Here is a 67,571-nt window from a genome sequence, read left to right as displayed (position 1 = left end):
GAATGTGTGAACGTGTTTGAGTGTGTCTCCCAGTGCCTGGTGTACGAGCACAATGCCCTGCTGTTTTGCCGTGCCCTCCCTCCCCCTGCTCCTCGTCAACCTCTGTCCCAGCCCTGCACCCCCTTCCATCCATCCAACTCAGCAGCCCATTTTCTCCTCTTTTTTTGACACACTTGTTCGTTTATGAGAGCCTTCTCTTTTCTCCCAACCTCCTCTGTCCTTTTCAATCTGTTTATGGGTTTCATTGAAGTTTTTCAAGTGTAGGGAGTCGGTCCTTATGCCACCTCTTGTTCACTGTTCTGACAGGGAAAATGATGTTCACAGTAGATGTTCATATAAATTATTAAATATATTTATCACACAGGAAAGATCATGACAAGAATAGCAGCTGATTTGGAAGTGGATATATGTGAGATTGATCCTCAGATGCTACAAAAACTGGAACCGATGATTAGAGGAGCAGCATTTTTGCCACCGTGCAGGCGGCCTGGACCGAAGAAGGGATGAAGCCTGTCAGTGAAGGTGTCTGTGAAGGTGTGGATGTGGACCCCAGATTCTGCGCAGTAGAAGGACACGCGGCCCACTGGGTAGTCCACAAACACACCCACCTTCCTGGGCTTCGGCTCCAGAGCCAATGGGGTGATGGGAGAGGTGTTGGCAACAAACTGGCCTCCAGCCCTGAGGCTTAAAGTCCAGAAACCATTCGCAGGGCAGACGGTGAACTTGCCCTTCCTGTTTATGGACTTTTTAACGACGCCCAGGCTCCACTCAAGCTTCTCCCCGACCTCCACCTCCCAGTAGCACCTCCCACTGCCGAAGCTTTCCTTGGCCAGCACGTTTGCCACACGGTCGAAGCGCTTGGGGTGATCTGGCACCTCCTGGAGCTTGTCCGTGTGCCTCACCTGTTTCCTGTCGTCTGAGACCGAGAGGAAGGGGTGGGCTGTCTTGGCGCTCAGATTGACATCCACTGGGAAAGAGGGAGGAGAAAAGGTCGAGAATGGGTCAAACAACATAGGACAGTACAAAAACGACTGGGGTAGGGAGGGGCCTTAAGTCTTTTATTCAAGTTTTCAAAACCCTCAGTATAATAGTCGAATCATTCTACCATGAATAACAAAAAAGTCAAAGGATCCTTAATGACATATCGAGCACACAAGATCCCCAATTTGTAGATATTTGATTTCTATTTTAAACTAAATATGCAGAAAATATTTGAAATATAAATGTGGGGTCAGGGATGGTAAGACATTTTTTTTAAATACTCGATGATTTCTCTCTAATATTCTGTGTAGACAAGGTCTTACCGGTGTATTTCTCTGTTCTTTTTAGTTCTGTAGAGGAAGAGCGACAAGAGAAAGAAAAGTCACCGATATTGAAATTTGATTGATCTGATTAATGTTGATTCAATACATAATGTGAGATATGTTTAAGAAATGTATGACTGACCAGATTTGGAGAGCTTGTTGACTTCTGCTCTCATCTTGTCCATAATGTCCGACAGTGCTCGTCTGGTAACCCCGAAACAAGGGTCCGTCTCTAAAGTAACCTTGGACCAGTCCTTCATGTCCAAGGGGGAAATAGTTTTCTGCGAGACAAAAAAAACAAGATGTAAACATTACACTGATAGTAGCCAGGGTGAGTGTAGCTGTGTCACAGATGAAGATGCTCACCAAGTTAATTTGCTTTGTGTCGTCACTCTGATCGTCGCTCACAGAAATCTGGTGGTCAGATTCGGTGGTCTCCTTCTTCAGCTCCTGGATCTCCTGCTCCAGCTCCTCCACCAGCGTCTCCACTCGCTTCTCCTCGTCTCTCTGTCTGTCCTCGATTGCAGCAACAACTGCTTTGTGGCCCTTCTCCATGGCGTACACCAGGGCAGAGAAGACCTTCTGACTCTCTCGCACCTCCCTCAGGTAAGAGCCCTGATTGGACACCATCATGATATAATTGTAGGCATTTTTAAGAATAGACAAAGTGTTCCAGTTGTTTCTATGGAGGTTTTCAACGCACCTTTTGCACCTCGAGAGAATATTTCAACCTTTCTATCTTCTGCAGCCTTTCCAGGATCATCTGCTCGACATCTATAACCTGCACATGTACAACGGTGACACAAATATATCAGATTTATTCATCATTACATCATATCACCTCTGATTATCTGACCAAAAAAGCAAACGAAAGTAGGAATACCATTTCCTCATCAGGTGGTTGCTGTGGCCGATTCTTCCTGTAGTTGTCGGAGATGTCTGCTAGGATATGGTTGACGCTGAGGTCGGGCCTGTCAGTGAACACTCTCTTACAGTGGGGGCAATATTTGGACTGGTGTCGGGCCCAGTAGTGGCTCAGGCAGGACAAGCAGAAGCTGTGTCCACACGCTATGGTCACCGGGCTGGTGAAGATGTCTCTGCACAGGGAGCACAAGAAGTGCTTCTCAGAGAGGAGGCTGATGGTAGAGGCCATTCTCTGAAAGTGACAATGACACGATGGTAATGTCAACAATGTCAACCAAGTATGTATTTCTGTTTTCTTGCGAGTCACAACTAGAAATCAACTGTCAAACTAAAATAAAGAGGGTATTTTTGTACCTTAAAAGTCTTTCGAGAATATCTAGTACTTTATATACATTTCATTTTAGGTTGTTTAATCCAGCGGTTCCAGGAGTTTGGACCTTTCCAACAAACCAAAAAAATAATAGTTATATGTATAGCATAGAGGTTAAATATCTCTTTGGGGGAAAGGTTCATAGACAACTTGAACTGGAGAAGGGACTCAGATAAATACTGCTTTAAAGGTCAAAATCCAAAAATATATGCTGTCTTTTATAAGCTTATCTGTGTTTCTGAATGTAAAATCTTACTGAAGATCTGTCAAATAATGCAGAGTAAAAAGTTAAACATGTTTCTCTGAAATGTAGTGGATATAAAGTACCAGAAATACTCAAGTATAACAATTATGATCTCAAAGTAAACTGCTTGAGTAAATGTACTTTTCACCACTGTATTTGAGTACATGATTTACCAAAAAGATGTCATTTTAAATATTGGTTGTTTACGGGAAATTAAAAAGTACTTTATGCAGCACTCAGACGTTTCGGAGGAAGGGACGTCATGTTCCCTGAACAAAGCAGCATTCCTCTCATATTATATAATGATAAACAAAGAACAGGACACATGATTCATATCATTCTTTAAAACTATTCAGTGAAGTCTAACACGTCGGTTCATTTCTACCACAATGCCTCACACCTTTGAAAGAATTTATTTTCGATCATAGACCAAGTGAATGGAAGCAGCAAAGTAAAAGATGTGATGGGAAGTATGTAGTCAAACAGGTAGCAGGCAAATCGTCTCTTAACACAGCAACGTGATTACTGACTGCTTTAGCTTGTTTCTCACGAGAAGTGTGATCCCTGAGTTTTGACCCCACTGTGCTCTGGTGTCGACGTTCAATAAGGAAACAATCTCCGCTTATGCAACGTGTTCTTCACCGGATCAGAGGTCTGATAAATATGTTTCACCAACAGTGAAACAATATAGAAAAGCTCAAAGAGACAAATGTGGTCTTACCTCTACGAATGGATCGCTGCGGACAACCTGCTCTGCTTCTGTTCTGAGTTTCAAGGTAACTTCAAGACTACAATGGTTGACAGGTGTACTAAGGTATGTGTGGGTGTTGTGTAGGAAAGGGGGCAGAGCTTCAGACAATGGCACTCCCAGTCAAAACTCCACCCTGGATGTTATCTGAGCTACTCTTTAACTAACCCACACAGCAAGACTCCAGGAAATGTTGGCTGGAAAATCAAAAAGCAAACACTCTGTCAGTAAACACAACTGCATTTATTTCAAATTTACTAATTTACAGTCTAATAACTGTGAGATTTATTGTATTTGACCAGAAGTAATCTACGGTGGCCCTGAAGTTCAAATCACAACAGCAAATGAGAAAAGACAACAACTACACAGCGGCAAATAAGACACAAGGACACATCACGTGACATGTTTTGCCAGAATCTCCATCCTGTTGAAAAGAAAGACATTGCATCCGTCCAATCAGTGACGAGCTTTGACTAACATAGTAACCTACCTTTTCCGTTCGAGGCATAGACCTTATATAAATGTTGTCTCATTTACCCTCATCATTTTTTCATTCGACGTTGTGTTTTGCACCTCAGGGCCACCGTAGTAATCCCCTTAAACTAGTGTGCAACAGAACAGTAGCATAGTATAGAACAGTATGTAAATGATGTGACTTGTACAAAAAATGATAAAATAGAAAGAAGTATGGGACAAACGTTTGGGAGTTGTACATTTCCTTCTCTTATTTTCTACTTAGTCAACTCGGTAGCTACATAACCAACAGTCCAAAGCCAAGAGCAAATGATTTAAAGTTTTTCTTTTCACTGTCTTCATGAAGATTAAGAAGTCAGTGCCATGTTGTCATGGTCGAGCGGCGGTGAAGAAGCGATTGATAAAGATTGAGTTAAAGTTGAGTCTGGCAGGTGGAGACACTCTGTCCTCCATATGCTTTATAGCTACCTGGGCTGTTCCTCCTGCTGATCCTCCAACTGCACCACCTATGATCCCATACAGAACCATCCCTCCTGGGCCCTCTATAGACCCGACCAATGCTCCCATAACAGCCCCAACAACAAAACCCGTCCCCAGCCCTCTGACCAGGGATGTCCTGAGCCACCCGTTGTCCATCTCTGCCTTGGCTCTGATCTCAGCGCCAACACTGGCGGTGTAGGCGTCCTTCTGGTGATACAACTCGTCCGCTATGTACTGCTTCTCCATCTCGGTCCATGCCTTCTCTATCTCTGCTGACCTCTGCTTCCGGAGCTTCTTCTCCTCCTTCTTCACGCAGTCCTCCGCCTTCTGGAAAGTTCTGCTGGAGAAGTAGCTCCCCCCTAAGGATGCCACCATCCTCTCTATCTTCTGCAGCAGCTCTCTGTCCCTGCTGCGGTCTCGCCAGTTCTTGCTGTAAACGTGAAAGCGTCCGCCATACTTCTCGATGAGTTCTCTCAGGTGCCAGTCAGTCTTCTGCAACTTCTCAAAGAGGGCGTCTGGATTTCTTTCAGAAGCCAGGAGGACCATGCAGTGCCTCAGACAGTGATTCCCAAAGCGTTCCTTCATCAGTCTCTGGGTTTTTACGTCATTCGGGGAGATTTTGTCCATGTCAAAGGCAACAAGGAAAGCGTGGGGACCAGGGATACACAAGCACTTAGACCTCCTCAACTCCATCTTCCTCTTGGGTGGAGACATATCCTTGTCATAGATGTTTGGCCCATTGATCACAGCCACTCGTCTTCCAGCCAGCTCTCCAGTGTTCTTCCTGCTGCCAGAAATGCAGGTGATGTCCTTAGGAAACTCCTCCCTCCCTAGTATGGCGTTGGTCAGTAGGAACTGAGAGTGTCCACTGCTACCGACCACCATCAGCCTTAATTCTGTAGGAGATCCTGTGAAAAGATAAGTGCAGTAAATTTACGCCAAATAAATGCCAAATTAAACATAACTACTATCTGCAAATATTGCAAATACTGCAGAGTCCACAGTTGCTAGGGTAAATATGGATTTTTAATGTACAAAACTCAGAGGATCATCAGAGGAACATCAACCTCATGGTGGTGTTTCAGAAAAAAAATACGTTGGGATTAGCTGTCTGGAAATCATGACGTCTAAAGATATTGTATCGTTATTGAGATTTTGCAGTGACAATCTATTTGCACACCCTTGGTCATGTCCATATGTTCGACATCATCACTGACACGGTCTGTGCCATGTTAGGCATTTATACCTTATGCAGAAATGTATACTTCCCCAGCAGTCTGTGTAGGCTACATGTGAGATAAGAAACAAGCTATGGTGCCTCATGAGTTATGGCTCATGTGTTGTTTGTGGTCTAGAGAGCTACTGTGGATTTCTTTGTCTTCATTAAAGTGTTTTAACTGAGAACCATTGTCTCTGGAGTTTGAATTCAACCTTCCCCATGTAGAAGAACGTTCTCCATCATCTCCACAAAATAACTCTGATCCTCATCCTGTTGTTGAGCTGTTGTCTTGTTTTCAAACTGAACAAATAAAACATCCAGAATTATTCTTTCATCTCCTTAAGCTGATAAACGCTGATAAATTACATGTAACCTGATGACCTGTGATACAACCACCTATTTATTATGTCACCCGAGTTAAAGGCAAGCAGAGCAGAAGAGGATTTCCATTCACCCTCTGTATATATAATAAATAAGTGAGCTTACCTTTCTTCCTCTTGTCCATTTGCCAGATTTACAGCACAGATTTTTAATTTTGGATCGTCTCAAAGTTTTCTAGCGTCTCACTGAACTGATCCCATCACCATCACTGCTGCATGTGTTCAGTGAAAACATGTGTTCTCCCAGTCTGTTCCCCCTCTCTCTCTCTCTCTCTCTCTCTCTCTCCCGCTCTCTGTTGATGAGGTAGTTGGGCACCAGAGTTAATATTAAGTGGAAATTGTCCTCAGGGTCAGAAGCTGGCAGTGAGCGCATTCACATTTATTGACACGTTTAATGAAATGCACACACACACACACACACACACACACACACTGATTTCTCACAATAAATTCTGCGAATTGAATCAGTGTTGATCAGAGGCAGTCATTCGCAGATGATCTCAGGATTGTGTTTATTCTTACATGAAAAGGATTAAAATCATTTAAATTAACTGTAACCCTGAGGAGTCAATGCTGTTAGTGATAGCGATGATATTTTCCAACATCAGTATTAATAATCTAATTCTTAAAGGTGACCTGATACAAGGTTATTTCACTGTCAGCCCACCAGACAATGTTTTTCCTGGGTTCAGGGAGATCAATAGCTCATTACATTAGTTTGATCCTGTGCGAGTGGAGCACAAATAATATTCCAAATATAGACTAGTGTCTTTATGTGTTGTCACTGCAACAACAAACACCAGTGTTCACAGAGACCTGCTTGTACTTAATTTAACCGCCTGCATGAAGACAATCATGAGGCCGCAGTCTGTATTCAGACATCTATGTTTAACACTGGGAGCACAAACTACAGAGAAAAATAAAAGAATCTTTGCTTGACTTTAAAATTGAAAATAGTTTGTCTCTGCTTATTGTTGTTGAGCACCCGAAAGTCCCAGGATTTCAGGAAGCAATTTATAGGAAACCGTAATTTTTTTCTTTAGAGAAATATTGTACCTTTACTATCTTGTATTTCTCAGACTAACCACACAATGTATTAATACAAGTCAATGCTCAAGCACCTGGGCATAGGCCATGAGACATCTATTTGCAAAACAAGCCAACAACACTTTTTAACACTTTTAAAGGTTTGAATACATTTGGCACAAGGGAAAGATGTCGATGGACACAGAAAAACCATAATACTACCCATCAACATACATGTATGGAAACTGTCAGAACCATTGAAATGCAAATTCTGGGCTATCTAGTCATATTTTAGTAGGTTCGGTGTAAAATAAGCCTTTTTTCATCTTTTTTGTTTATACACTGTTCTATATTTTAATGAAGCTTTTGAAAAAATTGAATAGCACAAGTCAATTTCATTTATTAACCATGATTCTCTGTCGTTTACATGATAAGTCATTCAACAAACAAAATGAAGTTTTGTGAAATCAGGACATGAGAAAAGTTCTACTCACTCAGATACTGCTATTGTTATATTCTATGTGTATCAGGCTCGATGGCTCTGACACTGATCTGACATCATCACAGTGTCAAACATGTGATCTGTCCTCAGCCCCTTGTCCTTGTTGTTGGGCAAAGTGATGCACTACAGATGCACTGGTAAAACAGCGCCCCTGTGTGGCCAAACATCGCAACGCATAAAGCGGAAACCACGTTGACGTACTTCCTGTTTACAATGTCCAGTCTGGAGCCACGCGACAGTGACAGCTACTATAACAACGTAACCGGTTACTTTTGTGGTTACTTTGGCCACGTGGTTGTCATAGAAACGTGTGATGATCGGAGATAATCGGAGTCGGGCACGTGCAGTGAGGGGCCACGTGTTCCAGCGATGAAGGACAAACTGGATGAGAAGTGACGACTGGAGAAAGAAAGAGATGAATCCGGTCACCAGAAGCATCGGACTGACCTTCCCCGCGGTCAGACGCGCCCTCTCCCCCGCTCCGCGCCTCGTGTCCGGCGGACAAGTCATTGAGGACGTGCCTGAAGGATCCGGATCTCCACCTCTCACAGGGCAGGCGTCTCTCTACGTGCACGTGAGCTGGCATTCTGGTCAATTGAACTGATGAGATAGTTCTATGCACACATGCACGCACGAATGTCAAATGAATTGATTTAGATACATTTCAAGTCTCGTTTTGTTTTCAATGCAAAAATCTATTATCATGTCATGAGAAGGTTTTGCCCCAAATGATGTCACAGCCTCCTCCGTCCTTTCCAGTGGCCTTACTGCCTCAGGAGATGCCCCTACTGCAACTTTAACAAGTACATACCCCGAGAGGACAACCACCGCATCATGACTGAGTGCCTGCAGCGGGAGGCCGAGACGCTGCTGCAGCTCAGTCAGGCCTCCAGGTATAGGTGACGTTTTCCAGACGCCTCACATGAAATCATCCAGTATCCTGCACAGCCTTTAACCACACCCTCCTCCTATTTTAATCTGCAGCATCACCTCTGTGTTTTTTGGCGGCGGGACCCCCAGCCTGGCGCACCCATCCACCATCGCCGCCATCCTCGAAACCGTCTCCAGGCAGGTGAATCTGCCGGATGAGGCCGAGGTCACGCTGGAGGTCAACCCCACTCCTGCAGCAATGTCGAAGCTGGAGGATTACTGCCGCGCCGGGGTGAACCGCTTCTCCATCGGGGTCCAGGTGAGTAAAACCAAAAGACCCCTGATCAGAATAGATTATTGTGTGGTTACACTTTCTATATCACGTTTTCCAATACTTCAGTCTTTGCAGGATGATGATTTGAAAATTCTGGGAAGAGACCACAGTTCCCTTCAGGCTTTGCGAACCATTGAGGAGGCCCAGAGGCTGTGCCCGGGGAGGGTGTCGGTAGATGTCATGTTCGGACGCCCCAAACAGAGCGTTGAATCCTGGGAGGAAGAGTTGTCTGAGCTGCTGAGGGTGTGCGACGACCACGTGTCTCTGTACCAGCTGACTCTAGAGCGAGGCACCCAGATGTTCAAAATGGTGCAACGAGGGGAAGTGACGGTGCCAGCTGACGACGTGACGGCGGAGATGTACCAGTGCGCCAGGAGGACTCTCCACCAGAAGGGATTTCTGCAGTACGAAGTGTCAAACTTTGCAAGAAATGTAAGTCCTCTAGGAGAAACACATTTCTGTATCGACTCCAAAAATGTTTTCCTTCTCCCTTGATTCTCTCCTTTTTTTATGTTTTTGAGCCGTATACCTCCGCCAAGGACAAATAGTCCCTTTGAATTCAATCAAGCTGCACCAAATTTCACACTCTCGGATATCAGTTGACTAAATATGCCCCAAATTTTTTTTTTCATCAAGGTCGATGAAATATTCCCTGGGAGAGCTGTGAAAATGTCTATCTCACAATGTCAAAGAATATGAAAATAATGACTGGAACCTTACCCTGATCCCTACCACACCCACCAAGTTTTGTTGTAATCCATCCAGTAATTTTTGTGTAATCCTACTTACAGGCAAACAAACAGGTGAAAACATAACCCTCTTGTCGGAGGTAATAAAAGACAAGTGTGGTGCTGTTTATAGTTCGCTCCAGGGTCTTACGCATATTTTCCATTTAGTTTCTGTTGAAGAGAGTTCACCAAAAACTAAACAAACGCTCCGTGAAAGCAGGCAGATGCTCCGTTTCACAGCAAGCTGACCCACAAACACGTCTGAGAGGTGCGATCACGACGACGCGGTAACACTTATTATCTGTGTCATGCAGAATGCAGCGAGTCATCACAACGTGAGCTACTGGAAAGGACGACAGTACATCGGCATCGGCCCAGGTGATCTGTTAACCAGATTAAAATTGTTTTATATAATCGTTGTAAGTTGGTTTTAACATTTATTTTTTTTCCGCAAACAGGAGCACACGGCCGCTTTGTTCCCCTGGGGGAGGGAGGTGTGTCTCGGGAGGCGCGGACCCAGACTCTCGAGCCTGACACGTGGATTCGTGAAGTCCGACAGAATGGACACGGGACGCGTAGGAGGGTTCAGCTCAGCCATCTTGAACTGTGAGCTATTACGCTTACAGGCGGTAGTGTTATCTATGCTAATGAGCGCTTAACACGAAAGGGCAGCTGCAATTTTCCAGTACAAATTGTGAAATGTAACAATCATGTATCGGCCAGTCCACGGACACAACGTGAGGAACATAATGTCAGAGGTTACTATTGATGTACTTGTTCTCTCAGACATTCTGACGCAGTGAATCATTATTATTATTCAGTCCATTTGCTCGCTCGGCTTTGTCCCTGTTATCGTCAAGCTCTTGTCACTGAGAGGTGGTGTTTTGAAACATATCTGTTTGGCAGATTGGAGGAGGTGCTGGTGATGGGGATGAGAATGACGGAGGGCATCGATCACAAGGTGAAAAAAACATTTTAAGCTTCGTGACACAAACTAATCAGCACAGTTTCTCTAAAATCGTATGTGACCTTTGCGAAATGCCATAATGTTGTTTTGTGATACACTTCTCGTATTTAACAGCACTGGGAGGTGTTCAGCCCTCAGATGGGACTCCATGAAGTCTTTGGCGCATCCACCGATGTTCAAGAGTTGCTACAGAGTGGACAGCTGATTCTCGATGAAAGGTCACTTTAGTTTTGGTTTATACTTGAACTCAAAGTTTTACATTGTTCCTGGTGAAAAAGAGAATCCCCATGTGTGTATGGGTGTAAATAAAGCCTATTTTCAATATTATAGATAAGATAAAATAAGATAGCCGTTATTAACCCCATGCTAGGGAAGTTCACTTGTTTCAAGAGAACATGTAAAAGTATAAAGTAGGCACTAAATTTAATTAACAATGCAGAGAATATGTGCATTATATACACCTGTCACTACAGATGGAAGCATAAATGGAAGAATTATGTTTATAAAATGCAAGAAAGTAGTCAATAATTCTGTTGTACTTTCCAGCTGTACAGCCCACTGTGATTAAAATAGCATTTTTTTCTTCTAAACCCCAAAATATTCAATTAGAGAGGAATTAGATCCCATTTAAAGGTGGAACCGAGATTTTTTGCTTAAGAAATAACTTAAACGATTAATCAGTTATTAAAATAGCTGTTGATTACACTTTCTTTCCATTTCTCATCAGGGGTCTGCGCTGCTCCTGGGACGGACTGGCCTTACTGGACAGCATACTGCCATCTCTAATGGTTGAGCTACAAACCCAAATCCTCCAGGGGCCACAAAGGGACCACAGTGCTGATGGACACACACTGAAGACCTCCATCCCACAATGACAGTAATGTTAACAGAGCAGATGATTTTGGAGAAAGCTTGTTTGTGGGTCAGACTGACAGGAAGCGCACAAAACAGGCTGATCTTAGGCCGATCAGTCAAACAGTCAAACATGTCAAATTTAAGTTTATTGCCAAAATATTTTAAATTCCTTATTTAATGCTCAACATGTCCACTTTGTATTCTTTGAGTAGTTCTTTCTTTTTGTTACTTTGCTGTTTTGCTGTCATGACAACTCAAGACCATCACAACCTGACCAGTGTAGCTGACACTGAAACCTTTCTCATTAAAACTTTTCCCTGTCATCTAAACTCTCGTGGTTTGGGCTTATTATTACAATATTAGTTTCATCAATAGATAACAATGGTAGAATATAAATCAATACAACGCTCAAGCATTGTTCAAGGTCAGTGAGGAGGATTACATACTGCACAATTGATCTACCTCAGATGCGTAAAATGTTTCTCATTAAATAAAGATGTGGTGCATCAGACATTGTTATGATTGCCTGTTCATTCTTCATTGTATGTCTGTACTGACAATGCATTTTGTAAATACACTTGTTGAATATACAAATCTATATATAGCCATATTTATTTCCATATTTCATGTGGATAGAGCATTTATTATAAACTCAGCCTTGATTAACATGAACATATGTAATAGAATGAATGTGATCATCACTTATAATATTGTAACCAGCACACATCTCAGGTTATTCAGTTGTTCTGACTGTTCTTTACATCTGTACATTAACAGAAAATGGAAAAAGACTCCACATCGGTATATTCAGTCATTGTTCAAAATGCCTGTGCTTTATTTAAAAGGTTCATAATTATCTCCCCCGAGGTGTTAATCATTGCTATTTGTTTGTTTGTCAGCAGGATTCCGCAAAAGCGGATTTTCATAAACGCCCGTGGAGGGGTGCAGCGTGACTTGTAACTTGTAATTTTCCATCTGTGTGTTGTAACATAATTATAAAAATGAATGGTGGTAGGGGTTTCGTTGCCAAGACAGAAATGATCATCAGCATTTCAGCGCTATGTTATGTTGCTTTTATTTAAAGTGATTATTTTATTAAATCTGCTCATGAGTTCAGCTGTTTGTGTCAGCCTTCCTTTATATAACTATCAAGGTCTTTAGATTGTGCAATATATATTTCCATTATAGGACATGTTTTTCGCACTTGTTGAAATGAGATTGCACTCTCCATGGCAATCAGCCTGTCCTTTGTCTGCGACTACCCATTCAATTCTTCAGGTTTCCAAGAAGGAGCTTGTGTGTGGGCTGTCCCTTCAGAGCGTCCTTGGTTAGTGAAAAGGATGCTTTGATGGAGAAAATGGGGTTAAGTATGTTCGAGTTACTGCAACAAATTGATGCTGTGCAGCTCATTTCTTTTAAGTCCGCCGAGGTATCGTGTGTCCTTCATCCTGTTCCCCATAATCATACACTTCTGAAGTTAAGTATATAAGTATGTTAAGTATCTGTTCAATCAAATGCAACCATTCGTGTTCCCGTCAACAAAAATATATTGTCTGCAATCAACAGACATGTTTATTTTCATGATACCTGATAACATGAGGAAATGATGCCTCCTGCCTTGATTGAAGTGACTCATTTAATGATGGGTTAATGAAGCCTATACTGTCACTCCATGGGTGTTTTTCCTGTGTTATTAATAGGACGTGCTGAATTTGTGCTCACTGGCAGATCAGTGTGGTGGGAGTTCAATAACCAGTGGGCTCTCTCCATGGTGCTGATTTGTCTCTCTCCCCCCTCTCGCCCACCTCCCCCCTTCTGTAATAAACGATGCTCCTGATTCTTCATTTCCTCCAAATACCATGGTGAGGCATGAGTGTGTGAGGCCACTAATTAGTAGGCATTGTCACACCTCGGTCCTTGATGCCATCAACAACCTCGTGGGCGCCCAGAAATGTGAACAATCTCTCTGCTGCATCTGATATAATGAGATGTTTCAGGGTTTTTGTGTTTGAGTCATCTCTCTCCCACACACGTAGGAAAATGGTCAGCTGAGCAGTTTTACGTCATCACTTATAAAACAATTGATTTCCTGCACGTTCGTGACCATAATCTGATACCCGCCTCCATCAGCTGTTTCAGAAATGGACAGAATGAAATAGATGTGGTTGAACAGGGGACGACAATACACACATGTCAATTAGAAATAGTGCATTTTATTAAAGGATATAATAATACAGTTATCAATTGTATATAGGTTACAAATACAAAATATGAACGCACCGGTCCAGCCAAGTGCTTTAAGAGTATAACTCCTTACATGATATGACATTGCAGCATACTACTACAATTGGTGTTTCGAGAAGGCTCACAATTCATTGAATCTGACACTTCTCTGGTTTGTTGTGTTTGGTGCTTGATCCAAGCACCAGCCTCAGGTCGCTGGTGAAGCTCGGCCGGCGCGCCAGAGGGTCCACGGCGGCGCAGGGCGCACCCAGTCCCCGCGTCCGGATCCCTCTCCGGCCCCGCTGGTGGCCGAGGCACACCGACTGGTAGGTGAGGATGGATACGGTCTGATGCCGCGACGGACCGGTCTCGTCGGGGAGCCCCCCCAAGGTGGCGAGGGCTCGGAACATGAGCTCCAGTCCTGAGCCGTCTTTGGCCGATGTCTCGAAGAGCGGCACCTCCTCTTCGCCGAGGATTCGTGCCACCTCCGAGCGGCTCACGGCTGTCTGTGCCTCCAGGTCCGCTTTATTCCCGCACACAACTGCCGGCACTCTTCCGGGATTTTTTAATTTCAGCAATTTTGCCCTTGCAGCTTTGATTTCGTTCAGCAGCTCGCAGGCTTCGCCAAAAGAGTCTTTGTCATCCAAACTGAAGACGACCAGGAAGATATCACCTGGAGAGGAAGAGCACACAAATTATTTAATTACATAATCACCACCTCCATGATATATTATAACCTACTAAAAGCAATGCAATACAAATTCAATGATTGTTACTGGCTCACCTGTCAGTATGGATAACCTCCGTTTCGCAGGAAAGTCCCTCTCACTTGACGCATCCAGCAGATCCACCTGGTAGGCCTCTCCTCCAATGTGGAACAGCTTCCTGTGGAAGTCCTCGGTCGTGGGTTCATATTGCTCCACAAATTCTTTCCCCAGGAACCGCTGGAGGATGTTGGTTTTACCCACTCTGGGTGAGCCAAGCACAACTATTCTGCGACAGTTCCTGGGCTTGGTCAGACCCAGCTCCAACAGATCCATGGACCTTTTTGGGAGTCGATCCGCTGACACTTGCCGGTTGCCAGAGCTTGAGGATCTACTCACTGCCACTCTCCTCTCCTGTAGTCTCCAGTGCCCTTTCATCGTCTTGATGATGCGCATACCGGTCTTGGATAAGTTTGAGACTTTGGGGTGCTGGAGTACCGGAGTGAGGGCTGCACTGTGACTGGTGATGCTCGGTGAGAGAGCTGAACATTTCGAGGATGCCATCAATGGGAAGGTAAAACTTCTCAATTGTGTTCATCTCTTTATGTTCAAGCAACGGGAGGATGTCAAAGTCTCACCAACCCAGTTGCTTCTCCATCTGTGTGCTGAGACAGAGCGCAGTGCCCTCTCTTATACACCCACACCGAGCACCAGATCCTGCGTCATAGAGCCTCATCCAGGGCGCACTCCTTTTATAGAAGCATAAAGAGGCTCTCTAAAAAACAAATCAGAAAACATCTCCACTTTAAACTCTTGTACGTTTCCTTTAAAGAAACCAGATAAGTGTACATTTTCACTTGATATGCTGCAGCTCTCACAAAATTATAATCTGAGCTAAAATATTATTTTCTGACACAAACCCTTTCACACCTAATTAAGTTTATTTTTAGCACCTAGTGCAGGGGTTTCTTGTCTCATTCATGGGTTAATGGATGAATGCGCTGGTGGACAGTGTTCAGATAATTGCCCAAATCACTGTAGCCATAGACACCAGCACAAATTAATTTTATTCATAGTCTTCACTGAGGATTCTGTCATGGTGACAGTAGCTATTTGGTATTTTCTATATTTCAGTTTTACTGTTTCTTCTATGTTTTTTCTATATTCATGTAACCATCACACTGTGTTTTCAAATCAGAAATCACACGTACTTGCAATGACATGGCACGAGCTGTGCTTTCGGGATGTTGTTGTTCATGAGAGTGGAATAAGCACTACTTGAATACGATCCCTAAAGGTTTCTGCAGTGATCACGACTTGTTCAGATTGAACACATTCTCGCTCTCTGCTCTGTGATTCACAAAGATGAGTCCTCAGCAACACCATCAGCAAATGTACCCACTGGATGAAGACATTCAAAATGAGCATCATCCTCAGAAGTCATGAGTTTATTTTTGTTTGTTGACGGGAACATGAATGGTTGCATTTGAATTAACAGATATACACTTAACTTCAGAAGTGTATAAACATGGGGAACAGGGTGAAGGACACACGACACCTCGCCTGAAAAGTGATGAGCTGCACACTAACAATTCGATGCAGTAACCCGAACATACTCAACACAATTTTCTCCATCAAAGCATCCTTTTCACTAACCAAGGACGCTCAGAAGGGTCAGCCCACACACAATCTCCTTCTTGGAAACCTGAAGAATGGGTTGGATATGCAGTCGCAGAGAAAGGACAGGCTGATTGCCATGGAGAGTGCAATCTCATTTCAACAATTGCGAAAACCATGTCTTATAATGGAAAATGTAACAGTGGCATTACATGTATGATGATGTATTTATAGAAGAGGAATCTGTCTTTGAAGTGTTAAAGCAATGAGTCATAAATGATTTGTGGCCTCTTTGAGCCCCAAGTATAGCTGCATTCAATATTATTCCCTCAGCAGTGATTTTAAGATGAGTATGGGTGATTGAGTTAATATATGATTGTCTCTGAAAGGATATATTTGTGCTACATGAATCGTCAGCACCATTTATACTTAACCCTCACGCCGTGCTTGGGGTCCTAAAGACCTTGAGCTTTCTCAAACAGCACAACAAAACGTGTTGTCCATATGATGAGAAATGCTCAAAAGCGTGATTTTGAACTGATGATGTGCTCCAGAAGAAAATAATGATTGCCTCTGCTTGGGGAGACAGAGTCCTCAGCTGAAAATGTGGTTCAATATAATTGATTTTCATACACTTGACGGTATGCCAGTGCTGTTCATGCAGTAAAACCCCTCCCAAAATCCTATATGTGTCCATCTGGATCTTTGTTATTGATGTTTTGTATAAGTCAAAGACAAAAAAAATCCCAAATACAAGCAACAACAGGATCCTTTTTTTTAAGGAACTAATGGAATAAAAGAGGGAATATACTGTATATTTAGTATAAATATGTTCTATTTATACTATATATATATATACTTATATATATATGTATATTCATATGTGGCTCATATAACCTATAAAAGGAAAAACAATGTCAACAAAACACAAGAGTATATTTACAGTAGGTACCTCAATTCACTTTGGTGCGAGACACAATTGTGTCTCACTATTGCCTTCCACCTAGTCACACTACAATGTCATACTGGACTAGTGGCTCTCAGTTACTACTTCATCTTTAATGACACATGATTTAATGAAACCATCAAAATGCAGTATGAGACAAGCACATGAGTCACATGTTTTCAAGAGGCCAATTCACAACACATTTGCCAGGAGATTAAGTCATTACTAGCAGATAAAACATTACAGAGACTGTAGAGAAGCAGAGGAGAGTTTGATTTTCAAATTAAATTGTTGTTGACATTTAAAGCGTTTAAAGCAGAGGTCTTCAACAGGGGGTCCGCGGAGGTACTGCAAGGGGGTCGCGGAATTTTTGGTTGATTAGACAATTTTTAATATTTTTTAAATTAGTAATTTTTTTTCCACACATTTAAATGTCTTTAAATACACATTGACATGTTCAAGACTGCAGTCTGAGGCTGATATGACCCTCTGCCTGACAACCTCCATCCGTCCAAGGTCTGATACGTTGCGTGCTGCTCATCAGGGTCAGACATCTCACTAATGTGGGAGTATGTGTGCCCTCCACAGATGGCTTGAGGATTCACTGTCCCTTCTACATGTATGTTTGAAATAAAAACATGAATCTGTAAATTATTTTAATAGCTCAGTGTTGAATGCAAGATGTATGTTTATAAATGGCAGTGGCACGGCCACCCTGTACCTTGCACATGTTTGAAATAAAAACATGAATATATGAACCTGTGTATTTGAATAGCTTAGTATTGAATGCACAATAAGAGGGTAGCTATGTTTATACATGGCACTAGGCCCAGTTTAATATAAAACACAATTTTATAAAATATATATAGTAGGTGCTCCCTGCTCCATCTCTCCATCAGTTTGGGGGTCCTTGGCCTGAAGAACGTTGAAGATCCCTGGTTTAAAGCTTTAATGTAGAGGTTCACGTCACAGAAACAGACAGAGGAGAGGTCGACCTACCGAAACATCACTAGATGGCAGCAAAGAGGAGAAGAAATTCCAAACAGGAAATATGAAGTTTCAGAGACAAGATCCTGGAGTGCACAGGAACTGAGGAGTAATACGGTTTCAAGTATTCATGTTGTTCTTTGTAACAACAACAACCTTTCACTTTAAAAATGCAAGACAAATTCTCTCTCTCTCTTACACACACACACACACACGCACACACACGCACGCACACACGCGCACACACACACGCGCACACACACACACATGCACACACACTCACACATGAAGTCAGACTTCCTCTGCTGCAAGATGTCGCTGCTGTGCAGCAGTATAGGCTGGTGTTATTTATCAGTCCTCTCACCTCCCCCTCTGTTTTCCCAGACCATGCCTGCATGACTCCCCCTGCACTGACCTCGCCAGGCCTTTGTTGGGAAACAAAGAGTGCTCAGGCATCTGTTTTCAGGAGAAATAAAGACACAGGGTGGCAGGACAGAGAGGAGGAGGGCCACAGGAGCTATATGAAGTGGAGCTCCAACACTCTGATCAGTGGGAGACACATTTAAAACTGACACAGGAAGCAAATGGACGTGCAGGAAAGCACTTTGGCTACTTATTCCAACTTTTTAACCTTTTATCAGACATATAGAAATCCCCTGAGACCTAGTTTCACTTCTGCTTGGGGAACTTTTGATTTCCGTACACTTTACCCTTCTGTCGTCTCCAAGAGTCTCTGCCTTTGTTCTCTCAAGGTGGAGCTGGTATTTCCTGTATATCCTGCTCAGTAGACCGAGCCACTCGTCTCTCCTGCTGCTTCTCCCTCAGCTGGCTAATCATTATTCCCCTCCACATTTCAGATATGATATGACCCCTCCGTCTACTTTGCAAACACGAGACTGGAGGTTACCTTGGACACGAGCACCGGCTCATCGACATGTATATAAAGAAGCAGCACTGAATGGGAGCCAGTGTGATTGAGGGGCGACGCAGGCCGCGTGTAAATGCATAAGGATATGACTTCAGACAACAAGCCATTAGTGCTGATGAATAAGTAAAGAGCAGAGATGCAATGAGGATGCTGCAGAGGAGGAAATGTGGCTCTTTGTGGAACCCCTCTGGGATCACTCTAGAACAGAATAGCCTTTATAGGAAATAGTGTCGTGTGAACATATTTTTTATTATTAGCTATTTATTTTTACTTCCCAGCACAAAACTTGCACTTGTGTGTAGTTTCTGTAATATTTAGATATTATAACACCTGCAGGGATTTTTCTCAGTGTGATTTCCTGAAAAGTGTAATAAAGGATCACAGTTGCTCTTTGGTGCATTAGCACGTTTACGTTCAGGACAACGTGTGTCTCTGCGTTCACCACATGGTGCGTCATGATACTGTGTTGACTGTCGAGTTCCTGTAATCCTTTGATCACCTGCTCCCACTGGGCACACACGCTTTTCTCACCAGGAAGTGAAAGAGTTAAGTCTGACTCCGCATGCACCGAGCAGGCCGCCCTCCCTCCCTCCCTCTCCATCCATTTTCACTGTGTGTATTTGTGTGTGTGTGTGTGTGAGAGAGTTTTCGGGGGCGGGGGGCTGTGCCATCTGCAAGCCCCAGCGCCTGGATTCGTGATATGCACACACAACTTTAGTTTGATAACAAACCAGGGCAGCGCCGCGATTCTTTTGAGTTTTTAGGACTCACTCTGAGAACATACGGTTCTCCACGGATATCCCCCCCCCCCCTCTCTCTCTCTTTCCCCTGGACTCTAAACGTCTAGTTCTTCTCCGCTCTGCCCGAAGAGCTCCGGGACATGTCGAGAGGCGGCTCTTCCTCCACCCGAAGCCTCCCCGAGTCGGGATCCCGCTGACGCGCAATGACATGAAGGTAAGAGACGGGGAAGTGGCGGCAGGGAAACGGGCCGTCGTTTTTTTTGTTGTTGTTGTCGAGGTTTCAACTTTAAAACTCAGAAAAGGTAGCTGAGTCACGGCCACACGCACACGCTTCCCCCCACCCGATCATCCCATTTGACGCAGCGTGCGCGATAATGGGCCGAGCCGTGCCATCATGGCACAACGAGGACGTGCCAGAGAAATGTAGGTTGGATCGGGACTTTTGGTTTCTCGGGAAACATCTGTACGGCACATGTGAACGTACCTGGCCCGGCATGTAGGCCTGATCTGGGAGCAGCTTTCACTTCGCTTCCTGTCGACCGAGAGAAAGTGTTGAGGGGGAAAATTAACCTTCCTATGTTGGTGATTTTTTACGCACAAGTAATAACATATTTTACAAATTAAAGGAAGAATTGTAAAGTGTATTTTATGAAATGTATCTCCATGTCAAGGTCACAACTGTATGATAAGTGCTCACACTCAGGACAGATCCAGTGAGTATCTATTCCTCAACCATCTGTCAGATTATTATTTTCCAACCAATTTTAACTATCTTTATCAGGAGTGTCGCTGCCACAGTGATGAAATCCACATCGATCAGAAATCTGTCCAGAGGCAGAATTTCATTTCCACCCAAACTCTCTGAACCTCCGGTTCCAGCTCTCCTGCTCACCCTGTCAATGAAACCCCCTCCTCTACCAACTCTTATTCACAGACAGGCATTTCTGTCTTCCTTCCTTCCTCCCACCACCTCCAGCTGAGTAACATCCATCCCAGTCAGGAGTCAGGAAAACGTGGCAGGAGATAATGGGACTAAATGGTGATCTGGGTCCGTGGTCAGCTGAGCCACGGACATTTAGACCCTGGCCAGCACTTGATAATCTATTTATGGCCCCTGTCACAGTACAGGAAGCTCTCTCAATCATAGTGGGTTTGATATTTCAGGGCTAACATACAGCAGTCACCTTTTTATTTATTTATAGTACAACCACAGCCTGGAGGAATCTTTTTCTCATTATAAAGACATTTTACCGAACTCCACATTTCACTGACTCGAGGGATCAATATGCACATTTCTCTCCTTAATAATTTAACTATTACAAGTCTTTCAAGTTCAACAATCTCACAGAGGTGAGAGTGAAAAGTTGTTGATTGAACTGAGTGTGTGTGTGTGTGTGTGTGTGTGTGTGTGTGTGTGTGTGTGTGTGTGTGTGTGTGTGTGTGTGTGTGTGTGTGTGTAGAAGTTTGGCGGTTTTCTTAGAGTTTTGTGATTCTTCAAATGCTTTTCGAGCTCCAATGCTGTTCGTAGTGATGTAATCAGGTCAGAAATGCCCCTCCCCTCTCTGATAACACTGTGAGGTAAAACACACAGAAAATTCTTTACTTGCAGGTTGGGCTGTAGTGTCTGGATCTGAAACGTAAAATTTGTCATTCAGGTAAGAAGTATTGTATTGTGAAATTGATTGTACAAATAGCTGAGAGGCGGGGCATTGCTTACTTAGGGAACAATATGTGTGCTCGCACAGATCTCTTCAAGTTGTCTCACGGAAAAAAAAAAAACTCAGGTGTTGTGTTTCACTTCGCTTGGAGGTGCTGAGTTGTTTCCTCTTTTCTTCCCAAACACAAAGTTCCCTCCGCTAATGTTTTACATAAGACTAATATAACCTGTGCAGCCTCAAATCTTTCTGGACGTCTAATTTGTGCGCTCCTGTCCAGCAGGAACACTCTGGTGGACGTCTCTGAAGTTGCCTAGAGGGAGGACGACCTCACTGCATTTTTCCGCTGACCTAGTCTCTAACCTTGCCTGAGGTGACACAGCAGGTTGGCCTGCTGTCGGAATTTCCTGACTTTTTCTACCTGTGAAAAAAAACAAACAACACACCACCGCCACCATGCAGACCTCGTCGCTTCGCCGGCAGATGAAAAACATGGTCAACAACTACACGGAGGCTGAGATCAAGGTCCGAGAGGCCACCTCCAACGACCACTGGGGTCCTCCCAGCTCGCTCATGTCTGAAATCGCAAGCCTGACCTTCAACGTGGTGGCCTTCACTGAGGTCATGGGCATGATCTGGAGGCGGCTAAACGACCACGGTAAAAACTGGCGCCATGTTTATAAGGCACTGACCCTGCTGGACTACCTGATTAAAACCGGCTCGGAGCGAGTGGCCGTGGAGTGCCGCGAGAACATATACACCATCCACACTCTGAGAGACTTCCAGTACATTGATCGGGACGGACGCGACCAGGGCATCAACGTCCGGGAGAAGGCCAAGCAACTGGTGGCCCTGCTGAGGGACGAGGAGAAGCTGAATAAGGAAAGAAGCCAGGCGCTGAAGACCAAGACACGCATAGCAGGTGGCACCAGTAGTTTAAGTTCTGGATCCTTGCCGCCTCCATACCCAGGACACCGCAGCAGCCAGGGTGGCTCGTCGGGGGTCCAAGGGGATGAGTTCCAGAGGTGCAGGGGCTCACCATCATCCTTTAACTGTGAGTAGTAGGGAGGTCTCACTGCAACATAACACGAGCACATTACTCTAAGCTCACAGCTACCTGGAATTCTTCCCGTGGCATGTGACCGGTGATTATTCAGGAATTCACGCATTACAGGTCACGAGGTTATTTGGTCACGTGATTATCAGATAAACTATAAGATTAACTTTTAGGAATGTTGAAGGCAAGAATTTATCAGTTTATTGGTCGCCTCAACTTTATTATTAAATGCATATTTCTTATCTGTCCAGTTTTTGTACATCGGTCATGTGATTTCTCACTGATGTAGATGCCAGTTTTAATACAGACAGTACAAGCCTTTAACTAATTATCTCAAATCCCTTGTGTTTTAATAGGAAGTTGAATGAGTTTAGCTTTTTACTGTCGTTGGGACATCTGCATTCCTCTCATTCTCCCGTTTAGAGTCACGTCAGCTAAACTGGATTTACAAAAGAGAGGAGGCCCCTGTTTTGTGCTAGTTTCAGTCTTGCGGCGAATGTGATGCTATTTGCTGTGCCACTCTAATGATCATGGTTAGGTGACGGTAATATAAGTGATCTCTTTGTGAGTGTGTCTGGGTTAGGGCGCCGGATTAACTTTATAACTACAGTATACGTGTTCCAACTTAAAAACACACTGATGATAAACATCAAGCAGTATACAGGTGTTTGTAAATGTGGTGCGTGTGTGGTGCGTAACATATATTTTGACAGTTGTGCGTTCCATGTGGTGAAGGCTGTTCATTAGTAGATGCTAGTGAGGAGCGGGGCTGCGGTTTCCTGAAGGCAACAGTTATTCTTTTATACTTTGATTTCTGTGGCTTGTCTCATGGTGTAAACAAAGTTATTCCCACAGATGCTATCTGGCTGTTTTACTACCACCAATCCCTCAAAAGTCCCCTCTTAACGGTTCATTTCCATTTCATGCATTTTCCCTTTTTTTGCGGGCACATGTCGACCTTTACAGACTCCAAGCTCTTTTTCAGCGATGCTAAAATATAAACGTGGAAAAATGTATACATCTGATAACACAACAAAAAGCTAGGTTCAAAGCCACAGTCTGTCAGAGGGAGTCTGGCTTTCATGCTGGTTAATCTTAACAATTTCACACACCAGCGATAGTAGCTAATATCTTGGTCTTTATCCAAATAAAAATGGTTTGGGCCCAGATAACAAAGCATAAATATGTATGAGTTATACTGCAGGTGTTTCAATACTTGAAGGGTGAGTTAGTTTCCACACGTGTGTGTTTGTGTGTCTTAAGTGTATGCGTGTTTGTCTTCGGCCTGAGTAAATGCAGTTTGTCGAACACTGCACAGTAACACAGCTCCTCATTCGGCTCCAGGGGATTCTAAAGGCACAAATAGAGAACAGTGGTTGTCTGTTGGAGGTCCCTGGACACCGGCGCATGGTTGAAGTGTTGGTGCTGATGGATGGCATGGGTGTGGGTCAGGAGGTTGGCAGCAGCTAATTGATAGCGAGCTTTCCGGCTCAGATGGGGGATATTGAAGGGCAGCAAAGTGGAAATGATGGGTTTCTGAGACCGGTCTTTGCAAATGTGTTGCCTGCTGCACTGTTTTAGCCCCATGACCCACAGACCCACAGCCTGGCAGACGGGCCAAGCCAAAACCCACCCCCTGCCCAAATCTGGACCCGAATCCTGGATCCTACCCAGAGGATACGGGGTAATAAGGTGGGCCCCACTCCAGCCCATCCATTCCTCTCCCCCTTTACCACCCTAACGCTCCACACAGGCACACCATTGTTCTCAGTGCAGGCAGAGTTAGGCAGACCGTGGCAAGCAATGCCAGCAAAGGCCCTTAACAACGGGCAATGGGAAAAAAAACAACATTCAACAACAGTGCCAGACATTTTTTGACATTAAAAATCAGCCTAAAGTGTTTCTTTCTTTGCTTTCCCCTCGGCTCTTCCTCTGTCTCTGTAGCTTCCTCTTCCTCTCCTCAACTTGCTCCAGACATGGAGCAAGCTCGGCCCGTGACCAGTGGAGAAGAGGAGCTGCAGCTGAAGCTGGCCCTGGCTATGAGCCGAGAAGAATGTGAAAAGGTAGCTCTAAATGGGACACACACACACACACACACACACACACACACACACACACACACACACACACACACACACACACACACACACACACACACACACACACACACACACACACACACACACACACACACACACCTCTTGTCCTTTCAGCACATGAGCCCAACAGAAAGGGGCTTCTTAACTGCCCTGCTGCCGACATATAATGTTGTATTTCTGCTGTAAGACAGTCAAGAGCTCCCACACACTCCCACACATCCACACACACTACGCACACATGCTTGGACACGGTGGTGAAGCACTCCCTCGGCCTCAACTCGGCCGCCATTTCCCAGAGCCTTTTACAGAGAGTGATATCATCAACTCTGTCTCTGATGTGGTCATTAATGGCACTTTGACCCATCAGCAGGAGCACAGCTGAAGCCTGAGGACACTGTGAGTGAAATAGTGAGAAGCCAGGCAGGATGTGTGCATTGATCCACTCCAAGGCAACCACACTGCGCCTCGGTCACCGTGGCAAAGGCGGCCTACGCCCTCTGACTTTTCTTGGCTACTGTGGAAATATAGTATATTATAATGGGTAAAGCTGTCCACTTCAAGAAATTAGCTGTGATTTTGAGTATGTAATGGATCATATATTAGATCTCTGTTGTATTCCTCTCTTTTGAATCACCTCCAATCATTGTGTTCACTTAAAAATTTCTCAATGAATCACTCAATCGAGCATGATTTTACCTTTCCCTCTGATTCGTCTTCCCCCTAATCCTTCCTGCTTGACCCTAGCCCACTCCCCCTGTGGACATTGATGAACAGACCCAGCTCCAGATCGCTATGAGTCTCAGCAAGGAGGAGTCAAAGCAGGTATAAGTACACTTGGAAAAGGGAAGATCCTTCCTCTGCATCGTGTCCTGTTGCCTTGTACACTAAAACCATTGAGTTTTTGTCCTTCTGGGAAACAACTGCATGTGCTACTCACTTTGTCTCCTTTCTAGATTTGACTCATGGCCTTCCTCACTCCCTTTTAAACAGCAAAAGGACAGAGACTAATCAACTCTGGCTTCATCCTTCTGTTCCACTAACCCCAAGATCTCTCCTCTCAGTCCAGTAGTAGGAGATACCCATCTCAGCCACTCTGACCTATTCTGGTGTGGTGTCAAGGATGGGAAAACAGGGTTCGACCCCTTAACTCAACTTGGGACACCCGTAGAACTGCATGCAATTCGTTATGAGGGTTTCCAAGAATGGATTCCATTATTGTTGACCCTATTCTCTCTCCCACCCGCACAGCCTGTCCAATGTGCACCTGTCAACCAGGATATGGATGAGGACACCCAGATGCAGTTGGCCCTGAGCCTAAGCAAGGAGGAGCACCAGCAGGTAAGGGTCATATGGGGAGCAACTGCCTTGTAATGCTACAGAAACTCTAGAGCTGCTTTCACAACTCTGCATATTTTCCAGAAATTTTGTGGAGATGCTATATGTAAAAACACAAATGTCTGAGTCAGTTGCTCCGGACATTTTTCAGAACTTTTCCTGCCAGTCCCCAATTAAAGTGTCCAGAAAATGTCAGAGTGAGCTCATACAAGTTTACAGTAGTAAAATGTCTCGAAGAATTCCCAGTGAGCGAGTGGACGTGTTGATGACGTTTCTAACACATGACGGACATAAAACTGGAAGAATACAAATATCTCAAGATGAAAAAGAGCTGCTCCAACGAAGATGTCAACTAGGAAATTGTCGATGTGCCGTAAAACTAATTTGCAAACTTAACCTATTATATAATTTACTAGTGACTTTGTCAAATTACAACAGTTTTAGGGTGAGTCCCAAGTGATTTCTAGATTAAGCACATTCAGATACCATTTTAAAATTTGGTTTGAATCACTTGAATTGCCTCATCTCAAATGTTAGTCACCATGACATCATTGCTATAAGTAGGGTGTTCCCACCTCACCCACACTGATCTTTTAGTGCTTCTTATACAGTATGTTCTACATGTTTTCTCATGTTTGCTTTTTCTGATCTTTTCCATATAAATCTTTAACTTATTTCCACACCTGGGTCCTTTGCTGTGCCTTTTATTTCAGTTGCATACCTATCAGTCTGTTCTATTATACTGGACAACCATTGTACCCCACCTCTCTCTCTCTCTCTCTCTCTTCCCGTCTCACTCCCTTGTCTGGCCGCTCCGCTGTTTTCTCTCCCTGTCTGTGTCAGTACACCGCAGCACAATAGAGCCGCACTGTTAGAGAGCACAGCGATGCTCTCCTCTCTTTGACCAGAGAATTTTCTGGTTTGTGCCCATTGCACACATCTACCCCTGGGTCATATGTTGCCTAGGGAAAAAAAAAAAACAAGCTGGCTTTGGTGCTTTGGTGCTTGTGTGCTGCCACTGACTCATGAATATGATGGGACAATATGTGAATTTTGCTTGAAGACGTCCCCAATGGCAACCATGTGACTGTATCTGTTGACAGGAACAACTCAGTCGCCAAGGAGACGAGTCGATGCTCCGGAAAGCTTTGGAGGAGAGCAAACGGCAGATGGAGTCTAAAGGCGGGGTATGAAATATTGGGGTATGGAATATCTCAATGGGGGTGATGAAATACAACCATACATTTGAGAACAAGGGATTTCCCACTCGAGGGTCACAACAAAATCCACTGTGGTGCTCTATGATGATGATGATTATGGGCAGAGTTATTGGCTCTGATTTGGTTTTGTTAGCTCAACCCTCAAAGTAACTTGCTGTACAAATATCAAATCTGTTTGTTTGTTAAAGATGTAAATAAGTCATTAAGGGCTCCAGAATTACAAGTGAGTGCTGAAGCAATGTAATGAACAGGTTATTTTTCTTGTTGATGAGGACAGACCGCCTTCATGGACCTAGTAGATGTTTTCGCGGTGCCCTCAGATCCGCCTTCTACTGACCATCGCTGGACCAGTGCCGCACAGCAGGCAGCAACAGCCCGACCGGCGGGCATGGATCCCTGGGACTCGCAGCAGCCTAACACCTCGAGAGGAGCTTCTCCGTGGATGGTACCACTACCCTCCAGCAGCCCTCCCCCACCATGGGAGCCCCCGGCTGACCCCTGGGATGGCCCGCCAAACGTCTCCGACCTAACCGCCACAGGCCCTGCATGGGCCTCACCTGCAAACACAGGTGCGTCTGTAATGTGCATGCAACACATATAGGAGATATGTGAAATTAAATATTACACAATGATTAAAATAAAATGCATTTCGTTACGTTTACAGCCTCCTTGAGAGTTGATCCATTTTCAGCCCGATTAGAGGGAACGGCACTTGAAGGAGCCGTCAGAGACGCTTTTCCCCGAACTGGAAGCCCCTCAGGTAAACAAAGCTTCCTCTTACTCATTCTCTCACTGTGGTTCCGGGTGTCCCACTTCTCTCAGAGCTCTTTCTTTTTTCTGCGGTTAGATGGGGATCTGTTTGATGAGGCCATGGATGGGGGTCTGATGAATGTCAACGGCCGAGGGGAGAGCAGTCCTGAGCTCTTTGACCTGTCACATCTCGGGGAAAGCCTGGGTGCCCCCAGCCCTCGCACATGCCGGACACCTGAGTCCTTCCTGGACCCCACAGCAGCATCCTTGGTGAACCTGGACACCTTGATTCCAGTAAATCCCCAAGCCAAGAACCCCTTTTTATCAGGTAATTATTTGTAGTAGAGATGCTTCTTTTGTTTCACCGGTGAAAGGCAAGGAACGTTTTTTGGGGCATAATCTGGCTAATTAAATGCTAATTATATGTATAATACTGCCAATCATGTGTAGGGGGATGTCATACTTGTAGAGATTAATTCATAGCTTCCATCTAGGCACTGTATTTGTGTATGGAAATAAGAAATCTATTTTCTGAGATTTTAATGGTAATTCAGTTGCAAATACCAACTTTTTAAAACTTAAACCTTGGGAGTATTTGGCTGAAAAGGAACATTTTAATGGAGACTTTCAAATTCACGTGATCCTCTCTGCTTGCAATTGTAGGATCATGCAAGATTCACTCATTAAAACATCAAGTGGGCTAAAAGCAAAGTTTCAGATATGATAAATCTATTTTGAATAACAATGTGATAAATGAACACTCTTCTGTTTTATTTGTCTCTGTCCAGGCCTGAGTGCGGCTTCAGCAAACAATCCATTCCAAACCGAGCAGCCCAAAGTAACTCTGAATCAAATGGGCTCCGCCTCTTCGGCTCCTCACAGTTCTCTTCCATACAGTGCCTCCTTGCCTCTGCCCATGAGCCACCAGCCTGCCAGCCTCCCTTCGTCACTCACTCACCCCACGCAGCCCGGCCTGGTCCTGCCAGGGAACCTCCCTGAGCCCTTGCTGCCCTTCTCTTCCGCCAGCGCTCAGGGATCGCAGGCTTCACAGAGCAGTCAGAACCCTTTCTTATGAGGACCAATTAAACCGGAGAGAAATTTTAGGAAAAAGGGGATTGCCGATTAGGTTTACGCTCTCGAAATATCGCTCTAACCGCAGACCAAACTGTAGCCCGGAGGACTTCTATGAAAACCCTATTCAAAGTTGTTTTTGTATTGTGGTATAATACAGTCACCCTTCAATTTATGCAAATGGTTCCAAAGAGAGGAATACAACAGAGATCTAATATATGATCAATTACATCATCAATGGCAAATGGCCCTTCACTAAAACAGCCCATCCTGTTTGATCACAAATGCTGTAACAGGGTATAACAGAGATAACAACTTTGCAACAGGAAATATTAGTGTGGTGTCAAACCTCTTTTAGGCCATAACCTATTTCAAAATGAATACTGATTCAAACCTACACAAAAGCACAGTTTGATATAATCTTTTTGTCTCTGTACATCCATTCAGTCATATCTTTTACAGCTTATATGATTGGCTAAGCCTGCCACTGCTGCTGTCATGTTCTCTGGCCCCTTAGAAAAATCGATTTCTAATAACATGAAGAGAACATGTCCAGCCCTTGAAATGTTACTGCATTATTAACAACAGCATCATTATCAACAGTAACCGCATCATTAACTGTGGCACTTCTGTCAGACCAGAGTTGATGGAAAAAGATCAGAGCATATCAAATTCTACTATGGTGAAATGAATTGTTGGGGTTAAGTGAATGAAATTAATAATTTAGGAGGACTGTAAATATTTCAGAGTAAACTATAAGCGAGGCAACATTAGAAGATATTTGAATCATGACTTTTATTCATTGCTTGTGAAGTCTCAGCAAATAATAAGGGTATTATTACAACACTGCTTAATTGTTTAGTTGGTTTTATTGCTTTGCATTTTCTTATTTCCCTTGATATCAATACATTTTGTATGAAATCCTCACTACACAAGCACACACCCATATCCCGTTTCAATATTAGCTTTGCTCCTTGTGCCCCCTGCTGGTAATAACTCATTACTACTCTGCTGCGTCCCTTGACAGTAATTACTCTTTTAACATTTGCTTTTCACACTTTAACGTTTTTTAAAAATCTGAAATACAAGAGGTTACTTTATTTCAGACAGAGATCAATTCTTACTTAGCACTGCATGAACGTTCCTCTGTTATAATGTGACGCAAATCCTATGACCACAGTCATGAATCCCTGCAATTCAATGTTTATCTGCCATTCAATTAGGAACAGTGACCTGTGTAAATAGCAGCAGGTTCGATCTACACTCATTCATTTAAGAAAACGTTAACATGACCCTGATGAAGGCGACAAGCTGAAACACGTCGGTCTAACAATAAAGTTGTTCTGTATAATGAAAGTATTGCTCAAGTTTTGGCCTCTTATGATTTTTGCCCTTCTCCATGCATCATGGAAATATGTTGTGCCTGAAATCTCTGCTCTGCTTCTACAAATGTTAAAATGGCCAACCTTACAGCCATCCCATTATTCCATGGTATCACCAATGAATCACCTTCTCAGTTCATCTTGATACCAGAAACGTTTTCCAGTTGGTCTTGTCATATGTCTTGCCACATTTCCAGTGAGTCCACCAGTAAACACATCATTACATCCTCTTGAAAATGTTGCATCAACAGTCTTGGCCCACTGACGTCACTGGCATATCTTGCCAAAAGGCTTGGAACCATTACTCAGAGTCCCGAGAGAGCAGCTTCACTTTTAAAGGAACAAGCGTATGATAGATCACTTGACTGTGATGGACTCCAGCCAACTGAGCACCTCCTTAAGTCCCTGTCCAGAGCAGGCACTGAGCTCCAGTGTTGTGATTGGCTGAGGAGCAGATGCAATGATGTCATCCATTCTAAACAGTGACTTTATCTCTGTAAGACTCATGGTGCAGGGCATGTCCCTAGAAAACAAAGTGGCATAGAAAAAACACAAATAAGAAAATACACAACACCATAATTATCAGATTCTACACATGTTGTCTTGAAGCTGCTGACTCTTGTGCACGTGTGCAAGTGAATGTAGGGATTGGTGCATATAGAGAGCTACCTCTTGTTGAAGAGAATCAGCACAGAGGCACTGTGCAGAGGCTCAGCAGAGAGTACCGACAGCAGCTGGATACAGGAGGAGGATACCTGAGCAATGTTGGCAGAGTCCACCATGAACTGTGAAAAAACACAGATACATTCAGTGAAATAATTCCAACAGTGTTATTAATTTCCATCAAATGCTGCGAACAGATGCAGGAACGTTAACATACAATGACAGAGGAGCAGTCTTTGAAGTAACTGGGCCATATGGGGCCCATGCAGCCTCCCAGCTCTCTCACAGTCACCTTCCTCCTCTTCAGTGTCAGGTCTGTCAGGTTGGTTCCCACCTGCGAACAGTTAAAGAGATCAGAGACGTGGGTGGGCCATCCAGTCAAAATGGAGCCTGCTAATACTCTGTATTAACACATTATAATGACCACTTACTGTAGGCAGGGTAGAAGGAGTTGTCTGCAGTTCACCCGATCCATGCGAACCAAACTGTAAACAAATGGGTTCAGAAAAAGAATCCACGGGAGCCAGTGTTGTGAGTTCAACCTAATATTAGCTTCGATTAAAAAAAATGTCAACATTTAACATGTATAGGCTACACTGGGGTGTTGTTTTGCAACTACATTGTATTCAAACTAATACAAAATCACACGAGGGCCTCAACTAATATCAGTGGAGAGGATGTTCTCAGTTGTAAGTTTATGAGGTAAAACTGCACTGCGTTGAGCTGACAGGTGTTCCTGTTATTTTGTCCCCTCCACTCAGAACAATGATAGGCTAAACAACAGACAGACCTCTTAGTATAATGCAGTACAGTAGTAATATACAGCATTATTACGTGTTCCTAATAAACTGAGTGTGAGTGAACACCTCAATATACATGCAATACTTAGCGAGCTCGTATTTTAATGCTAGTGCGTGTATTAATAATTCCATTAGAGCAGCAACAGCAGCTAATCAGGCTAAAGTAGCTGCACTGAAGAAACACAACACGTGCAGTTTACAGCACTTATTTCATAGTTCCGGTTCAAAACACTCAACTGGGCACAAAGGATATTTTGGAGACGTTTCATCAACAACGTTTTCCCGACGCCGGTGGCTCCGAGAAGCAAGCACGCGTCATTCCTGGTCATTTCTCTCCTCCAGCAGCAGGAGCACAGCAGCGACGACGATAGCATGTAGCCGATTTAGTCCAAAGCGGAAGTGGCACCATGGCGACGCTCAACTTATCGCGGTACGTCGCTGCGATTGGGCGAAGAAGACATCAATCATCTCAGCCTGGTTTCTGATTGGCTGCTGTCACGTTGGCGTAAAGACAAGCGGAAGCAAAACAAGAAAAACATCGAAAACGCCCCCCCCCCGTCCACCTGAAACTTGTGACACTACAGTTTATCTGAGTTGTTGTTGTTAACATCGCTGCATTTCCGCTATAGTCGTTTGTGGGGGAGATAAACATGGAAGCTAAACTAAAGAAGGAGTTGGGGACAGCCATGCTGAAGTCTACCGGTCACTCAGGAGGTGGATGTATCAGCGAGGGACAGAGTTATGATACAGACACTGGGAGAGTGTTTGTGAAGATCAATCACAAGAGCGAGGTATTGTACATTATTCTCTAATATCTATTTACTATGGTGCATATGCTTCTTAATGTCAGTGTCGACCTCTGTACTATTAGTCTGGATGGGAAAGCACATCAGTGAATGAGCTTTGTTCTTCCAGGTAATATAGCTATACCCCAATATATAATTACATGCTACATGCTCGACAGCCCAAATCTCGTTTTGGTGTGTTTTATTCAGGCTAAACAGATGTTTGATGGAGAGATGGCCAGTTTGGAAGCCATTTTAAAGACGGACACTATCAAAGTCCCCAAATCTGTGAAGGTGATCGAGCTCGACACAGGGGGATGTGTGTTTGTGATGGAGCATCTGGACATGAGAGGTCTGAACAAGTAAGAGCCTACAACCTGTTAAGTGCTGTATTGGTGCCCTTACCACTGTGTACAGACTGTAATCTAACCCTGTTTCTGTTTTTAATGTGATTCTTTGTCATCTACAACTTCGATGTTTAGGTACTCAAAGCACCTGGGAGAGCAGCTGGCCGATCTGCATCTTCACAACAAGAGACTGATGGAAACATTTGAGAAAGAGCAGCAGACAGTGGGTAATTCACCATAATGTCACCTTTGCACATGCAAATGTAAATGAATGCACATAAATCTTTTATCGTCTTGTTCCTAGTGAATATTACTGATATATAAACTCACATAAATAGTGCTATTTAACTTATGCTATTATACGCAGGGAAAGGAGCTGGGCAGTCAGATGTGGCTGTTGTTGGGAAATTTGGCTTTAGTGTACCTACATGCTGTGGATATCTACCACAGGTAAAAAAAATATATTGTATCTGTATACTAGGTGAAACTGGACTGTATTACGGGTGCCTGGTCTTTAAGTCACTTTTGTTTTTGATTTTCTCCTCCCTCCAGAGAAACGAGTGGCAGGATGACTGGGTGACATTTTTCTCCCAGCAGCGGCTGCAGCACCAGCTAAACATGGTGGAGAATTCTCATGGAGACAGGGAGGCCAGAGAGCTGTGGGCCAAGCTACAGGTGCTCCCTCATCAGAAACAAACTTTGCACATCTCTTATGATTGTATCGATAATCTGCCTGTGCAACATACATATTTTGTCTGTTTTTGACAGCTGAAGATCCCTCAGTTTTTCACGGATGTGGAGATTGTCCCTGCTCTCCTCCATGGAGATCTATGGGGAGGCAATGTGTCAGAGTGTACAGATGGCCCAGTCATCTTTGACCCTGCTTCCTTCTATGGACATTCAGAGTTTGAGCTGGGTATCGCTGGAATGTTCGGTGGCTTCAACAGATCTTTTTACTCTGCTTACCATGAAAAGATTCCTAAAGCGCCCGGCTTTGCAGAGAGAAACCAGCTTTACCAACTCTACCACTATCTGAATCACTGGAACCACTTCGGTGGTGGCTACAGAGGCTCCTCAATAGGAATTATGAAGAACTTAATGAAGTAATTGCACACACTTTGCAGAAAGCTTAACATGTCTTAAAGACAAGCCAAGTATTATGTATATATTGACAGAGGCTAATTTGACCAAAACTAGTGTGGATAATTGTTAGAGAGGCTAAAACATAACATTTCCGCATTGTAATATATTTTTGAGTGTGTATAAAACTGCCCTGAATGCTCCACCCATGATTGTATTGTATGATTTAACAATGATACAAACTTAATTATCTCCAAATTATTTACCTTCTTGACTGACTGTTGATGTCACACAGACTGATACACTACCTGCACCTACAGAGTGTTGCTACATAGTAATAAATCATTGCAATGTATTCACTGTTTAACCAACAATAAATCCTCAGATGATCCAAATGGTTTGTTGTGGTCTACTTGACTTTACTTTGTATCTATCTGGTTTGCAAACTGTGGTGAATCAAACCGAAGGACCTCCATCATCATAAAGACCTCACCACAGCTCCTTTAACCCCTGACTTACATTATTGAGTCTGTATTTATTTGATTTATTTCTTCAATTTAAAGGCTTCTTGAATTTACAGCGAATGGCACCGTCATGTGATTCAGCCAGCGATTTACAAAGGAAGATAATATTATTCACGTAGAGCACCTTTCAAATACAGGCAATGTCTGTTTTAAGGATGATATAAATGCTTGGTAATTATACATATCTAATATAAACACTATTTACAATTCATACCAAGGATTTTTGCTTATTCACAGTGAAGGAACCGCATAAGGCGAAGGTCCTGGCACTTCTCGCTTGCCGTACAGTGGGAGGGCGGGACGTTAAAGAGTGTTGCGCACATAGAACCAGGGTGGCCATAGAGACAGAAGCAAAACAGGGTGGCATCACAGGCAGCAGCCTCCAAAACAGTGTGGCGACAAAACAACTGCAGCAGCCTCCAAAACAGTGTGGCATCCCAGGCAGCAGCCTTCACATATCAGTGGCAGTTTCTGTTGACACCGGAATTGCCTCTACGAAGCTCGCGTCTGCTGCACGTCTGAGCGAGCATCATCACAACACAAGAGGTAAATGGCCAAATGAAGTTCAGTACGATAACCCATAGCCTTTTTTCTCGTCTGTACTCTCTAGACTGCACTTTCTAGTTTATGTTTAATCAATCCCATGGTGCCACAGGATCATTTCATCCACACTCTTCCTGTTTTGCTGGTCATAGCTAGCTAACCGCTCCATAACTTGTACGCTAGCATCCACGCAGGGGACTCGGAATGGCTGTAACGGACGCAGAGAGCGGCTGCCCCGCTGGTGATGGGCCAGAGGCCGACCCCGTGGCCAGAGCTTGTGTCCTGGACGGCTTCAGCGAGAGAGACGAGACCCGGGCCCTCATGTCCAGTCTGCCGGAAGTCCACGGGGACATGAAGTCCACAGAGTTCACCACAGAAAGGTTCCTGGGTGAGACAAGTCCCCTCGGACCCCTCAGAGTTCACGAATCCTTACATACACACGTTTTAATGGTGGCACAGTTCATCACATCCTGCCTGTTTTCTCCCACAGTGATCATGGACAGATATCAAGAGCAGCCTCATCTGCTGGACCCACATCTAGGTACATTAAATAAAAATGTGTGACTCTGGTTTTGAATTTAGATTACTATTGGAGATTCGTATGGGAAATCAATAATAATTTTTCTTTTTATAGAATGGATGTTGAATTTGATACTGGATTTTGTGAGGAGTGAAAAGTCTCCATCTTCACTGGTTCACCTGAGCTTCAAGTTTCTCTACATCATCTCTAAGGTCGGTATAACCAGTGCTCTTGCTGACAGACGTTAGCTAAATCGGTATAAATCTACTGGATGTAGTAAAACTCATTACTCAGAACAGAACGCTGATTATACTGACGTGGTAAACTCAGTAGTGCTCCTCTGTGATATAGGCCCCCTGAGTACCTGTACTTTGTTCTGTTTAGGTAAGAGGCTATAAAGTCTTCATGCAGCTTCTTCCACATGAGGTTGCTGATCTCCAGCCAGTCCTGGACTTGCTGTCCAAACAGGATCCCGCAGACATTGAGGTGAGACTGACATTACATGTCATCGGCAAATGTGTGTTTTCCTCTTACAAATCTTGCTTGTATTATCTTTATTGTAGCCTTAGCAGCAGTATGTTTGACCATGTTTTAATTCCAGACTTGGGAAACTCGCTACATGCTGTTGCTGTGGCTTTCCATGACCTGCCTCATTCCATTTGATCTTTCTCGTCTGGATGGCAATCTGGAGTCAGACGGTGGAAAGGCCAGAGAGTCCACTATGGAGCGTATTCTAGCTATTGCAAAGGCAAGTTAAGTATATGAAATAATCTTGATTTTGTTGGAGAGATTGAGCTGAATGTCCAGTTTTCTGCTCTCCATAAGGGATCGTCTTTGGTCATGATACACCTGTGTATCGATTTTTGTGACTAATTTTCTGCAAACTTTGGTAACAATTTGAGCATGTTAAAGCCCTCAAAAAGCCAATTCATTTGCCTGAAAAATAAAAAAAATAATCCTTACAATTTCAATAGGGCCTCCCACTGTCTCCTACTGTTCGGTGCTCGGGCCCTAATAACAGTCTAAAAGCTCAGCAGAAAATGTCTCTGACAGTTAAAGTAGCTTATAACAAAGCTCCCTCTTTTTTTAGAATCAGATATTAAAGCACAAAGAAATAAAACAAGCAGAAGAAACTAACAATCAGTGTGTCTCCCTGTCAAAACTGAAATAACCACAGAGAAATGTTCAAAAAGAGAATTTTATAGTGTAACATCTGATAAATATATTTAGCCCTGGTTATGTTTGTGTCTATGTTGTATTATTATATAACTTTTTAAGTATGTGATGATATTTGACAGTCATGATGTCATACAGTATTAATTACAGTTTGTTTTGCTTGTTTGCAGTCTTATCTATCCGCCAATGATAGTTCCAGGGATGCTGCATGTGTACTGATATCAAAGTAAGTGTATAAACAGACTATTACCTTGTACTTTGTTTTTTTTCGGTTGTCACCAAAAGATAAACAGTAAGTTTCACAGTTTGAAACAGTGAAACGGTAATATCTCTTTCAAGATCATTTACTTTTTCAATATTTACACACATCAAAGATGAGTTGCCTAAAAAAGCTTGGTTGGAACATAATTATTGTTTTGATCAAATCAGGATCATTAAGAACTCACCAACATGACATGTCTTACATGTTTAGGGTCCGACAGTGCGAAGGCCCTATCGCTTTTTATTTCTGAAAAGGACGTTTTTTTTAACTCCACTGTGCATAGTCCAGTCAGCACCAGAATTCTCACCTATGATGTATGCTGTTGTTGACAGCTACCCTAATTATTTCTTCAAGTTTTGTCTTGTTTAAGGATTTTGTTTCATGTATTGTATAATCATGTAACATTTTGGTATCATTTATGATTTTACCAACCATGTTGAACTATAAAATGTAATTATCTCTCTAACCAATAGAGGGCAGGGTTGTTCTTAGAATGTCTTTACTGTTGGCTTCCTTTGTTTATGCTGATGAAACCCTGAAAGTCTTTAACGTCTTCTTGCACATACAGGTTCATGACACGCCCCGATGTGCAACAGAAGTGTCTCGGAGAATTTTTGGACTGGAGCCTCACCACTATATTCCAGACCAATGACGAATTACTGAATGACATTAGGTTGCTGAATGGTGTTCTGCAGTCTCTGGTAAACACATACTCCCTGATCATATTTAGTTGGTTGTATGTTCACGCCTGGCTGTGTCTATGTTTTGAACCAGTGCCATCTGTGGGCACCGCTTCATCGAAACCTGCAGGGGGTTGTTTGCAAGAGCTGACATGACTGGTATGTTTCACCTAGTGCGATTTTAGCAGGTGTGCAATGCACCTGTTGCATGTGTGAGAGCTTCTGCTTCAAGTGACTTATGTCCGTTTAATCCACAGATTTAAGAGAAATTCTGTAGTTTTTCAGCAAATGCAAACAGGGTTGTGGGCATATTATCAATTTCCAAATCCCCCCCTGTCAGTTAAGGTAACGTATCTCAGGCCTCAAGCAAGAATATTAGAGTCAAATTATCGCCACTTAAGCTTGCGTAACATTTAAGAAAGAGTTCCTTTGTACTTAATGTCAAAAATCCATCTGGCGGGCCCCGGCCTCTGTAGTGTGTAGGATGTTCAAAACTGGCTCTGTCTGTTCAGTCAACAAGTCTCATACTTGTATGCATACCTGCTGATCTGTGTGAAGATTGAGGCTAAAGCAATGCAGAAAAACGTGCAACATAAAATGACTTGGTATGTGGTATGTGGAATGCGTGCTGGTTTCTGAGAGAACTCTGTAACTTTGTTCATTTGTTGATGTTTTAAAAAAATGCTCTCATGTGTCCTCTGCAGTATGATAGATTGATCTGGTGTGATCTTATTTGTGTCTCTTAGGCAAAGCTTTTCAAACATGGGAAACGAGATGACCTGCTCCAGTATGGTAGGTTCCCTTGTTTCTCTTTTATAGCTACTGTATCTGCAATAGTAAAATGAATGAAGATCAATTTATTTTGCCGTCAGTCCCAATCTGTTGCTTTTACAGGCATCTCAGGAGTTCAGATGTCCTCAACTTGATGGAAATATTACTATAATTAGAAAAAGAACAGATATTTGTCTCACTCTATGATCTCGTTATATCAGTTAAATATTGATCCTATCCTATCCTATCCTAACCTCCAACCAAAAGGCATTTCAAATATACAAGATGAAAATAATTGTTTTTCTTAGCCTCTAGCCAGAGATCTCCACAGTTGTATATCTGTGTGCTATGTATATTCCTGTATATATTTATTTACTTCATAATTTTATTACATCATATAATTAATATGTTTTCATGTGTTTCCCAGCTCCTACAATCCTGCGGTGTCTGGAGCAGAGACATCTATCGGAGAGCAGCCAGGCCATACTGAGGAAGCCTGGTGTCAAACTGATCCAGAGACTCGGCCTCACCTTCCTGAAGCCACGTTTGGCTGCTTGGCGGTCAGACATGAAACCAATAAATAAATTCATGATTTTTGTGGTTATGTAAAAGTGAACTTTGTCACATCGAAAAACATGAGCTTCTTCAATGCAAATATTTTGTCAAGTGAAAGTCTATCAGTATCTACTTTATAATATAGTGTGTAATGACCAGAGCCACAAAATATGTTATTGTTATTAGTGGCAGTAGCACAAAGTTTAGAAATGTATATTCATGTTTTTCAGTTACCAGAGGGGCAACCGCTCCCTCGGCGCAAACCTTTCCACGTCCGAATCTGCTTCAGCTACTGATGCTCTGACTCCTCATATGGACACGCAGGAACAGAAAGAAGACTATGATATACCTGGAGAGGTAGAAACTGTTATTGGTAAGTTCCTGCCTCCACTAAGTGTGAAAAGGTTGTTATTGCAATATGTCTCATCTGAAAATTGAATTTGCATGTTATTTTCACAGAGCATCTGCTGGTGGGACTTAAAGATAAGGAAACCATTGTGCGGTGGTCTGCAGCAAAGGGGTAACAATCTGCCCCCACTAAACAAATTTGCAACGGCTTATAACAAGTTCTGCTTGTAGCTTCTTGTTTTTTGTAAAAGACAGCATTTCTAGATGTCTTTGTTTCATTTATATGTATTTACCCCTTCAGCAATGGGAGGGTGACTGGGAGGCTTCCCAGAGAGCTGGCAGACGAGGTTGTTGGATCATTGCTGGATTGCTTCAGGTAGGTTCATGTTTGGGGCCTATTTGCCCTCACCATCAGTGACTCTCAGCTACTCTTTTTTTATTTATTTAAATACCTGTCATGTTAAATGTTTAGCCGCCCTACTATTCAATAAATGTGTCCTATATTTTTAACTGCAAAGTGTGTGTTGTGTTTCAAGCTTCCAGGAAACCGACATGGCTTGGCACGGAGGCTGCCTGGCCTTGGCAGAGCTCAGCAGAAGAGGCCTGCTGCTGCCCTCCAGATTGACGGAGGGTATGTTTCCACAAATTTGCACTGAAATCTTTATTACAGTATAAGATAAATTGACTTCTGTAAGCAAGTCAGCGTTTGTTACTCCTTTATTCAAAATGTGTACATTTACAGTGCATTACCATATCTTATATCTCCAACTTTACACATTGACAAAAATGTCCAGATTTAAATATTAAGAACCCTTATAAAAATGCTTTTCATCTTTTCCCATCTAGTCTGATGTCAAGACGTTATACACACGCTCATACCTGTGGTCTTTTCATTTAACACGTTTTTTTTTTTTAATGACTGACCCTGTGCCACTACATTTCACATATTTTCTAGAATAATAAAATCTTTCAGTGCTTAATTAATATGTTAACATTAATTTGAACGTCGAGGCTTCCTGTAAAAGGTGGGAGATGCTTTGTCCTTATTAACAAATATTATAAAAGTCAGAGTTTAATTGTTAGTGTCAGCGATGCCTCCTCCTCAGAACCCGTCCTGTAACTTTTGCTCGCTTGTTCGGTCTATGGCAGTTATTTTCAGCCCTGCCACTCTTCGCTCTCTTCTTGCCAGTTGTCTTGTGCTTAGTCGTCTCTGGAGAGCCAAGACTTCTAGCATCCATGTTATATTCTGAGGGCCTGTCTGCAGTGCTTAAGTCACATGAGGAGACAGCAGAGCTTGCAATGGAGAGCTGACAGAGAGCCAGCGCTGCCGTCTGCCTCTGGTCACACGGCTCTTCATCCAGCTCATCGTCTGGCCTCCGCTGAAGATCTTCAGGGCTGCTGTGACAAGCTCGAATGCTGAGGTTCAGAGGCAAATCATCCTGCTTTAATTTCTCTGTGTCTGAACACCTCAGTCTGTGGTCAGATGGGCTGTTTTCTGTGTCCTGTTTTCTTGTTGAGAGGTTGAGGGGAGCCAGATCCTCTCTGCTGTCATCATCATCTTGTTCTGACGTAGTTTGTGGACATGGCTCAGAGACAGATATGGAGGAATAACTGCTGCTCTCTGCTGACCTGAACAGACCAAAACAAACATTTGAAGGACTTAGTACAATAATTGTAAATGCAATATACTGCAGCTAAGGAATCATTTTTTTCTCTGTACATAAAAAAAATAGGGATTTCGCTTACCCTCTGTCCACATGCTGAAGTCTTAAATGCAGCAAGCTTTCAGCAGACTCTTGTCTTAAGTCAGACGTGATGTCTTGCGTGGCGGCAGCTGTGTGGACTAGTTGGGCGGTTGTCTGAGAGTCACCCATGCTGGTGTACTGCAGGGGCTCTGTGTCTCTCTGGATGGTGTGTGGATGGCTGGGTCTGTCCGGGGACCCCAAAGCAGAACAACCCTCTTTGGGGCTGAGCCGGGTTGCCTTGTCTCCACTTTGGCCATGGCTGCTCTGCTCTTGTGCAGATGTGTTGAGGCCATTGTGTCTGAGATGTGAGTGCATGTATAAGTCATAATCCTTGGGCCTCAGGGTTTGGTCGTACAAAGGAATATATCTGGGTCCTGTAAATGGCATGGGGAGCTCATGTGGCCTGTACAGGGTATAGTGCAGAGGAGGGGGTGGGTGGAGAGGGTGGCAGTATCTGTATGTGTATGCAGAAAAAAGGGAAGCGTGAGGTGGGGCAATGGGTTGTGGCATCAACGGCCTCTGTGGATCCATCAACTCTGGCTGGAAAGAAGAAGAGTTTGTCTCATTTGCATGGTGATTCCCTGGGAGGTAGTATGACGGATACAGGGGACGGTCTGGCAGGAGATAAGTCGGGTATTCAGGAACCATGGGAGGGGCTAATGGCTTTAAGGGGATGGATGAGGAAATCGTGCCCCATGAGAAGCCTGGGTGGCTGAAAGCGGGAGCAGGGGTTTGCGAATCCTCTGACTGCTGCACAGGCGACTTGAAGGTGTCAGATCCGTCACGGTTGGGTGTGACTGGGTAGAAGGCAGATGGGCGTGGCAGGGATTGTGCTTCATTGCTCTCCCTGTTCTCTCTCTCTGTAACTGTATTTGGTGTTACATTCTGGCCGTCCTTATTCACTGGACTGTCACACCCTACGTCTACTTCTTCTGTGTCTTCTCTGCACTCAGCTTTGTTCTCCTCGGCCCCCTGTTTCTGAGGACTGTCGTCCTGAACCGCTTGCACAGGCTCTGGGCTCGGACAATCCTTGGATGTGTCGGGGGCTCCCTTTGCTACAGCTTTGACCTGTCGAGCTGTTTGCCCAATTTTCTGGGACATCAGGGAGATGGAGTTTTTACACAAGTTGTATTTCATGTGGTTGAAGAGATGGGACTTTTCATTGCAGGTGAAAGGACACTGGAAGCACTGGTACTTGAAGGGCTTGCCTGGCGGTCGGGGAATGTAGTGGGGTCTCTTTGGCTTGCGTTCCTGAGCAGTCTCCATCTTGGTTCTAATGCACGTTTTTCTGCAAGGGAAAAAAAGAGAATAATGAAGTTTAAGAAAAAGTAGTCACACTAAAGCTAAAAGAGTAACTTGTGAATCATTGCCTCTTTTGTTCCAGATTGTCACTGAGTAATGAGGCTTATAAAGTTGTTCGACTGGTTCAGGTGGAGAGAGTTTGTCACTGGAAGGTTTTTCTCTGTGTTTCTTTATCTGCTCGGTCAGAAAAATCTCTAGCTGCACAAAACACTGCACCCTCGGGCTAATATATTTCTTCAACTGTTTCTTTACTCTGTATTGGACACCAAGTTAAGCGTTAGTTAAATATGAAAACTTGTCTCCTGTATGCAAAATAAATACCTGCGTGTTTGCATAGGTGCACTTGTGTGTTAGTGTGGCTTTAGTCTATTGACAGCAGCCTGCAAACGATTCTACTTGGCATGTGTTCAGCTGTCTATCATTTAGATTTCCCTCCACTCGTGTGTCCTGTAAAGTTGGGGAGGTTGCTCAGGCACGAGGTCGGCAGTTGTTGGGTAGACTAGACACTTACTAACACAGACCTGGAGGGCATGCAGAGACTTGCTTTCTCTCCCAACCTTACTAAACTCTGTGCTGTCGGCGTGGGAACTACCAGCCACCTGCTTCCCATGACTACACCTGCGGGATGCACTCTCTCCTTCATCATTTGATGAGCTCACCAGCTTTGGAGAAATGCAAAATGTGAGAAGTTATTCTTCATTAATGTCTCTGGCATCTGAAACACCCCTGGTTTGCCTTTTGAAATGAAACATCACCTAAAGCAGTGAGTTAAGTGTTGCTGGGTGTCGCTCGGAGGAACCTGCTTGTCGTGCGCTGTCGCAAGAAGCTGTCACTCAAGTTTCTGTCAAGCTGTAGTAGCACGCAAAGCCACTCCCTTCTTCAGAATTGAAATTCATTTTAAGCCCCTTTTTAACATTTTTGCAGTTCACTACCAGTATGACACAATAAAAAACCTTTCTGGTTAGTTTTTGTCTTTCTAAAATTATAAAGTTGGTTCCTTGGATCTCTGGTGTCAATATATGTTGTTGAGGAAAAAAAGAGCTGTATTATTTACCTAAAAATCTTAGATTCTTTAGAGGGTTCTCTACAGAGTTCAGGCACTTTACCTGTGATTCAGCCACAGCAGTGCAAGCAGGTGCCTAATAATATAGTTCATAGGTAACAGGTGCATGCAACGCTTACACTACCTTGAATACAACTTTACAGTTTAGAGAACAGCACCTTTACAAAACATTAGAGTCTTACGAAAACTCAGAAAGGCTTCGACCGAGTGCCATAAGTTTTTAAAATATGATTCAACGCTACTCAGTTTTTATTTAAGAGATGATAAAGAAAAAACGTACCTTCTCTGAGTGTCTGAAGAGAGCCGCTCCACAGTCCACGGCAAACGTTAGTGTCTCGTCAGGACATTCACTCCAGTATGTGCTAAGAGTTGAGAGTGTGTCTGTGTGTGACTGTGCATGTGTGTGCTGTATTTGGTGATGATAGTTGTGTGGTGAGTTCCTTTCTCTGAGGTGTTGTCTCACCAGTGGGTGGAGCTTCAACCCAAACAGCAGGGCCCTTGGGCAACATTGATGTACTTGATATTAGTCAGGCCTCAAGGGATGATTTACATGGCGGGGTGAGGTGGGGGCTATCGTCTTTCCTGCTCCTTCAGTCTCTTCTGTAGAAATGACCACGCGGGCCCTGTTCTGCGGTTCCACAGAATAACATGCTCATTTGCATAAACGCATCAAGTTTCAAGTCAAGCACAGTAGCACACTGGCAAAATCGGCATGAGATTTGCATACTAGCAGGTGTATTTGTTGCTGTTCTTGTTCAGCGTTACCTCCCTTCTAATGTGAACAGTGTGCAAAGAAAATAATGCAGACTTGTTATAGCTAATAGTTATTCTTTGTTTCCCAAACACTACATATAAATACCAGCATTTTGTGCACAACCTTCTTTTTTTTTTCTATTGCTTTTAATCAATTCTATTTTGCCACAAAGCAGTTCTCTGTTTTTCTCTTAAGGTGCTGCAAAAAGATTAAAAATTATCTTTACAATTTTCATTATTGTGAAATAAATCAAGCATGCAGCATATATCACATAATAACTCAGTGAATGTCAAATTGAAATATTTCAACACTCCTGACTTTTCAAGATTGTATACAGAATACGTTAAATGCTTAATGTCAATGCTTAGTTTTTTGGTTTTTAAGATTAAAGTACTCATCCAGCTCTGTTGTCTGCTTGCAGTCGTGCCACTCATCATCAAGTCGCTGACCTATGACGAGAAGAGGGGAGCGTGCAGCGTTGGTTCCAACGTGCGGGACGCTGCCTGCTACGTGTGCTGGTCTTTCGCCAGGGCTTATGAGCCCAAAGACCTCGAGCCGTTTGTCACTCAGATTGCCAGGTAACCCTCTTCTTTTCTTTCCCATACAACCACACCACATGCATAGATTGCTACAAAACCACAGAGCGCTTTGCTATCTATCTATGTCAAGTAGACTGTCGTAAGAGGGAGTCTTGTGTGGCCCCAAATGATTCCTTTTATTAATAATAATAAGTTTGTTTGAATACATAATGAAAAAGCCAGGATCATCTACACGATAACAATTATACTTCCATTTCAAAATTTAGTTGTTGCTCTTTATCCTCCTTGTGTATGCGCTGTCATGAACATTTTACATCTTTATTTCAATCAGAATAACATCACACAATATGTCCCAATTGCCACCCTCAACAACACAATCCCTACTCTTTCCTGACAGAAACAGAAAATAAAGGTCAACTAGGACAGAAAATAGGAAAAAACACATGTGTGCTGTAATTCCAAGACTATGTTATCAAAAGGTGATCATCACATGTTGTGTGATTCAAATAATGGTGTATATTAATGTACAGTAAATCATTTGAATTGTTAGACACATGTATGCGTTTCCTTGTTAAGTTTTGTCTCTGAAAATGTCACTGCTGCCAAACGGTATATGCTGTTGATATTTTTGTGGCTCGGAGCCATTGGTTCTTTTGTATAAATAAATACTTGCTGTCCTCCTCAGACGCAGTAATGATACACTTCATAAACTCATAGAGCCACATGTATCGAAAATCATCCCTTTGCGGAAATCCCCTGTGAACTCAGATGAGTTGAAAAAGTTCAGTCAGGTGCTAGAAAGACACTTTTAGGGCATTGTTGTGCCATTAAAACCAATAGAAGTGTATTCATAAGGCTTGTGTTGCATTAGAAGAAAATAGCTAATAGTGGAATGATTATTTATACCTAAATAAATTTCATATAAAAATTGTTATGTATGTATTGTTGTAACCAATTTTTTTTATAAGCAGAGCAGCAGTTACCTCTGCCAAAGAGGGTTATGCTTATGTCTGAGTTGCTCTATTTGTTATTTAGCAGGATTGTGCAAAAAAACCCACAAGACAGATTTTTACAAACTTTAAAAGTTTTGGTGGAATTTTTCTTCACTCTCTTTAACATTGCAAGGGCATTTTTCAACATCTGCAATTTGGTGCAGATCCAAATAAAAATCCAGATCTAGTGAATTTAAATGGATGGAGGAGACTGTTGGGCTTTGGCCTTAAAATAGATGTATATAAATAGGCACTGAAATGTAGTCCTTCTTCAGAGATGCAATATGTAACATTGGTAGCTTTATCTACCTCTTAAAGTGATTTATTTGGACATAAGAGACTCTTACATTAATGTTATTTGTGGCTTTACTCAGTGTGACCAGGATGCTTACTCCAACATGTGACTGACAGGCTAAACTCATTCAGGATCAGAAGCAGGGGGCAACCTTCAAAGTAACGAGAGACATCTTGATACTTAATGTTATCAGCCAGTGCAGAGAAACTAGGGTGCAATATCATCCAGTGACGTTCGTTCAGCCTTTGTCAATACTAACGGTTTGCCTCCTCCGAGCATGTATGGGCCTGTGGCCTCTGACTGTGCAGACCAGCTCTGCAGAGTCAGTTTGAACCCCTACTCCCATTATGAGCATTATCATGATCAGTCGCAACAACACCCTCCCTTCTCCTAGCCTACAGGATTGCCAGGTTTCGCCTGTTGCTGTAGGTTTCGGTCGCCGTTTGCCAGCAAAGCTCCGACAAGCTGGTTCCTGCTCTATTCATCACAGCTTGATGACATTTGCTGAAAACTCACTTTTGAGAATGTGGGACTTAGGTGACTTGGGGGCACATACATACACACACACACACACACACACACGGTTGTCTACTTCCACAGTTACAGTTACAGTTACAGGGCAGGATCCATTGTGCAATCATTTTGTTTTCAAGCCCTCGGGGTAGGGGCAGTTAGTAAAGCTGCAGGCCTGAATCTTGGTGTCGGGAAGCAGGGAACAGAGAAGGAGAGCAAACAAAATAAACAACAGTTAGTGTCAGGCTGTCCTTTGAATGTATAAGTAGGTTGCACCCCCTTTGACAACTGACATTCACACATCCACCTCTCCTGGAACTTGTAGTGGCAACGTAGCGGGCGAGGATGCTGAGATAAAAACGTAGACACTATCAATTTCCCATTCCCATATTGCAGCAGTCATGGTTAATCACACTGTGGCTGTGTTCATGATGCAATTCTGGGAACTGTTGCACTGCAACAAAAAAAAATCGTTTCGGTTGATGCAACCATGACATAGACATCATTTTAAAATCTGAGTCAGAGATTTCTTTCTTACTAAGCTGTTGAAACTCTTGTTGTTGCAATGTAACACGACTTATTGAGAAGGTTAATTACTCAGATATACAATCTCATAACTTTCCTTACTGTCAGTTTTTCCAAACTGCAAATAAATCTAGCAAAAAGGGATGAATTTTATTAGGACTTGACAATATCAACAACTAATACGATTTAATTCCCAACAATAGCAATAAAATTAAAGTCTAATTGCTATGCATTGCTCATGCATTGTGTGAGCACAGTGAGGAATTATAACATATAATTGATCTCAGATTTAAATATATTTTGCTGTTTATTAAGTGTTTGTCATTCTCTGCTCATAAAGAAGAACCACAACATTTACGCAGACGCAAAAATATGTCTTTAAACTTAAAGAAATAATAATGTGACGTTCGATATCGACTAACATGAAAACTTTAATCTCAATTTATTTTATTAATATTTGTGGCTGTAAAAACACTGTTAACAAATGACCTTCCTCTGTGCATACAGTTTACAGCTCTTGTCTTGTTTCAGATATTTACATTATCTTATATTCTTTGTGTTTCTCTCTGCAGTGCTTTGCTGATCACCACCGTGTTTGATCGAAATGTCAACTGCCGCAGAGCCGCCTCTGTAAGTTCTCTGTTCTATATCCAATGATCTCTGAACATCTACAGTTACATGACACAAGTTCACTTTAATGTCTCGTTTTCTCCCAGGCTGCCTTCCAGGAGAATGTCGGCAGACAGGTTTGTGACTGAAGCATTAACTACTCATACACTGTGACTAACAGAATCACTGTGATTTGAATTTTATTTGCTGCCAAATAACCAGGTCTTGCTCAAACTTGCCTTGTCGGCAGTAGCTTGTGAAGCAAAGTAATGGCCTCCCAGTCAGGCTCCCAGCAAACGCTTGTTTTTCCAACAGTCCTTCGGCCACAAAGCACTCTTACAACCTGAGCTCATCACATCTCACATTTGCTAACAACATAGACCTTTCTAACACAATGCACTGAAAACATATCAGCTGTTTATTGCTTGTTTGTCTCAACAGGGAACTTTCCCTCATGGTATTGACATTTTAACTGCAGCAGACTACTATGCTGTGGGGAATCTCAACACTTGTTTTCTCAACATCAGGTAAGAAGCACTGTTTCCACATAACTGGTTCTTGGCTTTAACTGTCACATCTTCTAAAATCATGAAAAGTGAAGGTGCACTTGAGCAAAGGCTGAGGAGGCACACTTGTTCTTGCAGACTAAATAATTAAATGCATCAGCAACAGGTGTTGTCTCATTCTGCCTCACTGACATATTTTAGTTTAGGGTTTGTTTCACTTCCGGAAGGAAATTGTGTCTTTCAGGAATTAGAAAACTTGTGGCCATGAGATCTTTTTCTGATCTTATCACACTGGCGAATAAGAAAAATACATTCAAACAATCACCAAGAAAAGTGCAGCTTTTAATAATATGTACACTACCGTTCAAAAGTTTGGGGTCACTTAGAAATGTCCTTATTTTTCAAAGAAAAGCACTGTTTTTTTCAATGAAGATAACATTAAATTAATCAGAAATACACTCTATACATTGTTAATGTGGTAAATGACTATTCTAGGTGGAAACGTCTGGTTTTTAATGAAATATCTACATAGGTGTATAGAGGCCCATTTCCAGCAACTATCACTCCAGTGTTCTAATGGTACATTGTGTTTGCTAATCGCCTTAGAAGACTAATGGATGATTAGAAAACCCTTGAAAACCCTTGTGCAATTATGTTAGCACAGCTGAAAACTGTTTTGCTGGTGAGAGAAGCTATAAAACTGGCCTTCCTTTGAGCTAGTTGAGTATCTGGAGCATCACATTTGTGGGTTCGATTATACTCTCAAAATGGCCAGAAAAAGAGAACTTTCATGTGAAACTCGCCAGTCTATTCTTGTTCTTAAAAATGAAGGCTATTCCATGCGAGAAATTGCGAAGAAACTGAAAATTTCCTACAACAGTGTGTACTACTCCCTTCAGAGAACAGCACAAACGGGCTCTAACCAGAGTAGAAAGAGAAGTGGGAGCCCGGTGCACAACTCAGCAAGAAGACAAGTATATTAGAGTCTCTAGTTTGAGAAATAGACGCCTCACAGGTCCTCAACTGGCAGCTTCTTTAAATGGTACCCGCAAGTGTCCGCGTCTACAGTGAAGAGGCGACTCCGGGATGCTGGCCTTCTAGGCAGAGTGGCAAAGAAAAGCCATATCTGAGACTGGCCAATAAAAGAAAAGATTGATATGGGCAAAATAACACAGACATTGGACAGAGGAAGATTGAAAAAGTGTTATGGGCAGACGAATCAAAGTTTGAGGTGTTTGGATCACACAGAAGAACATTTGTGAGACGCAGAACAGGTGAAAAGATGCTGGAAGAGTGCCTGACGCCATCTGTCAAGCATGGTGGAGGTAATGTGATGGTCTGGGGCTGCTTTGGTGCTGGTAAAGTGGGAGATTTGTACAAGGTAAAAGGGATTTTAAGTAAGGAAGGCTATCACTCCATTTTGCAACGCCATGCCATACCCTGTGGACAGCGCTTGATTGGAGCCAATTTCCTCCTACAACAGGACAATGACCCAAAGCACACCTCCAAATTATGCAAGAACTGTTTAGGGAAGAAGCAGGCAGCTGGTATGCTGTCTGTAATGGAGTGGCCAGCGCAGTCACCAGATCTCAACCCCATTGAGCTGTTGTGGGAGCAGCTTGACCGTATGGTACGCAAGAAGTGCCCATCAAGCCAATCCAACTTGTGGGAGGTGCTTCAGGAAGCGTGGGGTGAAATTTCTACAGATTACCTCAACAAATTAACAGCTAGAATGCCAAAGGTCTGCAATGCTGTAATTGCTGCAAATGGAGCATTCTTTGACGAAAGCAAAGTTTGAAGAACAAAATTAATATTTCAAATAAAAATCATTATTTCTAACCTTGTCAATGTCTTGACTATATTTTCTATTCATTTTGCAACTCATTTGATAAATAAAAGTGTGAGTTTTCATGGAAAACACGAAATTGTCTGGGTGACCCCAAACTTTTGAACGGTAGTGTATATCTATACACATAGAAGTATGTAAAATGTAAACACATCAGTGATGCACATAATGTTTAAAAGTTAGTTAAGAGTTAATAGGATATTTAATGTAGTAGATTAAGGCTATTTTTATGAGCTGGAAGTGCCTTTAGGTACTTGATAAATAAAAGTGATACTGCCCCTATTTGAAGTCGAACTCCTCCACCTTATCCAGCAGCCTCTATGTGAGGCTGTACATTTTTCCACAATGGTGTGTTGTAAACCAAAACTCAAGGTTTTTGTGTAGACATCTCCAGCACTCAAATTTTGAAGAATGTATGTATGAACAGCAGCAACTTTCTCTGGGTGAGTGTCTGACACGTGAGGAGTGAACTGTGTGTCCGTCAAACATGGAAAAGCTTCAACCCTTTCAGGAATTTTCACCCGTGGCAGAAATGCAGCAGAGCAAATATTCAAGCAGTACAGTGGATGGAAAGATGTTAGCCTCAGGGCGCATCTGACCAAGGAACTGCACATTAGATATGAAATGAAGTAAAGATGTATAAAATAGTTGATCTTTCTCCGCTGGCATTCATCCTGCATTGTTGTTGTTGTTCTCGCAGTGTTTACGTTGCTAGTTTCCCAGAGTACACCAATGCCATGATCGACCATTTAGTAGCCATGAAGATCAACCACTGGGATGGGTAAGTGCTTGTGTTGTCCTGCACTCATAGTTTCAGCAAATATGATGAAACGGACATCACAGTTAGTTTTTTATCTTTAAAACAAATCTCTTTTTCTGTGTCTGTTTTGCAGTGTGATCCGAGAGCTTGCGAGCAAAGCGCTCCACAACCTGACGCCTCAAGCACCCGATTATATGGCAACAACAGGTAAACAATGTCACCGTACCTGTTTCCCAGGCAATGTAGTGTTTCAACAAGATGCTCATGCGACATGACTGGTTGGAACTGACTGAAACGTATAATTATTGGTTATGAGTAGATAAATGCCATGCACTTTCCCTCCTCGTTTGGTTTCAGTTCTGCCGCAGCTGTTGTCCATGGCAGTGGGCATTGACCTCCACAGTCGCCATGGAGCCATCCTGGCATGTGCAGAGGTCACACACGCTCTGTACAAACTGGGTCTTCAGACCGACAGGTACACTCCTCAGCACTATGACAAAGGAACATTGAGCTCAGGCTGGATGTCCAAGGCTTGTGCTTCTCGTGTATTAGCTTTAGCTTTACCTTGAGTCACAATGAAAAGCACCATTGTCTCTGAAAGATAAACACCCGGGAGTGTTTTAGTCCCAGAAACTTGCTAGACAACATCTCCCCCATCCAGACGTTTTTCCAGAATCTGCAAATTCTCCTCTAGCCATCTGGATAAAAATGTGTAAACTACACAATGAAAATGTTTTTTAGCCTGTCTCAAGAGTTCATTTAGGTGGTTAGACGAGTCTGAAGAATCTTAAATATCTTCATAAGAGAAATGGATGGATGCTAGCAGCTAACAGTAAAGCTAATACATGAGAGGCACAAACTGGGGGAATCCTAGTCCCACCTGAATAGTAAAATATACTGTGAAGATGAGCTCTCCATAGTCCTTTGGCTTGAAGTTGACATTTTATGGAAACAAGACTTGGAAAGTGTATGTTTGTTTGTGTTTGTGCTCAAAACCTGCTCATTATGCAGCTTATATAGATTTATTTTTATTTTATTTATAATAACAAATACACTGGTAAAGAAGTGAAGCTTCTCTTCTGTTCCTTGAACTGCTTGCCTTTGTCCTGTAGAACTGTGTTGGACATGATTTCTTCAGAATGTGTGGAAGCACTGAAAAACATTCACCAAAAGGTAAGGTTACCTAAAAACAAAAATACATTTCAAAATGAATAAACTGTCAAAATGTCCCCTGTTGCTGATTTTAAATTTTTTGATGCACTTTCAGCTTCAGGACAGAAAACAGTACAGGTAGGACGAATAATTCAATCTACTCTCTAGAGTTTGGTTAAAAACATAATTATAATTTCGGCTTTATAATAAAATTATGCTCTTTTATTTAGGGGTCTTGGTGGAGAACTAATGAGGCCGGCAAGTAAGTCTAAAAGCAGAACAATGGTTTTACTGGTTTTTAATTAGTTAAAGTTGGAAGAGTTTCTGCTAATACAGCTGATTTGATTGGTTTCATCTTCTCTGCAGTGTGCACCATAATAGAAAAGCTGTCCCTGTCCAAAATGCCTTTCAAGAACGACCCTGTAATCGGTACGTTATTAAACACTTGTGATTATACTTTTAATTTATTCAGTATCACACCCAATAGTGTCTGACGTTGTATCACTGTGTTTTAGCTGACTGGCAGGGGCTCATTGATGACACCATAAAAAACCTCCATCTCGTTTCCAGTGGAGCGAAGGATGGGATTATGGTAAACTTAATAAGCTTTTGTATTTCTGTATTAAACAGAGGTAACATCAGAGAGTCAAGAAAGTGTTCCTTTTGAATTGTCAGTAAAATTCTAGTTAAATGCTACATACCCGCAAAGAAACTGTTCTTTGGAAGTAGTTAAACAAAGTGTCTGCTCCTAGAGAATAGTCTTTCTTTCTTCATCCCCTCACTGCTCTTCCCGCTGTCTCTGCAGGCTGCACTGTTGGCAGCTTTCTCGGCCTTGTGTGAGGAATATTACGAGGTCGAGGCAGGGCAGGCTGACTCACAAATCCAAGGTAGGTTCAGTACTGTTTCCTACTGCAGTGGATTTTCCTCTCTGTCTTAGTTTGAAAATAATCTCTGCATGCTGTTTGTTTGTCTACGTGCGCATGTGTAGATGTCCTGGTATCTCAGTACATCGAGGGGCTGAAGAGTCCTCAGATGCTCACTCGCTGTGGATCTGCCCTCACTCTCGGCTGTCTGCCAAGATTCATGATCCGTGGCAAACTGAAGCAGGTGCGCTTGAAGTTATATGTGCATTTTCAAGCCATTTGACATCTCACTGTCTTTAGTATTTAGGCCTAAAATGTGTGGGTACATGTGTGTATTAGATCTTTGAAGGCCTCCAGCAGATGTGCGCTCTCAGCCAGAAGGAAGGGAGATTTACAGAGGCGAGGAGAGATGCAGTCAGAGCAATTGCTCAGTGAGTTTTCATGTACCTGTCTATTGACATCTCATCTTTGCATCTTCTGTCTCAGTGTTTTCCTATATTTGTATTTTAGCTATCTGATAATGGTTCAGACTTGTGTCTCAAAGGCCCCTCTGTCTCTACTCTCTCCTTTGTCCCGCTCGTCTTGCTAGCTTAACTGCGTAGCTGTGCAGGTTGTAAGATAAACAGTTGACTGACTCTACCTGCAGGACCTGAATGACATGTTAGCCATGGGTTTTCCATCTTTTCCCACAAAAATAACTATCTCATTTTCTTGTTTATGTGATATCTCTCTTGTATCTTTTTTTTTTTTTACTCTCCATCAGAGTGTGTGTGACGGTGGGTGTTTCAGCCCGCGGCTCCCCAGACTCTACTCTATGTTCGGAAAACTTAGCCCAGGTGTACGACACGCTGCTGGAGAGCATCAATGACTACACAACAGACGGCAGAGGGAATATCGGGGCGTGGTAAGTGAACTGTCTCATCAACGGATATCTAGATGTATACATGTGGACACACTCGTGCTCTTTTAATTGCCTCAGGCATTAGCAATGTTCTCCTGCACGAGGCCTCTGGTGTTTCTCAGTCCCTCCACCTCGGGTCATGAAGACATGACATGCATGCCTTTCTCAGTACCTCCAGGCCATGCTTACCGACTCGCCAGGAATGCCACCAGGCTTGTCACTTGTCCACACAGCATGGGATGGGCTGTTTCTTTCAGGCAATCTTTTTCTGTCCACTATTTCTTCAGTTCTTTTTTGAACTTCCTTATCTACTATCAGTGTTTTCTTTGTTGCGCCTTACAGTGTTTTCTTTCTTGCGTGGGCTTTTTGTTTTGTTTTTTAAAGCTCACGCCCCCACACAGGGACACATTTCCTTCTCTTTCTTTTCACCTTCACAGCCATAAATGTTCTGTCTTTTCTGTTTTTGCGTCACATTTTCTCTGAGGCCAATTAATCAGGGGTTCCACCGGTCGCCTGTGCACCTGTTTCAGGGTGTGACTTTTGAGTGAATGCCCTGATTAACGTTTCACATAAGCAAATTGTGCCCTGCAGACATAAAGGTACTTTGACTATAAAGCTGCCAAATTCAGTGACACAGGAATGCACTCTTCAAATGGTGGTGTTTGTGCTTATTCCAGCCTGCGATGTGTTTTAAATGATAATTTTAAGGACTTTCTACTTCAATAAATTCTGGATGACTCTGGCCAATGAGTTTAAAGTAGATTCAAAGCCGTGTCAGTTCAAGCATTAAGTCTCCCCCTGTCTTTTTCCCCAGGGTGAGAGAGGCAGCAATGACCAGTCTGATGGATGTGACCCTGGTGGTGGCCAGCGGTTCTCCAGAGATCCTTTCACCAGACATGTGAGTAGAAATCTGAAAACTCTGATTGACACAAGCTCATGGCTCATTTTTATAAAACTAAACCATACAGCCAGAGGAACTCTTCACTGTCACCAGCTGCTGACCATAAAACCTGTTATATCAGTTGGTCATAAACCTGTGGTATGTTCATGGCCTTAAGTAATCCTTATCACCTCAATGTCAGAAGGTGTGGCCACAATAACTGAGCACTAAATCAGTGTAACCTTTTTGTAATTCTTAAAGAGGAACAGGATCAAAAATGATGTAAGATCCACTTTTATCGTTGATACTAGCTGAGATTAAAAAGAGTCATGTCATGGTAGAATTCAAACACAGTGTTCATGTTTGGCTTCTGCAATATATAAGATTAATCAATTATTCATTTTATTGTAAGTCACTGTCCATGTGTCACCCTTGCTCTTACAGGCACAGGACTTGGTATAAGTTTGAAAACAATGGCTGATTTGGTGATTTTATATTTCTTCGGGAAGCATTTCAAACTTTTTGTCTCCTATCATTGTATGATGCAGAGTGAGGTGCATGATGTGCGGCCTGGCCAAGCAGGCAGCGGAGAAGATCGATCGATACAGAGCCCACGCTGGCAACATCTTCCTGCGCCTCCTTCACAGCACAGAGCCTGCAGTTCCCCACATTCCCCACCAGGACGAGCTGTTGACCATTTTCCCTGTGTGAGTTACTCCTGCCTGTAACTTAATGATTTTTAACGAGCCATTCATTCCATCAGTTGGCCGGCTTTATCTTTAAAACAGCAACAATGCGCCAAGGAACAATCGCATAGAGTTTTTCAAGGTCCATTGTCCAAACCTCATGGATAGTTTTTCAAAGTTATATTATCTTTGGATTCAGGATGTGTTGGTTCTGTCTCTTCATGTGATCCCACCTTCACCCCATGATGCTGAGATCAGAGCTCTGTCAGGGCCAGACCATCTGTGGGAAGGCCTCCCTGTTCTTCTTATTCTTTATCGTCTCTATTGTTCTTTACAACTTTGGCTGTATGTTCTGGGTTTGTTTTCTTTTCCGACCGATCAGACGCCTCCCTGATGTTATTGCTTAACGCCTGAAGTGCCTAAACCTTTTGCACAGCACTGTACATAAAATATGAAACCTTTATGCAGAGTGATTTTTATGTACAATAACTTGTATGGTTTTTATTATTTTTAATCTTTGACTCCACCTCTATGTCTTTCAGTGAGACCACAACCAGTCTGAACTGGAATGCTCCATCCCAAGCTTACCAGTATATCACCCAGCTGCTTGCACTGCCTCAGTATCAGTACCACACCCTGCTCGGGCTCACCGCGTCTGTGGGCGATATCACCGAGTCTACAGTAGGTCAAGTGGGATGAGAGGATTAGATATTGTCAAATCAGAGCATTATGTTGTACAGATGGGCGACAAAATGAAAAACAAACGCAGACACTTCCATACAGGACACAATGGTTCAGTGAATTAATATGACTCATAAACTCTGGTTGTCTCAGTCACTAGATCTCAACCACAGACTGTATATAAAGACAGACAACATGTCTCCACTCCCCCCCACTATTCAGAAATAAAGCTTAAAATATCCCAGATATGAACGCTGCCATCTCTTAAACGGGATGGATTTGTGGTATCAAGGTCCTGCCGATACGAGCGCTCTACCCGATTTTATAGCATCAAACAACAAATTTCAACCAAACTTATCAGAAACACACGAAAACCTGAACATATATCAGTGTGATAACTTCCTAAAATGGCCGACAATCTTTTAGAAAAAATTATTTGATGTTTACTTCCCATCCACTAACATGGAGGTGATGATCTATACTGCAGCCTACTGCCAGCGGGTGATCAAGGCACTTTGGCTTTACTTTTTGGGATCCGTCACGCCAGCCATCCTGATATACAGTCTGTGATCTCACTCTCTACCATCATCAACAAAACCCCGAAGGAGGAATTAAGCTTTCCATCCCTCCTGTATCATTCCACACTGTCTACAATCTATACCTGTCTCACGAAGACACTCAAATCTGTTCTTTGCCCTTTTAATGTCGCCCGCCTGTATTTTATAAAATGTCACTTCCATCTACAATTTTAACTTAGTAGACACATCCACACAATGGTAAACATTTTTAAAATGATGCTGCGATGAGAACAAAGTGACTGGAGGTGAGTTAGATGTGGCATTTTATTTTACTTGAGGATGTTTTAAGGTTTTACTGCTGGTATTTCATTGTGCATGCTGGGGTTTTCCCCAGCCCTGCTCAAAATCACAGTGTTGAATAGTTGTTGAGCCAGGTGGTAAAATCCTACTGCCAGTAATAAACTAGAAAAATCTGCTTCATTATTTAGGAGGAAGTTTAACCAGCAGGGGGAGCCATGTGTCTATTATAGTCTACTCACTCCTCTGCATGTAGTACTCCTTCTTTCTCTTGAACCTTCTGACATAAAATTAATTCTTAAATTCACAGAATATTCAGTGTGTTCTTAGATTTACTGCATCCCACTACCTGGGCCAGTTTATATAATAATGTGGCAACCACTTTAGCTTTATAACTAATTAATCTAAAGTTTCCCTCATGGCACTGGTGAGATTCTCCCATCATACAAATCTACTGCTTTCCACCAATGACCTTTTCCTCACCATCACTTGGGAGGCCCAGCAGGGGCCCCCAACTAGTGTTGATCAAGTTCTCCCTCGTCCTTCATAATGACCTAACCTGTTGAAAACCAATCACTCGAAAAGGCCCTTCCCATCAAGATTTGTGATGATAAAATTATTTTTAGCTTTGAATGTTTGTGGATATAATAAAGAAAAATAAGTTTAAAGCCTGTAATAGCAGCCGCGAGGCCAGTAACGCTAAACTCATCTGCCAATGGAGGCTGTAAACATATTCCCTTGGAGACGCTCTGGCTCTCGTCATGCTTTTACCTCCGGCTCTTCTAGCGTTTCTTTGCCACAGATAGATCCTCCGAGACGGGAAGGACTGATATGTTTGTACAGGGTTGCATGCAGGAAACTGAGCCAAGACATGGGCCAAGATTACCATTCTCACACCACAGGCACATACAGAGGACAGAGAGAGATGGAGGGTCCACCAACTTTCCAGGAATCGCCCTTGAAGGGCAGCCTGAATGTAGAGAGAGCATTGAGTGCAGTCCTGTAAGAGCCAAACAACAGAAACTGTGCCAAGTTCTGACACTGAAAAAAAAGAAGATCAGATTAGACCTTGTGTATGATTATAGGGATAGTTCACCGCAAAATGAAAATTCACAAATTATTTACTCACCACTGTGCTGATGGAGACGTGGGTGAAGTGTTTGAGTCCACAAAACACTTCTGGAGTCTCGGGGGTAAACAGCGTTGCAGCCGACGTAATAAAACAACAATGTGTAACATTTAGCTCAAAGGAGTCTACTGAATATAAAAAAAATCCTTGTGATGTTTTCACTAGTGCGTTTCATCTAAATTGTACGAATCGTTGTTTTCTTTACCCTGTACTTTACTTTATATTTACATCAGGTACAGGTCCTCTCTACGGAGGCCGGATGTGTTTTACAGTAGGCCAGACAGGGTTTGAGACACAAACCGGAGCTAAAGTAGAGTGTTGATAGTTCCTATAGGTCTTCTGGATGTGTACAGTGCAGGTTTAGTTCATCTTTTTACACAAAAATGTAAAGGAAAATACATTTTTTGAAATCAGTGCTCTATCTACAGCACATAGTGTCGAGGTTTGACACTTTGTTTCTCACAGTCTGATGATTTTATCTGTTTTACTGTTTATCTTTCTCCCCCGCCAATAAGCACACAGTTCGTTTTACGCACACAGTTATACAACGTGTGAGTGATATTGTCATAAAATGTCCGGCTTTCATTTCTTAAAGTCAGTCAATATTAAACAGTCATTGTTGCATCTAACCTCTCCACAGTGAGTGGCTCCACATTCACTGCTGCTCTCCACTGCTTCTGCTCAGGTGCAGTTTTCTTCCAAGTCGTTGTTCGATCATATGAAAGGGATCCAGGAGAATGAAGCTGCTCTGACACAGTTTGGAGATACTTTGCTGAGAGTCTTAAGAAACAATCTCCACAACTGCAGGTACACACACACACACACACACACACACACACACACACACACACACACACACACACACACCGATGGAAGATTGTTGTTTTATTTATTTTTCTCTGGTTCAAATGTCTTCTTCCATCTCATTTCTATAAATCCTCTCTACGATATAAGTGGCAGTTTTCTTTTCCTTTTTTCAGGGTGGCTACTTCTTCTCTTAAGATGTTGGATCAGATGCTCTCTAACAACTGCTTTGAAATCTTCACAAGGCAAGAGAAGTAAGTGCTGTGAAAGCATTGTCTTAGTTTTTCTTTTTTTAAACATGGGTGATACGAGAACTTAAGTTTGTCTGTTTTTCTTTTCTGAGTCATCCGTTCTGTGTGGAAATCTTGGCTCTCTGCAAAGAGTTCAAGAAGACCAAGGAAATTCAAAAGCTGTCCGCCTGCGTAGCTGTGTAAGTCTCCCTCTCATTGATAAATGCAAACATTAAATAGGGCTCTAAAACCAGATGAATGAATGACACATTAATGGTTTGACTGGTGTTTCCCAGCTTCTGTGGGCTGATCCAGTTCCAGGGTGAAGTGAGGAAGAAAGTTTTGGCCCAGCTGCTGATGCTGCTCTGCCATCCCTTCCCTGTGGTAAGTTCACAAGTCAAGGGCGGCTCACCTGTCGTACAGATATAGTTTTTCATTAAAATGTCTAAAAAACACTTTACCTATGTTGTACATTTTGTTGACTAAAATGTTCAAATTCAGACTATCCCTAATTTTGTTCAAGGTAACGAGTTTTCCTTGAATGTTTTCCTTACACTGTTTGTATCGGTCACTTTTCGTTCGGTCCGTAACACTATTAAACCTTTTAATACATTACCTCATTTCTGACCGTAAGTCATCGGCAATGGTGATAAAGTCAACAACTGATCACACGCTGCTTCACAGCATCATCAACCTAGGTCTTATGTTCAAGTGGCATATTGTACATTTAACATATGTATAAAAAAGTTGATAGTTTGTTTTACTATGGTTCACTGCACAAAACTCACACTCTCCAAATACCATTGTCCTTAGCCTGATAAATCTGCCCTGTAATAATATTGTGATGTGTAGCTGCTTTTGTCGTCGTGAACAACAACAGCAAAGGAAAAAAGTCAACTGGTTCTTTCTTACATCTGTAGATAAGAAAGACGACAGCGGGCCAGATGTACGAGATGGTGCTGACCTACGATGATGTCATGGATCCAGAGGTGCTGGATGATGTCATGACCCTGCTGAGTGATACTAATTGGTGAGTTGTTCAAACAGGATGCTTGTGGTAAATATTCTTTAATATATTAAATGAATTCAGTACAGTATGTTTCATGTTCTTGGTCTGCGTGTCCATTCCAGGGAAAGTGACCTCGCCACAGTGCGGACTCACAGGAATCAGCTTTGTGACTGGTTGGGGGTCCCCAGGCCACAGGTGGTTGCCAAGGTAACCATTTGACTGACATCAGTTTGATCGGCGTGCTCGATAGGATTTGTTTCGTCACCTTGTTGGACTTGGAGTTTAACCCTAACCACTCTCTTTCATCAGCAGAGCCGGATCCAGGCCCCCTGATCTCCCATGCCTGTGAAAACAGAAAACTACGTAGGTGGACAAAAAACTGTAGAAAATTTCAATCGTACTGAGAAAAATGTCTCTTCTTAGAATAACATGACATTAAATGGATGAAAACAAAGGTTGTTTCCCCTCTTTTGTTATTATTACCAGAAAGTTTTCAATCAATCACTTTATTAACACTGTTTTGGTCCTGTGGAACTTTTCCTGATCAAATTTGAGGAATGATTTATTGTGGAGATAGAATTAAGGTTTTGTGGCTTTTCCCCTGCGTTGTTATTGCAGCTTCCAAACTCAAAGCAATCCTAAGCACATCTGTATTTCATTGTAGTTTCCTGTGCATAACCCTTTTCCTTACATGCCCCCCATTTGGAAATGGTTTCGCCAGAGCTGTTTACTCGTAACTTGTAACCGGAACAGCACAGATAGGTTGAAATTGAAACTGGAGGTTGCACTGAAAGGAAATGGTTGCCTTTTAGCCATTTTGACACAAAGTGTGGAAAGTCACCGGGGCCCTGCTTTCCCTCGGGTACCGTGCAGACCTACTTTCTCTGCATCAGTGGAGGTGTCGGGAGCTGGAGGAGTCCCCGGCCTGATAGTGGAGCCTCCCTGGTGGCCTGTGGTTCAGGTTTTCTAGAATCTGATATTGACCACTTTGTTTCAACCTGCCTCCTTGTCTCAGGCTGACAAAGGTTCACCTGTTGCTTTTTTTCCCCACAGATTTTTTTATCATACATTGCTGAAACTTCATAGATGTTACATTTTTCTGTAATCTGATTATTTTAACTTTATCCTTTCCCATTGAAACCTGAGTGTATTCAGACCCTGATAAAAGTGGTTATTTTGATTAGCTTTTTGTGTGTGTGTGTGTGTGTGTGTGTGTGTGTGCTGCGACACCATTTATTAACATCCGATCGTCAGTGCCATGATTTTCTTTTACTGGTTATTCATAAAATGCTGATAATCATTAACTTGTCGCCATAAAGTGAGTCTCCACTATTTGTTTTGACCTGCTACTACCTGGAAAATGGATATATCAATGATCATATTGTCGATCGCCCTGTCGCTGTCTCGTCTAATAACTGCTGAGTTAGTGTCTCCGACAAGTGCCTCCGTTGGCCTCTCACAAGTCTCCCTAACAAGGCCACATTCACCCTCGCCCTCCATGGGTGTTGTTGAATTTGTCTGGGCAGCCCGATATTGCCGCAGACCCATAATTCGACTTTAATTAATTCCCAGCCAGATGGAAATTCCTGTAGTCGCTAATGAAAGAAACGGTGTGTTTCTCTCAAGGCGGATTGATGGTAAAGCGAGCAGCTTTGCTACAGTGCTCAGGGTAGAGAGGAATGCTAATAATTCTAAAAGGCTTACAGTCCGCCCGGCAGTAGCCATGGCAATTCTTCACATACAATGGTGGCCTTTTAGCAGAGTGGAGAAGGGAGGGAGGGGAGGGGAGGGGAGGGGGGGGCTGCTCGCTCATTCACTCAGTTTGGTGTGATATTAGGAAAGACCTCCTTACATTTTCCACTGTTCTGGTTATTATGAGATTCAGTGGTAGCCATAGCATTTCGCCCGAGGTTACGATGACTGAGTGAAGAGGGGAATAATGTTTTGAGCCGGTCTATAGAACACAGTCAGGTTTAATATTGTTTTATGCCTCCGCACCCAGTCATCCCTCTGAAATAAGAGACATTTAATTGTTAATGATAGTTTTTTTTGCAGTGTAACACACCACAGGTTAGAGAGCTTTCTGAGATCCTCACTTTGATTGTGGTTCATCCCTGTTTGTGTGTGTCACGTCACCGGGCCTGCAGGATGACAATGTGAGTGCTTGTGTGTGTTTTCTTTCCCACCATAGCTGAGCCCGGGCTCCGTAAGAATACTTATTACTGTTATTGCTTCGAGGAAGCTGCGTGTTTCCAATTTTCCCTCATGATCCGCTGATTGGTATCGACATCACAGAAGCGTGTACTGTATGTGTATTCAAAATCACTTCCCCCTCCTTGCACGGTCAATGATTCAACTGTGGTGCGCACAGAGGCAAATGTTGTACTATACATGCCCTCAGGTTAACCTTTTTCTAACCTTTTTCTATATATACGTTGTGTACATCTCTGGGTTAACAGAAGCCAGGGGCCAATCCAATTGCACGCAACATTTCTTGCCATAACATAATATATACTCATATAAGAGGAGAAGATATTTGCACTTTGTTGCAAAAGGCTGCTGTGGATAATCTTGAAATACTTACTGTGGATTTATACAACTGGAAATATCATATTTATGAGTACGTTAAGCTTCACTTTGCTCCGTAAACTGGAGCTTTTACCATATTTTTTAGTGTTTTACCCTCAGATGGAGCTATTGTCTGCGGAGAGAGTTTATTATTCCCAGGTGTTCCTCCTGCTGGGACTTCCTGTGTGAGGCCTCGACACCTGGTGCTGGAGCAGCAACCCTCCTCCAGCTTGTTAGTCTGCTTCATTAGTGGAGCTCGTGGCTTAATTGCCCTAAATTTATGGAGTGGAGGTCCTGTGGAGCAGCTGTTACAGCCGGCCCCCCCAATTTTGGCTTAAATTTATTATTGTAAAGAGTCGCAGTTTTGAGTTTTAGTGCTTCATCTTTTCTCGTTTCTTGGATTTAGTTTGGAAAGGAAAGCTACTGTGTGACAGAAAATAGGCAAGATTCATTTGCCAAGTGCGTTTGTGCACAGAAGCCGCTCCAGACCTATTTGAAGACGGTGGCAGGCGTGTCTTTCTCCGTGGTCACAGGTTTGGAAGTGTGTGGTGAATTAGTCGCACACAGATATCGCAGCACGCACTCCCTCCAAAGATATACACGCGTCGCAGATCTGCAGCCGTAAAGAAAACCAGGAAATCTCAGACACAAAGTTTACGCAGAAACTACTGAATATGATAATTACATGACTGATAGAAATAGCAGAGATAGGATAATTATATGATTGAGAGAAATCGCAGAAATGCTATAATTATGAATATGACAGCTGATGCGGTCTCCCTCCAGGAAACCACCAGTCTTTATAAGTTTCCAAAAGCCATAATCAGCAGCACACCAGGCATGCGCTCTCTGCCGAGGAAACGACCACGTTGTTTGGAATTATAGTCATTTGGAAATGGAGGCAGCCGGGTAAGTTTGGATATGTGGGTTAATTGCTAAGCCTGTGTCCCTTTTTATAGACCACAGGTTAATGGGCAGTGTGTTTTTATATCAACAGCGCACACGTGATTCGTCCAGATAATTTGGCTAATTGACTGGAATGGTCGTATTCTTGTGCTGACTTCCTCAAGCTTTCTTTTTTTGTCAATGGGCAGTTGGTGTACGCTCTGACCACCTCATCGCAGCAGACTGCTCTGCAAAGACAAATTAGATTTAGACCTATTAAGCTTGTGTTGTCTGAGGACTGACTGGCCTTGTTATAGAGCAGGCGGCCTCCAATTAGCCTTATCGCTGTCATCCTGGAGCGGTCTGACAGCCAGTATCAGCTCCAGCGCCACCCCAGATTCCTCAGCCACTATTTAGTATTGTTCATATACGCTCCCAGAATGCACTGGTGTGTGCTGCACATCTGTCTGACCTGCAAACAGCGAGGAGCAGATGCCTCCGTGCTGCGTAAGGCAAGCAGCAGCAGCAGCAGCAGCAGCAGCAGTGGAGGTTGTCGGCCGGCTGGTCTGTTTGGGTTAAAGTGATATCAGGAGAGGCTCCTCACGGTCGCCTGGGAAATGTCATCCTCTGTCCTGCATCTGATGAGAGAAGCTGAAGGGCGCATACTTAGCATCACTTGGTGTCATCAAGGTCCGTCTGTCGGATAAGATTTCTTGTTATTATCTCACAGCAGCCTGGTTATGAGTATGATAACATTAAACTATAGCCTTGAAGACGGGTTGCTTTTTTCATGCTTCTTTGCCCTCAGTGCAATTTTCTTTTCTCCTCCCAATCCATCTCTTGCACAGACGACATCCTTATCCTTCTACTTCTCTGGACTCCCTTGCAGTAAATTTCAGCCTCAGTCCAGCTAAGATGTCCCCCCTCTTCCTGTCACCACACTGGCCTCGGTTGAACTTCAGGATGTTGTTTGTGTGCAGAGAGCGTGTGCTGCTGATCTGTGCTCGGGGAGTGACTTCATGGAGAGAAGAGCTCAGACGACCATGGGGTCTGGCTCGCCTCTTGTTTGGATGTTTGCCAGAATGAGCTCATCCACGACAGCGAGTCCAGCTGCTCACCCGTAGGAGTGCTGCTCTTCCCCGACCTCTGCACCCCGGCCCCCGGCCCCGGGAGCTGGCCGGTGTGAGGACGGGGGTTAGTGCGAGTGTAACACCATTCCCAGAAGCTCCGGCAGGGACTGACCACTGGCAGCCTGCCGCCCCCTCGGCGCCTGCTAAGCAGCACGGCCTCAGGCCTCCGCCGTTCCCCACGGAGAGGCCCAGTTTGTTCTGGACGCACGCCAGCGCTGAGCAGCAGGGGGGCATGGCCAGGTCAGCTCTCACGGGTGGTCCTGGAGTCAGAGTGTGAATGTATGTGTACTTGTGATGTGTTTGGAGCCACGATAATTAGCTTGTGTTTTGTTTTTGCGCCATTCTATTATTTTTGCTTCTCAGTTAAGCCCCCGGGCTGTAAGAATCCTCCGTCTCTGTCAAGCTCTCCCTGTGTTTAGAGAGGAGGACTGCACATAAAAGATTATGGTTCCATCGTGTTCAAATACTTCTACGATGATAAATGTTTTATGGGCTTCTTGTCCCGGGGGAAGACTGTGTTAGGCAGAGAAAGTTGTCATAAAGCAACTCATGCTCCATCACCGTTGTCCAGTGAAGAGGTGCTGCGCTATCTTTAATATCTGTTAAGTTAAAGACCTGAAGCACAGGAGGTATCAACAGCTCAGAGAGATAGCCCCCGGGGAGAAGATAGCTCTGTGTACAACTCCGATATTCAGATTATTCCATCCTCCCATCATATCCTGGGCCAACACAGTCAATCTGGTCTTAATCTTTGGCAAAACACACGAGCGCGGGGGCACCCAAAGGTCAGAACCTGAGAAGGAGTCATATCTCTTAGCTCCTCCTCCTCCTGATCTTGTTCTCCCTCCGTGGCCACCTCCCTCAACCCTGCACCCACTCCAGCCCGAGCCCGCCATTTGGAATCCATTATCCAAGCCAGTTGGGAGTTTTCTGATAATTAAAAGGAGACGCTCTCCAACGTTCCCCCTCAGATTAACGGCTGTTCCCTGGAATCAGTCCGTGGGAGGGCAAAATGCGGCAGGAAGGTGGGCGCTCTGGAGACTCCAGGGCTTGGAGGATGGATATAGGCACTGCGTATAGAGGTGAGCCAACTCCATGCATTTGAGGAGTTGTTTTAAGTTAGATGTGTGGAGCTGGGATTTGGGAGTTAAGGGAGGGTCTTTAAGGGGATTTTGTGGGAGGGGAGAGGTGTTCCTCTGGGTTAGGCCATAGCTGTGGTCGGTGAAAGAAAAAGCGATCAAAAACATCTGTGATAATGTAGGTCCTATTCTGGGCCTGTGGGTCAACTCTGGACCTACATGGATCTGCTTGCAGTGCTTGGCAGAGGATGGGGGGGGGGACTTGGCCACTGTACGCCTAGGTCAGAGGCACTCCGTGATTGCAGCTCATTCTCTACAACATTATCAAACCACCCCACCAGAAGTACGCTTGGTCAATCCGAGTTCATTCCACGTCTCTGAAATTGTGTTTGACAGTGTTGACTTTTTTTTTTTACCTATTAGGTCTTGGCTCAAACAGACTTTAAACTTTCCACTTCTCTTCTCCGAGTCGTGGAAACGTTACCTGTTATTCCAGCGACCACGTAGAATGAAAACCAACAGCCAGAATTAACATAACATCTGTCCAAATACATTAATTCAGCGAAATGACTTTCAGAAATAATCTGGGGTGAAATCTAAGTGGCTGGAGAAGAGCGGCTCTGACGCAGCACAGCAGAAGATAGGAATCCATGCAGCTCCGCCACAGTTCAGCGGGAAAAACCGTTGACTCACATCAGATATCATCACTTCACAGGAACTGCATCACTTTCAAGTTTCAGATAATACGAGTCGCCTCTCACTCAAACATCTCCCTTATCTGCGTGTGCACATCGGCTGGGCACCGACATGTGGTCTCTGATCGCTATCTCCTCTGAGCGGCGTTTGCGTTCATTTTTCCAGCTAAATTTGAATGTGACCAATTAGCAGCGTGGGCTGGGTAACAGGCGGTCACTGTGTTTTGTGGTCGGAGCATGTGATGAGGCTGCAGCACCCTGTGTCTAATGATGGTGCAGCCAAATTTTGGTCTCTCCGGGGCAGCCATTAACCGCGGCTGGTCGTGAACTCGTATCGTGCAAAACAGACGGACAGACACTTCACATCTGCGGGACCCAGAGCCCGTCACAGGACCCTCAAATCAGATGATACGCTGGCTCTTAAAGTCTTGTTGTCTTGTGTTGACAAGCTTGTTCACAGTTATATTCTCCCCTCATGTGATGCAGGACTCTGCCACCGTGCTTTTGCGGAGCTTTATTTAATTCGCAGTTGCATCCTGTGATCTTTTTTGGATGGACCACAACAGCCCTGTTGCCAGATTTACCGACTTTTCAGACCCATTTAGGGACCTTTTTCCGTTTTTTTTACAAATAGGACATTGCTGTAAATCCAGCGACTGTTCGGACAAATGTTAACTACTTTCCATAGAAGAGAGTCAGCAGTAGATTGACACCAGGGCCCAACAGTTCCATATAAAGTCAATCAAGCTGCACCATATGTCACACACACATATAGATATCAGTCCCCTGAATGTCCCTGGTTGTTTTCATCAAGATCTGTGAATAATTCCTGAGAAATCAATGTAATCTCACAATGTTAAAAAAAAAAAAAAAGTGAAAAAGAAAATGTCCTTGATTCTTCCCCCTGATCCGGAGCCAAACCAAAAGAGAACGAGTTGTTCCCTGAACCTGACCACATCCTCTCACCAAGTTTCAGGGAAATGTGTCCATTTGTTTTTGCGTATTGCTAACATACAAACCAACCCCCCAATAAACAAACAAGAAAGGGAACCTGCTTGGCGGATGTAAAAGTCAGGATATTAGTTACTGTCGTCATAGTGTTCCAACTACATCCTCACTCTTCTGACATGGACCATACACGCAGCCACACACTCGGATCTGACTTATAAAGTGGGATGTTATGTTGTGATGCGTTTGTTTTGAGTTGCTGAGTTCAGCAGAGGTCGAAGCCCGAGGAGTCTTTCAAAGTCCGTGAAATATGTTTTGGCAAAGGGACACAATCACAAGGATTCATACGACGCACCCTCATGGACTTCAAGAGCAGATCCAAGCCCACTTCAAACCACCCAACTGCTCCTGTGGTTATGGTGCATCTGTTGCACCGCACCATTAGAGGTAGCATCAAAACTCAGGTTTGGCTCA

The 67,571-nt window shown here is 43.3% G+C and overlaps 8 protein-coding genes across 15 annotated transcripts in view; 4 read left to right on the top strand and 4 right to left on the bottom strand.

Moving 5' to 3' along the window:
• The window catches only part of LOC118123357 (E3 ubiquitin-protein ligase TRIM39), a 7,841-nt gene extending 1,342 nt beyond the window's left edge, over window positions 1–6,499 (bottom strand). Inside the window, exons 1-9 of the mRNA XM_035180706.2 lie at window positions 6,250–6,499; window positions 4,436–5,452; window positions 3,564–3,691; window positions 2,188–2,460; window positions 2,008–2,085; window positions 1,671–1,919; window positions 1,447–1,585; window positions 1,305–1,331; window positions 1–967 (exon numbers count right to left, since the gene is read on the bottom strand). The exon at window positions 1–967 is cut by the window's left edge and continues 318 nt beyond it. Of these exons, the coding sequence (XP_035036597.1) occupies window positions 423–967; window positions 1,305–1,331; window positions 1,447–1,585; window positions 1,671–1,919; window positions 2,008–2,085; window positions 2,188–2,460; window positions 3,564–3,691; window positions 4,436–5,452; window positions 6,250–6,268 (2,475 nt within the window). The 5' untranslated portion in view covers window positions 6,269–6,499 and the 3' untranslated portion in view covers window positions 1–422. The remainder of the gene's footprint in view (window positions 968–1,304; window positions 1,332–1,446; window positions 1,586–1,670; window positions 1,920–2,007; window positions 2,086–2,187; window positions 2,461–3,563; window positions 3,692–4,435; window positions 5,453–6,249) is intronic.
• Window positions 6,500–7,847: 1,348 nt separating this feature from the next.
• Window positions 7,848–11,936, top strand: rsad1 (radical S-adenosyl methionine domain containing 1). Of its 2 annotated transcripts, none has more exons than XM_035181612.2 (9): window positions 7,848–8,245; window positions 8,431–8,564; window positions 8,656–8,860; window positions 8,942–9,307; window positions 9,918–9,981; window positions 10,062–10,209; window positions 10,510–10,564; window positions 10,685–10,788; window positions 11,298–11,936. In XM_035181612.2, exons 1-9 carry the CDS (start codon window positions 8,057–8,059, stop codon window positions 11,443–11,445), a joined length of 1,413 nt encoding a protein of 470 aa, XP_035037503.2. In that variant the 5' UTR covers window positions 7,848–8,056; the 3' UTR covers window positions 11,446–11,936. The 2 variants fall into 2 exon arrangements, with proteins under 2 accessions (XP_035037503.2, XP_035037504.2); XM_035181613.2 differs by having other exon boundaries at window positions 8,412–8,564.
• A 1,861-nt stretch (window positions 11,937–13,797) lies between these two features.
• rasd2 (RASD family member 2) lies at window positions 13,798–14,950 on the bottom strand. The gene is given in 3 exon segments (XM_035181068.2): window positions 13,798–14,321; window positions 14,433–14,872; window positions 14,874–14,950. Coding segments are annotated over 3 exon segments (1,041 nt in total).
• Window positions 14,951–19,439: 4,489 nt separating this feature from the next.
• epn3a (epsin 3a) lies at window positions 19,440–30,116 on the top strand. Of its 2 annotated transcripts, XM_035180156.2 has the most exons (10): window positions 19,440–19,784; window positions 21,509–22,279; window positions 24,227–24,345; window positions 25,126–25,203; window positions 25,630–25,719; window positions 26,820–26,903; window positions 27,214–27,505; window positions 27,601–27,696; window positions 27,784–28,014; window positions 28,475–30,116. In XM_035180156.2, exons 2-10 carry the CDS (start codon window positions 21,682–21,684, stop codon window positions 28,759–28,761), a joined length of 1,875 nt encoding a protein of 624 aa, XP_035036047.1. In that variant the 5' UTR covers window positions 19,440–19,784; window positions 21,509–21,681; the 3' UTR covers window positions 28,762–30,116. The 2 variants fall into 2 exon arrangements, with proteins under 2 accessions (XP_035036047.1, XP_035036050.1); XM_035180159.2 differs by lacking the exon at window positions 25,126–25,203.
• arl16 (ADP-ribosylation factor-like 16) lies at window positions 29,608–32,012 on the bottom strand. Of its 2 annotated transcripts, none has more exons than XM_035180163.2 (5): window positions 31,856–32,012; window positions 31,234–31,289; window positions 31,020–31,136; window positions 30,809–30,924; window positions 29,608–30,662 (listed from the first exon to the last, which is right to left on the bottom strand). In XM_035180163.2, exons 1-5 carry the CDS (start codon window positions 31,974–31,976, stop codon window positions 30,497–30,499), a joined length of 576 nt encoding a protein of 191 aa, XP_035036054.1. In that variant the 5' UTR covers window positions 31,977–32,012; the 3' UTR covers window positions 29,608–30,496. The 2 variants fall into 2 exon arrangements, with proteins under 2 accessions (XP_035036054.1, XP_035036055.1); XM_035180164.2 differs by having other exon boundaries at window positions 31,234–31,287; window positions 31,840–31,991.
• Window positions 32,013–32,156: 144 nt separating this feature from the next.
• LOC118123064 (fructosamine 3 kinase related protein) lies at window positions 32,157–34,209 on the top strand. Of its 3 annotated transcripts, XM_035180161.2 has the most exons (6): window positions 32,157–32,393; window positions 32,598–32,749; window positions 32,870–32,961; window positions 33,102–33,184; window positions 33,287–33,409; window positions 33,503–34,209. In XM_035180161.2, exons 1-6 carry the CDS (start codon window positions 32,253–32,255, stop codon window positions 33,839–33,841), a joined length of 930 nt encoding a protein of 309 aa, XP_035036052.2. In that variant the 5' UTR covers window positions 32,157–32,252; the 3' UTR covers window positions 33,842–34,209. The 3 variants fall into 3 exon arrangements, with proteins under 3 accessions (XP_035036052.2, XP_035036053.2, XP_047199737.1); XM_035180162.2 differs by lacking the exon at window positions 33,102–33,184 and having other exon boundaries at window positions 32,870–32,957; XM_047343781.1 differs by having other exon boundaries at window positions 33,102–33,409.
• A 414-nt stretch (window positions 34,210–34,623) lies between these two features.
• Window positions 34,624–60,246, top strand: tbcd (tubulin folding cofactor D). 3 transcript variants are annotated; one of them, XM_035180153.2, is made up of 40 exons: window positions 34,624–34,884; window positions 35,065–35,269; window positions 35,372–35,422; window positions 35,516–35,613; window positions 35,786–35,887; window positions 36,003–36,149; window positions 36,748–36,803; window positions 37,408–37,540; window positions 38,266–38,311; window positions 38,718–38,850; window positions 39,076–39,218; window positions 39,305–39,365; window positions 39,495–39,569; window positions 39,730–39,824; window positions 44,479–44,635; window positions 47,494–47,551; window positions 47,638–47,667; window positions 47,972–48,057; window positions 50,583–50,663; window positions 50,776–50,849; window positions 51,000–51,117; window positions 51,755–51,815; window positions 51,910–51,932; window positions 52,025–52,056; window positions 52,161–52,223; window positions 52,310–52,386; window positions 52,600–52,681; window positions 52,783–52,901; window positions 52,997–53,088; window positions 53,421–53,561; window positions 54,373–54,456; window positions 54,987–55,145; window positions 55,667–55,805; window positions 58,435–58,556; window positions 58,730–58,807; window positions 58,897–58,983; window positions 59,080–59,167; window positions 59,704–59,813; window positions 59,915–59,999; window positions 60,102–60,246. In XM_035180153.2, exons 2-40 carry the CDS (start codon window positions 35,086–35,088, stop codon window positions 60,123–60,125), a joined length of 3,594 nt encoding a protein of 1,197 aa, XP_035036044.2. In that variant the 5' UTR covers window positions 34,624–34,884; window positions 35,065–35,085; the 3' UTR covers window positions 60,126–60,246. The 3 variants fall into 3 exon arrangements, with proteins under 3 accessions (XP_035036044.2, XP_035036045.2, XP_035036046.2); XM_035180154.2 differs by having other exon boundaries at window positions 35,034–35,269; XM_035180155.2 differs by having other exon boundaries at window positions 34,625–34,884; window positions 60,105–60,246.
• On the bottom strand, window positions 39,893–43,723 carry znf750 (zinc finger protein 750). The gene is made up of 3 exons (XM_035180160.2): window positions 43,584–43,723; window positions 40,940–42,226; window positions 39,893–40,822 (listed from the first exon to the last, which is right to left on the bottom strand). Exons 2-3 carry the CDS (start codon window positions 42,202–42,204, stop codon window positions 40,279–40,281), a joined length of 1,809 nt encoding a protein of 602 aa, XP_035036051.2. The 5' UTR covers window positions 42,205–42,226; window positions 43,584–43,723; the 3' UTR covers window positions 39,893–40,278.
• Window positions 60,247–67,571: the final 7,325 nt, after the last annotated feature.

This window comes from Hippoglossus stenolepis, chromosome 16 (genome assembly GCF_022539355.2).
Source record: "Hippoglossus stenolepis isolate QCI-W04-F060 chromosome 16, HSTE1.2, whole genome shotgun sequence".
Classification (NCBI taxonomy): domain Eukaryota; kingdom Metazoa; phylum Chordata; class Actinopteri; order Pleuronectiformes; family Pleuronectidae; genus Hippoglossus; species Hippoglossus stenolepis.
This window is presented reverse-complemented; position numbering and strand designations above follow the sequence as displayed.

What these genes read in the sequence shown, in the direction of transcription:
- rsad1 (XM_035181612.2), top strand. Translation starts at nt 8,057, where the DNA reads ATGAGAAGTGACGACTGGAGAAAGAAAGAGATGAATCCGGTCACCAGA. An exon ending in AGGCGTCTCTCTACGTGCAC is followed by an intron (nt 8,246 to 8,430) that starts GTGAGCTGGCAT and finishes CGTCCTTTCCAG; the next exon opens with TGGCCTTACTGCCTCAGGAG. An exon ending in CAGCTCAGCCATCTTGAACT is followed by an intron (nt 10,210 to 10,509) that starts GTGAGCTATTAC and finishes TCTGTTTGGCAG; the next exon opens with ATTGGAGGAGGTGCTGGTGA.
- epn3a (XM_035180156.2), top strand. Translation starts at nt 21,682, where the DNA reads ATGCAGACCTCGTCGCTTCGCCGGCAGATGAAAAACATGGTCAACAAC. An exon ending in GCCGAGAAGAATGTGAAAAG is followed by an intron (nt 24,346 to 25,125) that starts GTAGCTCTAAAT and finishes GCTTGACCCTAG; the next exon opens with CCCACTCCCCCTGTGGACAT. An exon ending in CCGAACTGGAAGCCCCTCAG is followed by an intron (nt 27,697 to 27,783) that starts GTAAACAAAGCT and finishes TTCTGCGGTTAG; the next exon opens with ATGGGGATCTGTTTGATGAG.
- arl16 (XM_035180163.2), bottom strand. Translation starts at nt 31,976, where the DNA reads ATGCTATCGTCGTCGCTGCTGTGCTCCTGCTGCTGGAGGAGAGAAATG. An exon ending in CTCCTTCTACCCTGCCTACA is followed by an intron (nt 31,137 to 31,233) that starts GTAAGTGGTCAT and finishes AACTGTTCGCAG; the next exon opens with GTGGGAACCAACCTGACAGA. An exon ending in CTGATTCTCTTCAACAAGAG is followed by an intron (nt 30,663 to 30,808) that starts GTAGCTCTCTAT and finishes TTTGTTTTCTAG; the next exon opens with GGACATGCCCTGCACCATGA.
- LOC118123064 (XM_047343781.1), top strand. Translation starts at nt 32,253, where the DNA reads ATGGAAGCTAAACTAAAGAAGGAGTTGGGGACAGCCATGCTGAAGTCT. An exon ending in AGATCAATCACAAGAGCGAG is followed by an intron (nt 32,394 to 32,597) that starts GTATTGTACATT and finishes TGTTTTATTCAG; the next exon opens with GCTAAACAGATGTTTGATGG. An exon ending in GACATGAGAGGTCTGAACAA is followed by an intron (nt 32,750 to 32,869) that starts GTAAGAGCCTAC and finishes TTCGATGTTTAG; the next exon opens with GTACTCAAAGCACCTGGGAG.
- tbcd (XM_035180153.2), top strand. Translation starts at nt 35,086, where the DNA reads ATGGCTGTAACGGACGCAGAGAGCGGCTGCCCCGCTGGTGATGGGCCA. An exon ending in TCTGCTGGACCCACATCTAG is followed by an intron (nt 35,423 to 35,515) that starts GTACATTAAATA and finishes TTCTTTTTATAG; the next exon opens with AATGGATGTTGAATTTGATA. An exon ending in CGATTATATGGCAACAACAG is followed by an intron (nt 50,850 to 50,999) that starts GTAAACAATGTC and finishes GTTTGGTTTCAG; the next exon opens with TTCTGCCGCAGCTGTTGTCC.
- znf750 (XM_035180160.2), bottom strand. Translation starts at nt 42,204, where the DNA reads ATGGAGACTGCTCAGGAACGCAAGCCAAAGAGACCCCACTACATTCCC. An exon ending in CTTCAGCATGTGGACAGAGG is followed by an intron (nt 40,823 to 40,939) that starts GTAAGCGAAATC and finishes TGGTCTGTTCAG; the next exon opens with GTCAGCAGAGAGCAGCAGTT.